At 36.8% G+C, this 72089-nt stretch overlaps 2 protein-coding genes across 2 annotated transcripts; one reads left to right on the plus strand and one right to left on the minus strand.

Annotated features, from left to right (window-relative positions):
- Nucleotides 1–20893: 20893 nt before the first annotated feature.
- On the minus strand, nt 20894–42676 carry btv (dynein cytoplasmic heavy chain beethoven). Its single transcript, XM_014247804.3, has 35 exons — nt 42558–42676; nt 41894–42237; nt 41370–41454; nt 41112–41241; nt 39684–39817; nt 39291–39617; nt 38859–39220; nt 38630–38796; nt 38139–38562; nt 37837–38069; nt 37357–37710; nt 37051–37297; nt 35918–36993; nt 35532–35748; nt 35208–35459; nt 34431–35081; nt 34089–34271; nt 31945–32912; nt 29000–29125; nt 28811–28939; nt 28242–28743; nt 27748–28182; nt 27564–27680; nt 27382–27495; nt 27200–27302; nt 26903–27135; nt 26621–26843; nt 26219–26562; nt 25177–26150; nt 23795–25116; nt 22537–23717; nt 22265–22483; nt 21904–22212; nt 21171–21460; nt 20894–21015 (listed from the first exon to the last, which is right to left on the minus strand). Exons 1-34 carry the CDS (start codon nt 42610–42612, stop codon nt 21179–21181), a joined length of 12822 nt encoding a protein of 4273 aa, XP_014103279.2. The 5' UTR covers nt 42613–42676; the 3' UTR covers nt 20894–21015; nt 21171–21178.
- On the plus strand, nt 21633–30815 carry LOC118683132 (uncharacterized). The gene is made up of 2 exons (XM_036374518.2): nt 21633–21789; nt 29225–30815. Exons 1-2 carry the CDS (start codon nt 21772–21774, stop codon nt 30242–30244), a joined length of 1038 nt encoding a protein of 345 aa, XP_036230411.1. The 5' UTR covers nt 21633–21771; the 3' UTR covers nt 30245–30815.
- Nucleotides 42677–72089: the final 29413 nt, after the last annotated feature.

Consider the following 72089-nt stretch of genomic DNA (forward strand, 5'->3'; position numbering starts at 1 on the left):
GATGCGGTATAAAAAAATCGGAAACTCAAAAATATTTATATTAGGTATATGGGGGTTAAGGGAAGTATTGAACCGATTTGACCCATTTTTATCACACGCTCTCTCTGAATTTCAAGACTACACCAAACAGATTGAACGATATTTTCGGAAAAAAGAGAGAGAGAGGAAACTGACACTTACTGACGATTTACTGATTTACCCAAAATTAATTTTAACTATGCAGGATAGCATCATCTCAACAAGAATGGAGAAAACAATGAAACTCCTAATAAGTTCAATAATTAGACTCACGTATGCTTTTTAAATTTAAAGTCTCTTTTAACATTCATTTTATATGCCAACCACATACAAGTATGGAACAAAATGATTAAGGTAGACCTCCACACGACATTCTACAGTACAGCAAGTTATTGTAACAAAATAATATAATACGTTTTATATAATGTCCAAACATACTCTTATTTGAATTATTAGGGAAATTTCTGCAAATTAACACCCATTTGTTACGAATTTATATGAATTGCAGAAATTAGTAAATTATGTCCAATAATTACTTAGTTTGAAGTAAATAGAGGTAAAAGTAACTATGCAACTCTGGAATGATAAAAGGTATGAGGAAAGCTTATGTTTAATGAGAAAACAAGATAGCAACATAAATCATAACATAAAACGGAATGTTTTTAGTATTAAAAATATAAAAAGAAATCAAAATAATTGGGAAACCAGCATTGGCTATATTTAAAGGCGTTTTCAATTATAACTTTTTATTTCAAAAATAGTATTTAAAATAGATCGAGGAATATCACAGGGTCCTGAATACTGGCACATATAATATGTATATAGATTTTAAACACTGCTTAAAATAGGTTTTGCACTTTCAAACCTCTACAAAAGATTTTCGACCATTTATAAAAAAAAACGTTTAACAACAACTATAAATATTGATGTGTTTCTGCATTATATTTCTTAAAAATCGTTTAATATCATTTTATTTCGAATAATTTGTATGTAGTGATTAATTTTTCTTTATTAATTGATCTGTTTGTCCCATAAGTTTTAAGCAAGCTTCGAGAGTCTGGTGACTTTCATTGCGAAATTTCTATATGTCGTCAATCAAAGTTCACTGCTGCCATTTGTTTAATTGATTATTCGGCATTAAAAACATCTCCACAATTCCCATTCCATTACCTGACACCCAGTCCCGCTCTACATAAATGACAGTTTGATTTTATTATCCTGTATCGATCTTTTATTTCGTTACTAGAGATACCGATACATATATAATTCATATAGTTTTGTTTTTTGTAATTTTAGTCAGCTTTGCAAGGGTTTGTTTGTTCTGTTCAGAAGTAAAGCGAATGATACGGGGGAAAGCTATTGTTGCTGTCCATTGTTTTTGCCATTTATTTGGACGCTAATTTATTCCGGGCTTCGGTAATAAATTGTGTTGTATTTCCCCTTGTATAACGGGAAACAGGCTGCGCTATCAGCTAGACTTACATACCTACACATACTCGTATACATATGTATATACTTATTACATATAAAATATATTGTAGAAAGTCAGTGTGTAGGGAATGAGAAGTAGCTAGTTAACACAAAATATGGACTTCGTCACATATGTGGCCTTGCCACGTTTGGAAATTTATGTGTTTGCGCTAATGTGCACATGTTCAATACACTGTTTATTGTATATTCGTTGGCGTTGGTACATATATAATATGTGTTTCTACTCATGCTTTGTTCGCCTGTTTATTTTCGCGAAATTGTGAATCCCAGTGAAAATAAAATATGCCTCGCGACAAGCAAGGGTGGAACCATAGGTCAGTGAATTTTTAAAAACTTGCAGCTTAATTTTCCTAATACTTTGGAGCACGTTTACGCCGACAAGTGAGTGATTAGAATGCTTTATTCCTTCAAAGAAGTGTGCATCCAATGCGGTAGTAAGGAGACATACTGGTCGTGAAAACATTAACCGTGCACTTGAGATAAGTTAATCAATGCTTAGCTTTGCTATCATAATACGACTAGTAGGTTTGTCTGAACACAGCAGAGTGGCATGGAATTGTATATCTGATAAACTTGCAAGCAAAAAGTCTTCTATCATTTCAATTTCAGCAGATCGGGTTGAAGTCGGAATTCTGAAAAAGACAAACTAGAACCATCTCAATGTTTATTGACACATTGACTCTACAGCATTTGCGAGATCAACGCTGAAACATGTTGAATCTTATAGTTACATTTAGCTATCCATAAGAACTAACTAGAATCGAAATAAAACGTCTGAGATTGTGAGAAATCCAATGCGCTTTATCGATAAATGCAATCAAACTTTAGTAGATTTCAGGATTCTTTAAGGAGCTTATTAATGAAATCCTCTTACCTACTAATGTGAATGGATCAAATGTCAAATATCGGTCAAAATTGACAATACCAAATTTATTATGAAACAAATATATTATTAATAATATTAATAATTAAAATAAAGATATAAATTACTTAAGTATATGTAGAACTCGTATTGCACGGAAATTTTCTTTATCAGAAGACAGCTATATTTTAAGAAATGACCATTTCCTATCACTAAATTAATTTTAAATACTGGTTAAAGCTCCAAGCGTTAGCGTACTAGTTTGCATCCACCCTTCTATTTTGTATTAAAGCTGGTTAATTTTTATAACATACGTGATTTTCCTTTCGGTCGATGGAAAATTCAATAAACATCGAAATATCAATACCATAAACCGATAAAACACAAGCAATTGAAAATTATGTGAGTTTGCACAATCTGTGTACCTAATTTAAAATGGTTTTTATTTGTACACAAACATACATATGTATGTACATACATAGATACATGTGTATATGCATACATACATTCTTCAATCCTCGCCTTCGCATTTGTTAACGCCAATTGCAATTATAAACAATTTTACGCCTCTAAACTATGTAAATAATGTGCAGCAATAAATTTCATTTATATTGATGGCAAAATGCATATATAGTAGGCATTAAGCTGGGGCACTACACGTCAACGCAGACATACCGGTTTTGTATGAATGTGTATGACTATTCGAAATAGATTTAAAACTGTAATTTATAGTTTTTGCTTAGGAAATAAGGTCACTGTGTCCTTTATATGCTACATTAGAAGTCTTTGAATACATATTTGCAAACATACATAAGCAAAATCCACGATAACTTGTAACTCGATGACAATGTTCCATTTACTATCATTAATACTTGGAATGAAGTGCTTTATTTAAAACCACTAAAAGTCTAAAAACGTTGTACCTAATGAAGTTAAAGTCAATATACATATATGTAGGTACAGAAAGTCTAAGTAATCCAAATAGAAAGAAATATACATTTTAAGTAAAATTATAATGTGCTGGGTATATACATATGTACATACATAGACATATGAAAATTATGATATTTTAATAAATGGAGTATCCAGCAATTTGTCTGCAATTAACTTTCTTTAAGTAAAGCTTTCTTACTTACTGCACTATATAAGATATTAATGGAATATCTTTGAAACTATTGTACATAAAATATCGAAATCACATTTTGATATATACTCGCGATGAAACAATAATTACTTATGCATGCTTTTTGTTAAAATCGTTTCAGAATTTTTGAGTTACTGACAAAAAACTTATATCTACATCACATTACCCTCACTAATATAGGGTAACTTTATGAAAATTAAGAAAGGAAAAGAACGGTATCACAAATTTTGCGGAATCCACAAGAAAGTCAATAGTGATCGTAAGCAAGTTTTATCGTAAAGAACTAAAAATGCCCAAAATGGTGATGAGAAACACAGGTAGTTATCATCTGGGCAAGTTGTTTATATGATAAACTATTTCACATATAAAAGAGCGGCCTACAGTTCAATTGTTGATCATGGCCGCACGAGACAATAATCCATATTGAGCTATTTAATATTTCTGACAATTTTTATTATCGATTTCGAACAATACCGTTATATCGCGTATGAAAGTGGTTGATAGCCGCTTTCACTTATGTTTACACCATAGCATAAGACGGAGAATTTTATCATATAATAATATTCCAATAAGTTTTGTTGAAATAGTTTCTATGATATATGTATTAGCTGTCTTCGATTCGCCAACCCTTACTATCCAGCGAATCAAACATAATATACCAGATCCTCAAACAAACGGGCAGCACTTGTGGTGTAACCCTGCGCTAACATGTCTTCTGACGCATGCGCAATACCGTTATGTTTCTTTTATAGTAAAGAAATTATTTTTTTCGAGTTAAAAAAACGTTGCTGTATTTGGTTTTCTCTAAATTCTAAAATTGATTTTAAGTGATTCAAAAATAAACACAAGAAAAAAGTAATTTGCAATTTCATTTGTCATTTGAAACATTCACAATAGTAAAACTGATTTAAAATATGCAAAACAAAACTTAAAGCACTGCCTTGCTCAAATTCAACTGGATAGCTTTGTTATTGCTTTTACGCGTCATTTTTTTTGACAAGAAAGTAAAAGCAAGCGGAGAAATGGAATCGAAGACAGCTATTATGGGGGAAATTATGACAACTTTTAAACATTTTTTTAACATAAATTTTTATGATTTTTACCTCTGACTATATGGCGTTATAACTTTATAAATCACTTACAGTGCTACAGCCGTAGAGTTGGCGATAAGGCACTGTTTTGGAATAATTCCGGTTTAGACGTTGCGGTCCGGTTATGCCAGACTCAGTGTGTTGGGGAACACATATCAAATTATCACTCAATTCGTCAATAGTCTAACCGATCCGAATGTTTGAGATGATCAGCTAACTGGATTTGAATATTTTTGAATGCCGCATTAACGCAGCAAATCTATTTCATCATCGAACCTGATAAAAGTGTGAGAAAGGATGAGAAATTATGGTAGAGGAATAAAATAAAGAATTGTATTAAATAAACTCCTATGTGGTACAAAATGTTGTAAGAGTGAAATAATCACCCAGTAGAGGCTTGAACAAATACGCCAATATATAAAAAGAAAATGGTTCAACATCGCAATATTACATTAAATTAAATATCGGTATTTTGTGTAAACTCTATGCACTCACACGTGAGTCGACGACATGAAATTATGCATTATGCAGGTGCATTTTAGGTGCACATGTGTGTGGGTGTGGCATAGTTATTCCAGTTAACTGCATAAAAGTTTATGCGAAAATTCTGATTGCGGAAAGTAATGAGAAAAAACAGCTGATTGCAATTCCGTTGATTGCAACGTGACATTTCGTATGACAAAATGCACAAAGCAATAAAATGATGCGCATTCCCATCCAGCAACACAAACAGGCACTCGAATTCAACTTGACTAGACACCGTATTTGTGTATGTAAAAAGTGATATGCAAAATACAAAAATTGAAAAGCTACCTAACTGAAAAACAAATAAGAAAACTATAGAGGGAAAACAGAGAACAAAGTGCGCAATTCATTGCCGCAAAACAAATGCAATTTATTTTGAAAGTCTTTGCAACGCGTCGTCAGCACGTACGGCCGCAACAAAAAGTGGCACGGCAGCCAAGCACTCGTAGCCAGCATAGCAAAGGTGAGAGTGGTTGTGTCACCGGAAGCAGCAAAAGGGTGCTTCATGCGTTGCCGCCAGCCCCCTTAACATTGCAAATGCAAATGGCCAATGTACAAAATTATATTTGGCAGATCAAAGCACATAAAATGAGAAAAATAAATAATAATATGCAATACGCAGGCTTCGTTCATTCACTCTTCCTTTAGATTAAAGTGTCGTTTAGTGATGAGTTTTCACTCATACCTGCAGCGTGAGACACCAGATCCGATTTTAAAATAGATAATTGTTCTTGTTGTAAAAAGTGTTTTTGAAAATTAAACAAGCTTATATGTGACTAGAGTTCCAAAACACTTACATATATGCGTCTTATATCATGTAGTAGTAATCGATCAATCAAATTTATTATGATTTTTAATGCTATATTTATACTATTTATTTCAAATGCTATATTTATATTATACGTTCTCGAAATTTTTTTGAACATAGAAGTTTTATTCGAACTTTATTTAAGGTAGAAATGGTAGAGATATAATTTATTTAAAAAAAAAACAATATGTATAAATTACAAAGCCATAATAATGTGTTCCTCATTTTCGAGAATCAAATGCAAGTTTTAATAGAGTGAAAGGTTCCATATATTCAATCGTTTTTCTTTAGAGATTATATTATATATCCAGCAATCTATTAAATAAAATATAAGCTTTTAGGATTTCGGAAATGCCCGCTGCGACTTACTTATATACGTGTTTCACTCCTAGCCTTCGCATTTTAAATGGGTCCTAAAAACATATTAAAAAACTAGTAAAAACGATAACTTCGTCTGCATCTCAGCCCTCACCCTACCCGTATAGGTGCATTTAGCATATTAAGGTTTAAAAATTTCTTTAACTTTCTTTTCATCGATCAGTTTGAATGACCTTTATATGCTATAGTGGTGCGATCTGAACAACTTGTACGGAGATTGTGAAGGTATCTTGTCAAATAAAAAAGCTTTCCATACAAGAACTTGAATTTGATCGATCAAACAGCTATATGATATTCCGTTCCGACAAATGAGCAAATTCTTGAAAAGAAAATGGCATATGAACTAGTTCGCGTATAAACAGACGGACATGGCTAAATCGACTCAGCTCATCTCGCTGATTATTAACATATACAAATACTTTGCAGGGTCTCGGACGTTTTCTTCTGGATGTTACAAACTTCGTGGCAAACTTAATACGTTCAGGGCAGAAATATTCGGCTACTAACAACAACAAAAAATTACATAAAATATGTCAAAAGAACGAATGATTCCCTTTGCGTTTTATATGAAACATATGTTCTTATAAAGCCATTTTTGAAAATGCTGTTCTAAAACAAATTCGTTTACATTATTGAGGACTTAGTAATAGAATAATATGGCGTATTTAGATCTCCTCAATTGCCGAGTATTTTTGTATGATAAAGATGGGTTTCGATGAGACTGCGCAACACTATGAAAACTTCAAAAGTGTGTGATATGAATCAAATACTTCCCCAATCAATCATATCTAGGAGAATGTGTATGAAAATATATAGCTAAAATTTCTGAATATTTTATTTAAATACCAACACATCTAATACTTTGAATTCAAAACCTTCACTGTACTTGTAAGTTGTATCGCACTCTCTACAAGAGGACTGCTTCTTCAGCGACCACGTCAACCCCAAGCACCTGCCCGGCAGCTCGTTTTTTACTCTGTCATATCACCTTGCCACAACCAAAAGTCAACTTCAATTTAACAACACACATGGTGTTTGGTCTACAAGTACCATGACCGGCGTCAACAGCTGTCAGTGGTATCGCCAGAGTAGTCGCCTGATGATGTGCATTCCTTTTTTGTACAAATACAGGACACATACCATATAATATAAATAAGAGCTCTCTCGTATTTTTATGTGAGCTACATATTTATTTTGCTTGGGGTTTCATAACACGCATGGCCTGACAATATTGTACATACATAAATAGCTTGTCATACCAAATGTGAATGTGTAAAATTTTAAAATAATAATAACACTAAAAATCGGAATTGCGGAAAAACACACACCGACTCGAAATAAAAAGTTGTGGTGAGATTTTTCACACTCCATAAAGTCCTTTTGGTGACCGTTACAAAATTGATATGCAAATGAAAGTAAAATACATGTGTGTGTATTTTATCCTTCCAGATAAACATGAAATTTAAAATATTTTATATGCTTCACAGCTTGGGCGATTGAAAAAAAGCATATACCTTCTCCGAAAAACTATTTAGTAAGCGTGTTAGGGAAAAGTTATCACTCTCGTAAATAGATTTATAGTAGAAAAGTTTCTTGTTTCAAACCAACACTAGAAGTAGTAACATAAAAGTGGCTTGGTCTATGTGCGCAAATGTTGCATAAGCACATACGGACCCTATAGGGAAATGCAATAGTTTGGTCCAAATCAGATATGCTGTTACTAAGGGCTATTTATACTGTTTCGCCACTGTTTTTATCGATTTCTGATCGTAAGCTCACACGGGTCCTACTTCACACAGGTGCTTTCGCATACCCGTATATTCATGAAGGATGTATCCAATACACTCTCTTTAGAGAGTCAATAATCTTGATCAGCATCATTCTACAGTTATAGTACAGTATTATTGACGGTTTCGTTCGTGATAGACTCTTATGGACTTCCAGTCGAACGATCATCGTCTTCGGTGCTCCTATGACTTGTATAGAATTATTTTTCCTAGCGCAAACCTCTGAAAACATTAAGCAGGTCACATACTTTGGCATGAGTAGCATTTTTTTCCTGCTTAATAAAATGATAGAAATTTACATACGTCACTTAAAAAATTCTTTGAAAGTCAGGTTCAAATTTGTAAGAATTTGTCCACATAATTTCCAAACTATATATAATATATGTCTCTACAAACATTTTCTAACAGGGTACTCTTTCATGTTATTGCTGGTCGTTGTTACTGTATTTACATATGGTTTGGAAGATAAGCCCGAAATACAATGGCATGTAAATTTTTAATGGAATTCGGATAACGTTATTATGTAAGTCATATTTACGCACATACGGATATGTTACTAAACAAGATACAAAAACCGAACATAACCTGTGACCACATTATATCCCTTTCTGAATACTAATAAACCGGGCGCATACTTTCAATTAGGTAACTAAGCCGCATAAAAAGGTGGCAATGTAGGAAAGTTTGACTTTTGCCTGGTCATATAATGGACAATATTAATGCATATCAGATACCACGAATAACATAAAACATGCAGAAAAAAATATTATATTGCGACAACCTTAACATACATTCACTGGCTAAAGACAGCAATTTATTTAATTTAGTTTGTGTCTTGTCCTAAAATAGTAAAATAAATTAGTTATATGTGTGTTTAAGTAAAAGCTTTTTCAGAAAGAATTAAGGCAGTTTTTTTAGTTTCAAAAAAGTATGGCAATTAGTGCTTTTATAGAAATTCGGGCGATAGTGCCATCCATTGTTATTATAAATGTTAATTCGGCCAATAACTACTTAATTTGTGAACAATGCAAACAACGTAGTTATGTCAAGTTTATTCAAAATAAATACCGCAAATTGTATATATATGTGAGTTTAAAATATAACAAACACTATTTAACACCATGAAATAAATGAAGAGTAATTCGAAAAGCACATAGAGAATTTAATTATTTATACATTGCGCAAAGATTAATGAAGTTGACACACTTTTTTATGGACTTATATGTATATTTTAGTATCAGATATTTTAATTAAAACAAAAATCAATCAATAACATCAACGCAGACTACAGAGGCTATTCAAGCTTTAGACATACATTGTAGAAGACTGGAAGACCCTCCAGCAAGCATACAAAAGAGAGACTTGTGAAAAGTTGAGCACAATCCTAAAAAGCATATTATAACAGAAAAAACTATAATAACAAAACTACACAGAGCACAATAAAAATATGTGTTGTAAAACAATGTTCAGTTATGAATTTACGTCTATTAAATCCAAACCTCATTAATAAAACGCGTCCAAAGAGACGTATACGTAATGTATTCAAAATATGTGAAAAACTAAAACAAAATATACGATAATATATACGTCAACATTTTTCTAAGCCGGGAGTTATAATAATCCTTAGGAATTACCCCTTTTTTGTAATGTTGCAATTTATTACAAAGAGAGTTTCCTACAGATAACTTGAGTTGAATTGACGCCTTAAATTTAAAAGTAAATAACTTGTCGTTATCAGAAATCATATTACAATTATTTAGAGAAAAATTACTTAAAGAGGTTCCTTCCTCTCCTAACTGTGCAACCGATGTGAAACATTGGAGTCGCCACAACAAATGCACACAATGCGACTGATATAATGAGTGTCTATCCTTTTAACTTTGGCCGTTTTCTAAGATTCAAATCATTGTGAATATCTGCTCATTGGATCACTTCGCTGGTCTAAAATAAGTATAAGTACAACTGTTTGCAATGATCTCACAATAAATCTTTAAACTAGTCTAGTTTTTGATTAATTCAACAGTTCACCCCTGCCCTTAAATTGTCTGTGCCCATTCGTTTCCCCAAAAGGATTTCATTACTTATTATTTCAGTGGTCACATTACGTAAGATTGTAATTCCTCACTATATAAGCACGCCTGTGAATCTTGCCTACGACAAAATTTCTTCAGATAGTACACTCATCCAAATCACTAAAACCAAGTACATATTTCATATGTTACACTCGCTTTTTTGAGTCGGTAACAACCACGTAAATTTGTCTTGTGTTCCATGGTGGCTACATCTACTAGAGACAACCCTGTTTCGAGGTCCGATGAAGTCCAACGAAATATATGAAAGTTTGCATCTATCTCTTTCGTTAAGTCATTTCGCCGTACCAAGGGTTTTTACTGACAGAAAACTTGATTTCATGATCACCTTGGGTAAAATTTTCACATCAAGTACTTAATTTTTACATACAGGCAGATAGGTAGGCAGAGTGGATCCCTGTGACACACCTAGGCCTTTAGAAGATCCATTTTTAAACCACTTGGACTAAAATCCCGTCACTCTATTATGTCCTCCATGAACCACCCTATGCTCCTGCTGAACTTCATCAATACAAAAAGTTTTATTAGTGCAACTTACCAGATATCTTCAAGAAACCCTCGAACGATAGTTGCGATTCTTTTCCTATGCAAAGTCTTACATTCGCATAGAAGAGGTTCTATAGTCTCTTCTTCTTGTACCTCTTGACAGCTTCTACAAAAGCCCTTATATGGTATTTCCAGTCTGCTAGCATGTCTGCCAATTAGACAGTGACCTGTTAGGAATACTATGTACTAGAATTCGTAAGTCATACCTTTTAAATTTTAATAGTCTACATGTGCGCCCCATATTCCATTTATGGCACGATTGCTTTGTTTGTTGCGCTTGTTGTTAGGGATTGCCTCTACCGAGACTCTATCTATAACATGTTTGTCGGTTAAAGATCTACAAGTAGCCAGAGATATATAAATTCCCTCTTTTTTTCAGATTCTTCGTGCTAGTTCATCTGATTCACAGTTACCAGGAATATCACTATATTCTATAACCCACTGCAGGTTTATCATGAAATAAGATGTTAGATCAACTAACAGATAAAGACATTCTGTAACTATCTTTGATGAAACCCTAAGAGACTTTAGTGACTTCAAAGCCGCTTGTCTATCTGTATGGTATATATAAATATATTTCTTGTTGTAAGCAGAGATTTTCTTTAATTGCTGTAATCTCCGGTTGGAAGATACTGCAGTGGTCTGGGAGTCAGAAGGGGATCCATACATCTAGTTTTGCTGAAAAGACACCTCTGTATAAATACTTATCCCTGTGTCCTCGTCCATCTCAGCCATTTCCCACTCCTCACTGGAAGCGCAGGCAATATTGGGGACCGAATTTAGGTTTAATTCTATAGGATTTCAAAAATCCGTGGTATAGCGTAAAAACGAGAGCTTACTTCGTATCTTAGAATGCCCTTTATTACAGACGACTGGGGAAGACTCCCTCAGTCTAAGAGCTAACTTCGCTTCCTCTACTTACAGAACAGATCTGTAGGCAATAACACATACAACGCACAAGCTTTTATATTAGTCTACTTCAAGATAGCCGCACTCCTTTAATGCGAATTTCGCAAAATGACTGAAGTTATCTCAGTTGCAACCATTAGCTAAACTACACTTGGTTTAGTTACCGTATTTCCCACTTGGGTTGTTGCACTTGTTTCGGGAGCGGGTTAAAGGGTATGGGCTTCCTGCGTCATACTTGTAGTAACCTACGAAGATGACATGCAAGAATAATTTATTTAAGTTGTGATTTTGGACAAAATTGCCGACAATTGTATTATATCAATCAAGAGAGCACGAGTTATTTTCGAACGAATTAGCAACTTAAATACATATTTACCCAAGCCATTGTAATATTGTAACTTTATTTATTTTGCTGTTGTTGTATCCAAAACTTACTCATGTGTTACTTAAATTCCTAAATTTAGTTCGCCTTTATGGAATTCGGTTAGTTCTACTGCACATTTTTGTTTGACTGAACTCAAGTGTAAGTAATTGAAGGAAAATACCATAGAAACGAGTGGATTTCGAAACAAAGGCAATTAAACATAATTAAGATAAGGTCGGAAAATGCAATCAGAATGAGGTAAACAATAATCTCGGTAAATTGGCGGATGTACTTAAGGGGCAAATAAACTGCATACTAACATGGAAACATTTTAGTAAACTTAGTCCTTTTGTACGCAAATTAATCGAATTAGCCAACTTATGGCCAACATGCAAAGGCGTGGCCCAACGGGAGCACAAAGGGTTAAGAACAACAAAACACTATAAATTAATAAGTACTTAACTGCTAAATACTAACATATGTATTCATGCTTGTAAAGAGTCTGTGCATGAAACAAGAGTCCAAAGAACGCTGAATGGATGGACTTAATGTAAGAGTTCAAAATTAGAAATTTATTCAAATTCTCTACACACATACATACATACAAACATATCCGTAGTAATACATATGTATAAGTATAATAATATAAGTAATAAGTACTCACATTGTGCAAATGCCTAGAAAAGGTTTTATCATATGGCCATAGTGGTGTTGGGCCGTCAGAAAAGTGATTGGGGTGTGTGTAGTGCAAAACAAGGATTTTGAACGAACAAATAATGTGCGCCAAGTTTGATTTCATTTGAATGCTTTCAGCTAAGTGCTAAACTTTTCGACGGAAATTTTCCGTAATTTAAGTGGAAAGCCATATTGACACAAATACACTTGTACTTACATACCAAACATACATACGCATAAAATTAGTTTAATGATGTTAACAAATTCTACGCTTGCGTGCATTTAACAGAATACTTTTGTGTTAATGTGTGCGTTGGTGCGAACATTTGGGTGTGTGGGTATTTGCATGTGGCAGCGCGTTTTGAAACTTCTCCATTTGCTTTTTCCTTTATTTTTTTAAATATACGTTTGTTTTACGCTTGGAATATTAGCATTAGTTTTGTGTTTGTTGTATTCGCAATATGTAACCAGTATATATATATATTAATGTTCTGCTTATTAACAAATTTTTGGTGTGAAAGTTGGCGAAGCACAGTGGCACAAACCTGAAAACGATTCGAGGAAGATGTAGCGAGGTGTTGATTTTTAAAAATTATTCATTGTAAAAATAAGGTCAAGTACAGGTCTATTAATTTTCGTCAGAATCACACCAGCACAAGCAATGGCCTTCACTCAGCCAATTGAGAAATCGAGTGAATTAGTCAACATTAGCTGTCTTCGATTCGCCGATGTGTTGGAGAGTAGCGAATCGAACAAACTAGACGAGATGTTCGCACAAATGGGCAGCGATTGTGGTGCAGCTCTGCGTTAACATATCTAAGATGCTTTTTTGGTGACGAAATTATTTTTTTCCGCGTCAAGAACATTTTAGTGACCCCGCAATTTTTTCTTTTATAAACTATTATAATGGATTTTAAGTGTCAAGTTTTTTAAATCAGAGAAAAATAGAAATGTGTATGATCATTTGTTATTTGAGCCATTCACAAAAGAAAACTGATCTAAATCTGTGAAACAAAAATTGGTGGCATTGATGATGGCGGGGATGGGTTTTCTCACACTCTCTAGTACCAATTCAACTCGATAACATGTTGCAGGACCGATACAACGTATATACCTATTACTATGCATATACCCGACTCTGCCGATATCGGAGAACTATAGCATATAGCTGCCATACAAACTGAACAATAAAAAAGTCTTAATATGGAAAACTTTCTTATTCGAGAAGGTATATTTTCGAAATTTGCATAGTTTATTGTCCAAGGCAACGCTACAATCTTCGAACAAACTGTTAAGATCGGACCACTATATCATAAAGCAAATTTCGTTATAGTTTGACAGCTAACAAGATCTTCAAGCAAGCAGCTACTAGATGCGTATGCGAACTTGTTACACTCTTTATTAGACATCAGATCAAATATCGTATTATAAACAAATTCCATTCTCCATACTACGAGTATGTAACTCACAACCTTCACTTTTTATTATTCGCGACCATAAATACTCCACTGTAGCAAAACGGCATCAAGCCGTGAATAACAACCATCTCATACAAGTAATTAAATGTCGCCAGTGGTTTACCAAAACTTTTGTTTATTTATGTCTCTATTTATTCACTTTTTAATGACTACATTTGAATGAGCCTTAAAGAAAACCATGAAGACACGAGTTTGCTGATTTGTCGCTAACAGTTGGGCATAATTAAATATAAATATCAGACAAGTGCTACACATTTAAAAATATTAGTCGTGACTTGTACCCTACAAGAACAATGACAGTCATCTGACCGGTAATATGACAGTCATAGCTGAAAAAATTTTTTCAGCGCGCAGAAAGTGTGTGAGTTCGCATCTCTCTTTAATAAATAGGTATTCGGAATTGATTAACTTTATATCTATACTGTCTACTGTCATGACTTTTTCTGTTATTGCTAACAATAAATCCATCATAGCTGAAAATTGTCAGTTATGACTGTAAGTCTATCACATGTGAAAAATTCTTTTGCGCAATATATAATACAGTTTTTATTTATTTAATAAATTCAAAACATTTTATTTAAATTAATAATAATATTATAGTACATAAATATGAAAAAGGAGTGCATCAAAAATAGAATTAAAAAATAAATTATGAAAAGAAATTTTCACTTAATTCCTTTTTGCTCCCCTTAAAAGCTCTGCTCTACCTGTTTCTCCAGTTTATGAATATTTCGGAATTTAAAAATGCCTAAATAAAAATTTTTGAAACTTAATAATAACTTACGTATATTATACCTATTTACAAACTCCTTCGTTATTTATTTATTTTTTAACAGAAAAATAGTTATTGCACAGGAGCACGCAACACTTTTGGTTTATCGCACGGAATAACAACAACATACTCGACGTATACAGAGTTTGCTTTTGGATAAATCGTTAACACTGACAGTCATTTTACTGTTCATTTGACCGTCTGTGGCATAACAAATGTGAGTGTATTAGTGAGCAGTTTCTTATATGTTTGAATGTACGTATGCATGTGTGATATGGGTTATAATACCCTAAAGAGACTATATTAACTTGCCACGAAATTAGTTAAAATAGAAGTAAATGTCGGCGACCCTAAAAGATTATATATAAATGACCAGCATAACAAGCTAGCTCGATTTAGCCATGTCCGTCCGTCCGTCCATCCGTCTGTATATACGCGAACTACTTTACACACGTTTCTTTCTCTCCAAAAAGCTGCAATTAAGTGCTTGTTTGGAAAACGTTTTAGTTTGACGAGTTATATTTATCCAATTTAGCAAAGGTCAAGGCAACGGTGCAATCTCCGAAGAAATTGTTTGGATGAAATGACTATAGCAAAAGCTGTCATACAAGCTGACCGATCAAAATCAAGTTCTTGTAAGGAATATTCTTTATTTAGGAAGGGTATTACTCTTATATTATAACTATTATATATATATTTCAAGCTACAATTCTAAATTTGATGTGGCTATTTATATTAGACAAGCAAGCTTAGAGCGCTATTATCAGAAAAATAATTATCTGTAGTATCCATTGAAAAGTTTGCCTCTCTAACCATTCATGAATAATATTATATATAGAATACAAGATTACGCTGTCATCAGATTTATTACTCGGAGCTATGTTTTTGTGACAAACCTTTATTTATGTGGACTCCACACTTATTCTTAAAATAGTATAGAAACCGTGTAATGTATTTTTGTTGACAGTACTTCACAGTTCACCAATACAGTTTTGATATTACAATTCACTTTTCACAGAGGAAAAACTCAGGGTGAATATGATTAATTCTAGTCTATAGCTACTACATGCCGTCGACCATCGTTCCATACACCGCAGAAAATATTTTATGATTTAAGTTAACTCACAGATTAACTTATCTACAAGAGCTATCATTTATTAATATTTTAATTACTAAGCTTCGTGAAACAGTGATGCTCCTTATACTTTCCGCCTAATTTCAAAAACATTTACTTTGTGTACCCTGCTGGGTTATTATATGGCATAACTATATCTATTTGGTTGACGTTTAGTGTTTGTTGTCAATACACTGGCATAAATTAACAGTAACACAAGCGTAACACATTTGTAAAAGTTTCATGATTCAATTGAATGTGTAATTTGTATTTAATGCGTTTGTCACTTGGCTGATTATATGGCGGTCTAACCGATGACCTGATACATTCCCGTATACATACTTGTAGTAGCCAGTGTATGTTGCACATATTTTCACCTCTAACGGGCGTGATTGCTACTGACAGCTCAGCAATATTGTTCTGATGTTTGTGTTGACGTTAAATTAATGCGTAATGTGCTCAGAGTTTTGCACTCATCGATTTAAGGGGCGGGACAGGCTCGCAAAGATTAAGCTGCACTGAAGAGCCATATTATTATCAGACCCTCTAGAGAATGTTTGACCACAATAAACTCAGTTACTTCTTTTTTACAACATACGTCCAGAGAACTGAATGGTTTGAGTCAAAGTGCGACATGACGATTCGACTGGTTCATACCAGTAAAAGCCAATTTTGCAGGATCAACCTTTCGATATCAAATTGGATCGATGGTTTTGTTTTAAGAAATGTGCGCAAATGATAGCTTTGGCGCAAACGTTGGACGAAACAGACACTTTTTATTTGTTATTCTATGACATTTCATTAAAAACATCGATTTATAAATGTCAACGTTAATCAATATTTACTAACTGACATAGAAAGTAACGCGTTCTGTAGAGACAGCTGATTTTTAATAATAATATTTAGTAGTTAGTTAAGTGCTAAATAATTAACTCAAACTAACATAAACCGGTTCTAAGAATATTATTGTGATGCGTTAAATAGTGACGTTCATAACCGGTTCTAAAACATAATATAAATCCAGGATTCGGTTTTCAACAGGACCAGTTATCGACCTTTAAATATGTTGATACTGAAGACAAAGGTGCTCAAAAATATTCGATACTTCATAACAGTAGAAGAAACATAATAATATTAACATTCAGTAAACAATTTAATACGATTTTCTTAAAGTAAAGTGAAAATAGAAGGAGGCATTAAAGACTTAAAACAATTTATGTCATGTGCATAGCTATGTGTTTCAATGTTCCTATAGGCTTACTTAAATTTGGATAGAGATTACTAATTTCCAAAGGCATTTTCAATGTATACAGTAGGCTGTTAGGGTGCGTTAACTTAATGCTGTCTTAATTGCGGACCCGCTAATAATTAGTGATTTCGTTTAAAATTCAATGATGGCATAGGCATACGATTAATCCACAAGTCAGCGGTGATACGTATGTGCTTGGTACAAAACAATCATTATACCACTCTATGCAAGCATAAGTTTGTATTTCTGAGAGGTTGAGTAAGACCACCTGTCATTTCTATTCAACATCATAGGCGGCTTTAAGTAAGCACACAGAAAATAAGTTATATTTACATATGTATATATGTAATTTACAGTTATGAGTAGCTAAGCTTGTGTGTAGGAACGTTTTCACGCGACTGTCTAAATTTAATCGTACTCATTTAAATTCATCAACGCAGAAAACTGTTGACCGTGTCAAAGTGGCCTTAATTATATTTGGCATTAAAGTTTAAGCGATTAATCTCTTCGAAATCTAAAATAATTGTGGTGAATTTATTCGTTTAAATATCGATTACGAATTAAATGGGATTTACATTGATTTCAGGTTTAAATAATTTAAAGCTTTAAACATAAGTACATGTACATACATAACAATTATTTTACTACTAGTAGCTCCTCCAAAAGTTTAATGCAAATTTATTTTCATTTCGTATTGAACTTTACAATAAATCCTCTGTAAACTCAAAAAATACGACTTCAGTCTTAATTACACTACATCTGGTGTTACATCACCAAAATTTTTCGTAATTTCTTTGTTTTCTAAAATTTAATCCAACATATCTCGATAAAGCTAAGTTAGTCATCACCTCGTAATTCTTGGTGGCCTTGAGTCGAAACCTTGATCGGAGGAACTACTCTATGTCCATGCAATAAAAGTATCTGTCCAAAATCCAGTTTTCTTACGTCACTCCTACTTTCATCGAAATCAGACTTGCAGACACTTGCTTGATGTCTCTTCCTGGTTATCTCTCAGTCCTCCATATTACGTATACAAGCGCCGACATCAGCGGAATGCAATACAACGCGAAGTATGAAGAGAATAGAATAGCGTCTGCCCGCATGTAGAACAGAACAAAGTAAGACTAAGATTTCCGGCTGGAAAAAGATTTTATCGCTCGCTGGACACATAGATATACTATATAGTAGGTCGGATGATTTGACAAAACATTAATTATAATTCTAATATTATCCAAATATCACTTTGAAATTTCCGCCAACAGTCTGAGGTTGAACGACGTCGAACAATTTCCACCATGAAAGAAAACATAAAGCTGCATAGATGGCTCCATTTCGAAAGGGTGGTGTTTGATAGATGCCAAGAAGTTGGAGATGGAAGGCGTGGTTTAATTGCTTTAGACCAGAATACTAACGAAAAATTAAACATAAGTCCATTATCTTGCCTTCGCAGATAAGACACGCAGCCAGTTCTTCAAAGTGCTCTCTCTAAGAGCGTTGTGTACAGATGTCTCAATTTCTGTATACTGTGACCGAAGACATAACTAACATAAGCTTCTTCAAACTCGGAAAAATTTTTGATTTGACAAAAAATATAGCGCAACTGCAAACAAAAAAGTAAAGAACGGCTGAGATCGATTGTAACGGAACATTTTATACTCTCGTAATTTTCTGGGATAAAACATTGGCATATTTTCAGGTGTTGGGAACACTTTATATAAACAAGTAAAGGAGCTCTAAGTTCGAATATAGCAAAACAGTTTATACTCTCGAAATTTGGCAAGCGGAAGAAATCGGAAATCTTTATTATTAGGGTTATGTGGTTTACACCAAAATCTGTACCAATCCCATTTAAATTCGGCGTTAAACCTCATTATTTTTAAGAACAATTGTCCACTTAATTTCATTAAAATATCACACATACAAGTATTGATCGACATTAGTCAAAATGATCTGGACTGATTGAATTAATATTTGGCATTACTCGAGAACATGTCTCCACCCAATTTCGTGAACATAAACCACACACAGACCGACATATAGGGCATAAAGTTTGCCGGGCTGGGGTTATTCGTTAGCTGATTTCCCACAGTTTCGCAATTTTAGCACCGGCTCCTATAACGTCTTTCCGTAGCGCATTGACTGTGAAATTTACTAACAGAAGCAAGTGAGTTATTGCACTTTGAGTAGTTTCCAACATAACCGTTATATGAATGGGCAAAGTTTTCAATCTAACCCATTTTCACGGGTCGGGGGAGGTTCGAAAATATTTGTCCTGAGCAAATTTGCTTAATATAGCTCTACAACAGATACTAATGCACCAAGATATCTAAATTTTGACTCAAGTTACAGCTTGCACATCCGTACGGACGGAAGGACAGCAAGTCCCCCGGATTTAAATCCTGATAATTTACATATACATAATATATATAACTCTGAATCGATCTAGATTATTTTCAGGTGATACAAACCTATTATACTTCACAGAAACATGTTGTCTGAGTTTGGGACGTAGAAGGGCAAAAGAGCGGGACCAGATTTTTTATATCGGAGAGTGTAAAGTACTTGCACATAAAAGGTTCTACTAGGAATCTTGTGAGAACTATTAAACCATTGTATTTTGTAAAACCTTAATTGCCGAAAATTGCCACTTTTAGCCCAAGAACTACGATAAGCTCTGCGTCAGAAATTACGAAGAGAAGTTGGCTGAAAAGATAAACAGAACAGCAAGAGTCGCATACTGTACATTTTTTCTATGATTATTAAAGGTACTGCAGGCTTTCGTCATTAACTCTTGACTTCCGAGGCCTGTAGCGTTAAATTAGAGGCTTTTCTTTTCTAAGTCTACTTCTGATGGAACTTCTCCCTAAACAACTATCCAACAACATTTTGCAAAGTTAATTGAAATTTATTTTTAATTCTAAAGTTTTTCTTTTGGTTTTACCATTTCCTTGACATCCTACTTATATTTTAAATGGACCGAACTCGTTATGAATTCGTATAAAAACGCCTCTACTATTGTGAATTGACACAGAACAACCTCTTATATTCCCGACACAACCCACTATATGTGTGTAAATTGAAGAATTCACCACAAATATTGATATCGATATCGTACATATACCGATAACGTACGTTCTTTGCCTTAACTGCTACGAGAATGTATCGTATGGTTTGTATTTCCCTGTATTGAATCTCTGTTCTCAATTAACGTTATTTTATGTAATACCGTATTTAAAGGCAAGAACGTATTTTAAAATAGATCGTATTTAAGTTGACGTAGATTGTTATAATTTCTCGTAATTTGGAAAAGATGGCCACATTCTCTGATTCTAATATGGTTGCAAGCTTTGGTAAAGACTTAGATGGTTTCAAAAACAGCTAAAAATACTAAAAATTGTTAAAAAGTTTGATAGGTCCGATTCCATCTAATCTTTTACACCGCATTTTGACACATTTTCTATAGAAACATCGTACAAATGGCATTTGTGTTTAGGAGAATCTGATTTCATGACAAAAATACTTCCTTTACTAAGAGGTTAGTTGAGGACAAAGGCTTGAAAAATAGTCAATTTTAAATAATGCTTTTGTTATCAGTAAATTATTTTATTTCAGAAAGGTAAAAACATTTTTTTTAAGCAATTGCAGTTTGTGTTGATTCAGTTCCAACTGAAGCTCCCTACGGTGACCATCACTAATCCTTGCAGAATTAAAAATCTATCGGCCAAAAAAGTACATATTAATAAATACACATTAATAAATTTTTTTTTTTTCGCAATTATGATTATCCTAACTTCTAATTCAGCGAAATGTGAATTTAATCTTAAATATTTGCAATTAAATTGATAACTAAACATTTTTTCAGTTGATACCTGGTTACTTAGAAATCAGGAACAATGAGTGCTGCTCCAGATAATAATACCAAATCCGCAGCTTCGGTGGTTGGAATATCTACCAAGCCAAGCAACACAACGCGACTAACATTTGAGTACAGAGGTAATTTCAGAAAACCAGCAGGTGGCTTTAGTATAGTAGTTTGGTCCTCAGCATTTGTGTAAGGTTTAAATGTAAAAGATATTTCCGGAGTTTTATAATCCAGTGACCGATTATCTGCATTTGCTTTAATTGTAAGTTTTCCGTCTGTGAAAACCGCGCCATCCACCTAAAATATTATGAGAAGAATATTTAAATTACTTACTAAAAAGGGTGTGCAATGCATAGAAATATTTATGCAACAAAAATAATAATTCTCAAATGTTTAATTTTACAAATATGGTAACATAAGTTAGAATCTGCAATCTAGTACAATAAATGTCAGCCAATTTGCCGAACTGTCAATCAAAAGCAAAACCAGACGGCCAGCCAGTAGAAATATCCGCAAATTCTTTAAATTTCAAGGCAAAAAGCCTAAAAACAATATATTTTCTTTAATAATAGGAATATATAATTTGTTTTAAAGTGGAGTATCATTTTATGGCCAAAATGGGAAAGGTGAGTGTTAATAGAGAATAAACGAAAACAGCTACAGCGGAAAAAGTCATCGTCTAATTGTTTACTCCAAAACAAAATAAACAAGTGTGCAGAGAGGTAATTTTTTTCAATTACCTTCAGCGGTGCTACGGTAATAATAGAACCGATTGCTTGTCCACTGTGTTCCATACTGCTATTTACTACGTTGGTGACTAGCTGAAGATCCTTACAAGACGTTTTCATCTGCACGGAATTTGTTAGCTTCAAGCTAGAGAATAAAGTGCCGCTATTGAAAACAGTGGACAGGTCTATTTTCTGGCCAAATTCCAAGTGAATGTCTGAACGGTAACGCAGTTCTGCGGCTTTTGCACGTAAAATTAGGCCGCGTATATAGTCAATTGCTATTGGTGGTCCACACCAGCAGCGTAGCCAAGAACCTGGTATCTGAAATATACAATTGTATAACAAGTGGAAAAATAAAAATATTTATACGTACTTGATTTTCCGCCAGGGTTTGTAATAAATTAAAGTCTACCGCGGTTTTGGTATTTTTAGAACCAGCCTTGAGCCAATTATGTACGAGTGACAGCGTATGGTGCACCTCTTGGAAACATTTGGCTGCTGTTCTTAATTCAGTAGCAATAAATAATTGCCATGGTGATGCAAGTTTCGAAAAAGCATTCATATCTTCGAGACTTTTTTGAATTGTACATTTCTGTGAGATAAAAATAATAGTGTATAAAACTTATTATTTCTTTCAAAACTTACAACAGCTAGTTTCTTCCAAAGTGCCAAAATCGGTTTAATTTGCTTTTCCAATTTATTTAAATCATTGCTTTCCTGTTCACGTTCAACTGAATCTTCTGCGCTATCGGGTTTCTTGTAGTAAGACACTCGTAACGCATTGATAATATTCTTTGAATGTTCAATTTCACGATTGATATTTGTATAGTTTGACAAGTGGAATACTTCTGGTTCATCCGAATCGGGAAACTTCGAAATTGCGCTGATATAATCGAGCACTTGTGAACTTGTAGGTACAACAACTTTCGTATTTAACGGGCTCCAACGATTGCTTAAGACTTCAGCTGAACCAAACTCTTCTAAATAGCGTTGCAGCACTTTTATATCGCGTGCGTTGCTTATGCGACCACCAAAAGCTACATTTTCCAACAAACGTTGCAAAATCGTCCAATCGCAACGCCCGCTGCTCATTGTTTTATCCAACCAAGTCAGCACATCCATAGCAGCTTTCAAATCAGCCTCACCAAACTCGTAGTATTTGGACCATCCTTGTGGTATGAAGTTGCGTCGCTCCTGCAGCACGGCAGCGACGATGAAAATCACGATTCGGATTTTAACTAGCTTAGCGTCCTTCGAAATGCTGCGATATTCACTTAACATAAAGTTTTGTAACATGCGACGAACCTTTTGCTTAATACCGTGTGGAAACTCATACAAAATTTTCACAAACTTGTACATAATCGTCTCATTAAAGCCACGAGTTGATTCACAAGTAAGCCATAAGCGAAATCCATCACGTTTCTTCAATAACTCAAGTTCACGATCTAGCTCGGACAACCAATCTGGTACTAGATGCACATTTTTTATGCAAATCCACTTGCCAACCTCAGCAGCTTGTCGCACAGCTTCTAGTGCTCGACGTTCCATACCACGCCCAACGGAAAGTTCTGTATATTTCTCCAAACCAATTTTTTTGATTGCAGCACTCCTAATTTCAGTGCCTGGATCATTTTCTGTTTGTGTAATTACAAGAATGGGTTTGTTTTCAGTGTTTTCATCAGCAAGTTGATCCACCGTTGGCTGTGGCACTGCATCTGGGGAAATTCCTAATATTTCAACAACTGTTCGACGTAATTGCAGAAACAAAAGGTCAGGTCGAAATATCTGCACGATAAGCACACGATGAAAGGCGGATTTGATTTCCCCTAGAAAATTTAAAATCGGAAATTTTTTGTGCATTAAAATAAAATCCAAATTTGATTAGCGAAATTCAAATAACTACCTGGTATGTCCTGCAGCTGATCTACTATAAAACTCCGCCATGCATAATCTTTCTGTAGTTGCAACTGCTCTTCTAGTTGAGGCAGTTGCGCCAGCAAAATCCTTAATTTAAGTGCTGCTTCTTGGGTTATATAATCGGGCATACGTACTGAGCCCAAATCTGCGCTGCCTGTGCTGACGTCAGCTGTGACCATAAAGTTCGTAACGAACATTTCCCATTCAGGGGCAGGTATGCGCTCTGGATAGGCGCACTTACACACATACAATGCCAACGTTAAATGGCTGGAGCGCGATATTGCGCGCGCCAAATATTGAAAAGTCGCTGCGACTAATTGCTCAAAGATTCGTATTTCGCTTGAAGAAACGGCATTATGAGTTTCAAATGTTTGCAGTGAATTGAGGAATAGTTGAATATACGCCAAGGCTGGCAATTCGTAGGATACGGTGAGTTCCATGTAAAATTTCGCTGATTGAGTGCAAAGCCCTCGTAGATTCGTAAAATCTGAAAGAAGTGACTCTTTCACGCGGGCACTTTCCTTAAGTGACTTATCAATGATATTGCTACTCTCTTTGACCTCATTGAGCGTGCTCAATAGCATGTCATTCTTCAAAATGTCACCTTGCGCCGTTGAGAGCTCTTCCAGCAGTTTGTCCTCTAGTTCGATGCGTTGCTTCAAGAGCACACCTTCATTTTTTAACAATTCTATACGCTTACGTTCCAGTTCTGGGTTCTTTAAAACTATTGCTTTTGACATGAGTTGATCCGCTAGACCAATAGCGGTAACAGTAAAAGGTATACAAGTCAAATAGCTCAAAGTTTCAGGTTGAATGTTTAACTTATTAGTTTTCGTAAAGAGTATAAGCTGGAATTGTTCGTGTAAATCTACCATTTTTGAGCCCACTTCTACCAGTTTCTTGCCGAACTTGACGAAAAAGCGTCCATGCAATAATTGTAGCAGTGGCGGACGCATCTGCTGACAATCCTGCACCACGAGCACTTTACCAAAACGCACGGCCAGTTCAAGGATATAGCTCAAACGTTCATTGTTTTGCGTAGTGATATCGTAAGGTCTTGCTTTGGAGCGCAAATATTCCTCTAACCATTTGATGGCTGTCTGTGTGGGGTCTAACACCAAAGGTATGGGGCAGCTGCTATAAGGCAGGTCAACCATTTGACGTAGTAACGCAGCGTTTTCGATTATCTGCGCATCAGATGCGAGACCCATACTCTCCCAAATAATTTGTTCCTGCTCGGTGAGTAAGCTCTTACGTAGATCGAATGGGCGTAACTGTAGTTCGCCAAGTAGGCGATCCATACTGAAGCTGAAATTTGATGAAATAGTTTAAAAATGGTTGCCAACTGAAATACATATAAAATGTTACCTTCTACGCTCCAAAGTGAGATGTGAAAAGTAGTTGATGGCTAGCGCAATCAAGAGCGATTTGGTGTCCAGAGTTTTATGTGATGTTTTATATTCCTCCAGTTGGATGCTCCATGTATGGAACTCAGAGTTAAGTTTCTCAATTAGCACCTCAGCGGCATGCAGGGTTTTACGCGCATCGTCCAGTTTAATCTCCAGCACAGCTGCTTCCTGTGTGTAAGAGTTCAGCTTAGTTGACAACTGCTTTACGCGATTGTCCACATCGTCTAAGCCGCTCATTAAGCTTTGCATTTCACCTTCGGCGACATCTAAATTGCGCTGTAGTTCATTTTGTTCGCGCTCAAGTGGACGTATGCTTTGTATGACCTTCGAGTAGCGTACACTGGCCTTCACCCAGGCGGCAAGTGGTGCCGCAGCGGCAGAAGCGCGTTTCGCATTCTTCATTTCAAATGATTCTGCTTTTGCTTCCAATAGCTTTTCAACAGCGGCACAATGATCCGGATTTATATGTGCTGGATCCAAAGATCGTATATCTTCTTTCACACCGCGTTTGGCCAGGAAGGTCTTCATGCTATTCCACGAGGTATCACGGATACCCATCAGCCGCAAGACGCCCTCAAGTATGTCACGTATAGTCTCAGGCGGTGCACGTAGTGAGCGTATCTCGGAGAGCGCTTCCGATTTTATTTGACCCACTGCCATACTGGCCTCTGCGAGTATGGGTTCCACTTCGGCGAGTTCTTTTTGTATCTCCTTCTGACGCACTTTCAATTGTTCGCTACTTTCTTGTGTCTTCTTTTTCAGTTCTAGCATGTTAGTTTTCTGGTCGTTGGCGCTCCGCATAGTTGCTGAAATCATTTCGAGAGCATCGTTGGCTAACTTGCGTTTATCAGCGAGCGCCTCCTCCTGTTGACCGGCGTTTGATTTGAGCGTGTCTACAACGTTGTGCGCAGCGGCCAGTTTGTCAACGCCATGCTGTGTTGGAATGAAGTTCGAACACAGTTTGAGATTTTTTTAAGGGTATAAATTAGAGATGGATTTACCTGTAATTTGACCAACCTCTTATTTATGTCCTTTGCAAAATTGGTGTAAATATAATAGTAGGAGCAAATCAGTTGATAATAACGCTTTGGTGCCTGCTGCATTACCAAGCTTTCCACAGCGTCGGTAAAGTAGGAGAATACAGGCACTGCGCCTCTGCTCCCCATAGCTTCGCCAAGCATTTCAATACATTTCTTCGGCAATTGATTTTGTGTTTCGGTGCAAGGGGTACGTATGAAATACAACTCCATGTTACGGTAAAGCGCTGGAAACTTGCTAAACATCCCGTTAAGCGCGGTATTAGCTGGATCCAGTGTAATGATAAGGTGCAAATTCTTCTTAGCTTCTGCAATTAAAAATTATTTTTAAGCAAAAACAGTAAATACTTGGGGCAATAACTGTACTTTTCAAAAAGTAGGCGCTTATTGGCTCCTGAAAACCATCTAACTGTGCAGCATGCTTAAGTGAACTTGCTATAGATTCCAGATCATCGCCAAATAAGTTCAGTATTTCGCTGCCCTCAAGCATCGCTTCAATTGGTTTTAAAATATCCGGTGCGAATGTGATCCAGCAGTGCTCTATGAAAAGTATAGTGCATTGGTTCTCAGTCGCTGCAGTTTGCATAGCCTGCATGAGATTTTTTTTACATAAATGAAAAATTACCAAGTATTAGTTGTTAATTATACCAATTTTAAGTCGTTGTGAAAGTCTGGTATCCCATATCCAGATCCTCCTTGTGTGATATAAATTTTGGCTTGTTGCAAATTCGCTGCCGCATAAAGCGCATCGACATGTCTGCCACCAGGGCGCGAAAGCATCAGCAGATGTGTCTCATCACGCGCTAGTACACGTGCCACTTTTGCTGTTAAATCAAGTAGCTCTCTGGTAATCGGTTGGTCAATGACGAAGGATTCAGCGTCTAAATAGCGAAAATTTTGTTAGGAGGCGGGCGTATAAATGAGTGAATATTTATTCAAATTTACTGCAAATTGTTATCTGTTTCTGCAACTCTTCTAACCACTCATCGTGTGCGAGTGCACGAAGTTCAGCGTTGTGCTTTGTCGACTTGGGCACGAAGAATACCTTCTGTGTGTTTAAAATAAAGTTAGCGCGATTATAAATTGAAAATGTACCGTTGTAGAAATCTATTTATGTTTGGCGTTACCTCTCTGCCATAAAATTTACGCATTGTCTGTCTGAAGATGCTCTGAAATTCATGCACATCTGACTCACTGACCAAGGGATCTTCGAATATAGATATCACTTCCGCACATAAGGCCTAAATTAGTTGAAATTGTACAGTTAGAAAAAAAAAAGATTTTTTGAATTCCACGTTAACTTAGTTACCTCGTTGAAAGCTTCAGCGGGATAATATTTCAGATTGTGCAATAACTTCATTATAAACTTTGGATTGAAATTGTAATGCTCCCACACGTGGGAGGATGTTGAGAAAGTTGCACGCACCTGTGTGAAGAGAAATGATAAATTATATATCTACTGTTATAAACTGTATGCTAATACGCAAGCTTACTTTCTTGAATAATTCCAAAAGCCCCTCAACCACGTACTGTACGTTCACTGCTGCCGTTTTAAAGTGTCCGCTTGCCATTATGGGTTCTAACTGGCTCTGCACGATTGTCAACATATCTGCATCGTTTGGGTAACTAACGCGCAGAAATTTGTTTATCGCCAGAAAACGTGGCGGTAGCTTGTGTAGCCCTCCAGTCATTAAAGACGTCGCGGCCTGTGAAACCGAGCCACATATTTGCACACCACTAATATGTACCCATTCCAAATTGTCTGCGTAAAAACCGGCACGTTGGACCAATTGCAGCAGTAGTTCCATAATATCACTTGTGCCCCATGAATCAAAATAACAGAGATCCAGATTTTTCAAAAACAAAACCAGACGCGTTTGTCTTGCTTTGAATTCTCGGCCACGCAGACCACTCACAATGACACAGTTCTGGTAAAAAATATTAACCGTTAAAAGGGAATAAATTGTCGAAAGTATCATAAGGCTACCTGCTTCAAGCAATGCAAAACGTAGGCGGGGATTAATTGCATCGAACAGTTAATGACAATTAAATCATAGCCGGCATATTCCTGTACAGCCTGCTGCAACAACAGCGTCTTGGCCGCTCCTGTAGGTCCTACAATGAGAAACGGTGTGTTGACCGGTGCGCTTAAATAGGTGCGTAAGGTACTCAAATAAGATTTGACGGCGGCTGTTTGTATGAGCTGTACCGCGCCGCTAACGCCAACTAACGGTTGGTTCTCTGACGCATAGAACTCAATCGCACCGCGTTTGTTTTCAAAGTAGGCAAGTTCAGCGTGATTCGGATTGCTGATGTAAATATTTGCGCATTCAAATACATAATTGGCGAGTTCATTGTGTCGTTCGGGTGGAAGAAATCCATATAAAGCACAGCATAATTTTATAGAGAACTCATCACGCCTCTGTACATTGTGCAGCATCAGCAGCAATGTGCTTAGTAAATTCCAGGTATTTAGAGCGGGTAGAGAGCTGTTGGGTTTATGTGTAAGATTACATTAATATTGACTGGAAAATATTTTTGTTCAGAAACATTTACTAGAGATACTCCTTTTCGACCCATAGTGCGGCTGGCTTGAACTGCTCATCAATATAGCTGCGCAAGTCGCCAAACTCTATCTTGACTAGCATGGAGTCCAGTATTTGTGTTCGTGGAAAGTCGGCCGCGCTGTTGTAAGAGCAAACATATATACATTTATATAAAAATAGAGATTTCTCAAAATATTACTTCATGTTCACAATGCCCATACGCGATATGGTCGCTGGGGAAGCGTGTCGTACGTCATCGGTCTCGAAAATAAAGTTCACGTTGTTGCCGAACTGTATGCGCCAACCTGAAGGCAGCGTAAGCAATCTGCAAGTAAATTGATATAAATTAAATTTCGAAGATGGATTTCAGTCACTAGTCAAAATTGACTAATTAAATCTCTCCTCAACTCATTTTTATTTCCAGCTCACCCCTGAGGAGGAGGCACGCAATAAGATGCTGATGCGTGAACGCGATCGGGAACGAAAGCGCATGAAGCGCCTCAACCCCGAGTATCGTCGCATGGAACAGGAACGCGATCGTGATAGAAAAAAAGCACGGCGCGCCAACGAAGCCTTTCGGCAGTTGGAGAAATTACGTGACAAAATACGTAAAGAGCGTAAAAAGGGGATAATCAGCGAAGAGTCGCTTCAAGTTGAATTTGCGAACGTACCGCCAGTGCCTGTTGAACCAGAGGTTATCATTTCGGATCCGCTGCCCATCGATGCCGACGCTCCTACACAAAATAGCAGTCGCCAACGTGTCAGTGTTGGGGTGAGCGCACCTAGCCATAATGTCAGCCATACGTTATCAACTAACGGTCTTGCTAACACAACAACCGCAGCGCTTAGTGCAGCGGTGGTATCAAGTGCCTCCGCAGTGAGTGGTAATATACACCAACATACACCTGTTACGCGCATGACACAACTAAATAAAGGTCTACTCTATCCACCACCAAATTTCGCACACCATCCACTTCCAATTGCTGGTGTATCGCTAATGCCACAATTATGCCATCCTATTTTACATCAAAATCTAAGCGCTTCATTGTATCCCACCAATGGCATTAAACAAGAATATCATCCGATCAAACAGGAATATAATCCGGAAACGTCGGTCTCGCCTGTTAATGTTAATGCTCAATTGTCTCGGGCTTCGAGACCGGCCAACGTGGCTGAAGATCGTGATTTAGCAATAATTGAACCAGAAATAATTTTACACACTTCCACCGATATTATTGCTGCGCCACACCACTTCCAAAATGCGCATGCGCACGCCCATCATTTGCATCAACAACAGTGCAGCATGTTCCAACATATGGCGCCGCAGGCGCACATGTCACAGATGCGCACACATGCTCCGTTACCACCGCCACTGCCAGCCACTCATGCGCATCACCAGCAGCAACACCAAATGCAGCACTATGCGGCTAATAAAGGCTCTTAGTACCGTAAGGGACAACAGCAGAAGCTTGGCAATGTGAATTTAAGCTAAAAGCAAGCAAAACCCTTCGAATGCAATCGTTTTATAAACAACTTTTTTACTTGCAATTAGCCTTAGGATTAAGTATTCTTTATAGTTGTTTAGCAGGCGCTGCCGATAAATTGATATTTTCATAGTCACATAACCTCCACATTACATTCACTCAAATTTCATTAATACGAATTGAATTCGCTAGTTCGCATAAACATTAACCGTTTTCACGAGGGAGAGAATATGTTGAAGAATGATATTGTTGATTTCGAAAATCGTTTTTAAGTGTAAAATTTTAATATTTTATCTATAAAACAGAAAACGCTTTAGTGCTTAAAACATTTAAATGCAATATGTGACGCATTATTTTTCATATTATTTTGTTTAAGTTAAAGCTTAATTTATAAGTGTTTCATAATAATTATACTGTATCCTAAAAATACGAAAAATTTATCTAGCGGATAAATATTCTAAAATTATCCGAAGAGTTATTTTGACGAAAATAAATCTAAGCTCGTAAAAGGTCGAGTCATCATTAATAAAATACATATTTTCTAATTTAGAAAAATTATTTTATTCAGAAGGTAAACGCTTTCTAAATGTAATTGTCTTATGTTTCAAGGAGGCAAAGTTTGGTGGTGGCATGAAATATTTTGAGGCGGCAGCCCATTCACAATATTGGCATCAAACATTTATTTTACGTACGATTATTTTAAAAATATTTTATGTAAGATTTTTCTAGATGCGCGACTGGAGTTAGAAATTGAAGTTGATGATATATATTTAAATATTAAAAGCTAATTTTACATCCTATATAATTTACCGTAGGGCGCAGAAATTAAACCACATGTATATCTGTCAGAACACCGCACTTCGTTCAGCGCCAACAATCCTTTACTATAGTAACCCTTGTACAACTGTTAAAATTTCTTTATACTTATTTGGACCTTACACATTTATCAAACCTATGACAGTAACCACTTCTAAGCATTTTGACAAAACTAAACATTTAACACCTCCCTGGCTTTTCCCTAACCCTGTTGAAACATTTTCGTTTTCGGCGTACGTATGTCTAAACTTTTCTGAGTAGTTTTCAGATGTCATGTGTAAACACTGAATGTATATTGCTCTCGTAAAGCCACCGCTTGTAAAAAAAACTCGGGTTCTAAATGTGAATTGAACTTAGGTTGGGCAAAGTAGTCGACGTATTTTTAATTCGTTATATAAACCTTTTCCATATAACACCGATTCTGGCGATAACTTATTTTTCGTATTTGGTGCTTCCTTTTACATCGGCCACCGAACTTATTTTTAAAACTAATTTGTGCATTCATTCATTGTGTCTACAACATATTATATATTATATAAGTTAAATAAATTGCTTACGCCTCATACGCGGGCATTTTTATTTAAAGATATTTGCGACCTTTTCTTTGAAATAAATCAAGTGTTACTTTTAGAAAAATAGTGTGTGCTCCCCAATATCTTGGGTACAATTCTATTCACCGTCGCCTTAACTGACTTTATGACATAGTATATATATGTCAAACTGCAAGCAGCCACATAGCCGCTAAGAGCTTTCTAGCCTACTTTGCTTGACTATAAGCCACTTTCGTTGACATTTCATTGACTCACTTAACCACTTCTTATGACCTTAATACACATTCACTCACCTATTATCATCTAGCACCGAATTCAAAGCTTCAATCCATTCTGGATCAATGCTGCCATCGCACACTATCCACGAGTGAATATTTGACGGTTCCGCGTTCACAATTACAGCCGTATTGGTCAACACGCCGTCCATCCATTGCCGCGTGTCTGGGTCAAGGCGCCCTAGTAGTTGAACGCGGCTCATCGATTTTGGATTGATTGTATGTAGGCGGATTTGTGTCGCGTTCATTGGCGTCATATCGGTTGATGTCAATTGCATGGCAGTCGACATCAAAGCTTGTCTTAGCAATGTGATTACTGTCGACTTTCCACACCCTGGAGGTCCGACTACTACTACACCCATACGCTTGTTGAGCTGTTCATGCAACTGCAGCGCCTTTTCGATTTGCATGTCGTTGACGCAGAGGCCAAGTTTCCCAAACGCCTCAGCTAACGCTTGTTGCAGCTCAGATTTACAAAAAGCGACTTTTTCAATTTCCGGAAAAACGTTTGTCACTAACATATCGAATCGACCCACATCGTGTAGATGGAGTTTCGATAGAATGGACATGCGTAACATGTATACTACAGTTGACATTTCCATATTCAAACTGCTAACCGTAGTGTCTGCTGTTGTAATGTCAATGCTCTTGATCGTTTTGTTGTTGCTTAACTGAGCACGTAGTTCAGTGCCGCAAGCTAGTAAAATGGTTTTTAACTCGCGTAAGCCCCAATCATAGTGGCGTTGAGCGGATAACATTTTTGTGCACAAATCGAAAAGTTCGACAATGCGTTCGGCGATTTCGTTGGCGTGTTGAAATCCCTCCACAAATAGCATGACACGTGATATTTCCAACGGCTCTGGCTGTTGCATCACAATTGGTCGAAACAGCGCTTGTATGTTGCCGGGTAATTTTTGGCGGCCTCCATAGTCTGCGCCAGCTGGATTTAATGTGACAAAAATACCGCAATGCTGATTAAGCTTGACCTATTGAAGGCAGAAAGGATGTTAAGAAATCTTATGGAAGCATTACAAAGGAAGTTTTAAAAATTAGCTATACGTTTGTGATTTGTTAAACTGTAATGCCTCAAAGAGCAATAGGCTTTCTGATTACCAAAAATTCCAATGGCATTTGACTACATGGATTGTCGGAATGAAAGGAGCTGCGACCGTGTGAGTCAGCTCAAATTTGAACACACTCAATAAAGTAACCGTACCTTTTGAGACATTTTTGCCATGAAGTATCAAAATTCCCATTCAATTTGATTACGTTGTTAAATACTTGTATACCGATCGAGCAAAACATAAAATTTAACAGATAAATGATTGAGATCAAACAATTTGATTACATTGCGATGCGGGTATTATATGTTTAAATACATTTTTAGATGAATTATTATAAATTTAATCAATAGTTAAATAGTTATTCCACTATTCTGGGCGGATATGAATTTAATAAATCAGATATTATAAAACTCGATTCAGTCGATTTTGAGTTATGCATAATGTAACTAACCTAATCTGATTTTTTTTTTTGAGGGCTGAGTAAATGGCATAATTATGTAATTTTAATACAACATCAAAGAGAAGGAAGAAAGACGGGTTTCAATCAGGTTTTATATGTTGGTGATTTATTAATTGGATCCAACTTCGCGATATATGGAAATTGAATTATAAAATCCGTTTTGGGAGTGGTTGAAGTTACCAATGCAGGAGAAAAGCATTTACCCAACTTCAGTGAGGTTCCTTATTTTTCGTATCAGATAATTGGAGTAGATTTAAAAGCAGAATTGGATATTTCTTATGTCTATTCATTACAGAGCTATGAAGGTAAGAAAAAACATTGTTTTGATATGAATATTGAGAGCCTCATTTGCCTCACTGAATTATGATTTTATTATTGGATGCTTGCTTTATATATATATTTTTAGTTCAAAAATGCTCACTAACTGCGGATAAAGAGGCGATTGCATTATAAATGCAGCATATAGCCTTAATACTACACTTAGACTAAGTAATTCGCATAATAGTTTAGATAAACAGAAATTTTTCAGTCTTTTAGCTTATAAGTTCGTATGAGTATTCAAAGTCATTCAAAACGACCAGTAAAACGCATTTGATGAAGCTTAAGTGTATGAAACGTTTCCGACCACAGATACTTACGTTTCTCTCGCCAATTTGCACCACATCGGCCTTATCCTTTAAAGCCATCTGTATGGGTTGTATTAGCATAGAAACTGCCGAGAGCGTTGCTTCATGCAGACGATTGAATTCATCAAAGCAACCCCAAGCGCCGCATCGTGCCAGTCCAGTTAAAATTAGGTTCATCGATTCAGTGTCCACATTCTGATTTAAAAGCCCACAGCCAACCATACATTGTGCGGTATGAATTTGCATTTGTATGCCGTTTTGTCGTTTTGTTGTTGGAAGAGATAGTAAAAGGAAGCTTGTATTAGCATCTCGTTTATCCGAGACCATGTGAATAACGCAACATCCTTAACTCACCTCATCGCAGTTGAAAACCAACACTAAGCGACCCAACATGGCGCCCAACGCCTTCACACACTCTGTTTTGCCAGTGCCAGCCGGTCCGAACGGATTGCCACCCAGACCCATATGCATCGCTTGTGTGAGGATGAGATAACATTTGTGCGTCAGCTTGGTGTTCACCAGCTTATTGGGATTGCCGAGAAATTCGTACGAGTACTCGAATTCAGCGTAAACCATACGCATCACGACTAAGCGTCCGTCAATGCCGGCCAAATAGAACTTCAACTGGCTCAGCCAATGCCAATCGGTGCTGTGCATAACATTATGTTGCTGTAGGTCCTCCACCACCGATGCGTAGTGCACCAAATCGAAGAGTAGTGCGCGCAGTTTAATCTGCAGCAGTGTGTCGTTTGTTTGGTTTTTCATATTGGCGAAGTGTGTTATTTCAGTGTTCAACGCCTGATGCAGTTTTCGCAATGACATGGACTGTATGGCTTTCTCGGCTTCATGGGTAAATTGGATGGCGCGACTTGTGCTTAATACTTGGATGGGGTGTTTTCGTAGCATCGACTCGGAAAATTTGTCGGCACCAGTGACTGTGTAGCATTCAAATATTGCATCCTTGAGTGTACGCTGTATGGAGTTAACTAAGTGATTGAGCCAATCCTGACGAAAAGTAGCATGCAAGAAGAAGAAGAATAAAGTCAAAAAAGGGTTGAGTAAGTGGAAAGTCGCTTAGAAGCAGCTAGTTTGTGTTTGTCTGCTTTGCCAAAGTCTTGTTTGTACACCAACCTCAATGGGTCCCTTTATAGGCACGACTTGTTGCAACTGCAGCATATCGCCTTCGGCACTTTGCACAGATTGTATAGTGTAAACAGTTGGTTCTTCGCTCAGTGACTTTGCTATGCCTAGACTATGGCAGCCGGGGAAGAGCTTTTTAATATGTTTTTGTATAATTTCAGCATCTTTTGTGGCTTGTCCCAATATCTCGAGTAAGTCATCATCACCAAGAAAATAAAAGCGTGGAAATGAGTTTCGCTTGTCCTGCATATAAGCCGAAGAGAAGACGTCGCGCATTAGTAAAAGTATAGTAAGCGGCTTACCATACAAGCTTACCAAAATATAGGTCATGAGGTTGTTTTGACAACGTGCTAGCTGCGTTTCTAGTGAATTCACAATTGTTGATATGTTATTAATCTTGGTAAGTGATATTACTCGAGGATCCGCTTGAATTTCACGCATCACATAGCGGAAATCCTTGTCAATACGACGAAAAAGTGCCTCTTCATTACGTAAGGTACCCGCGCCGAAAACCGGCTCCAGATACACCCAACTATTTGGGAAAATATCAAAAAAATATTATTGATTAAATAATGTTGATGAATTGATACTAGATCAGATTGTGTCATATATTAAGAAATAAATAAAAACTTCCATAACCGTTCCGTAAGAAATGAGTTCGTTTTTAAGTTTGTTTTTCCTTTGTGAACTTGGATTCTTACCGCCTTTGCGATTGACTTAAACTCGTTAGAAGCATATCCAATGTATTTAATCGACTCTCCCATAAATCTGCCTGATCAGAGAATGTCTCAAAGGCTGCTGAATTCTTTGCTGACTGCAATAGAGACTGATTATCGCCAATTTTGTTTAACACATCCTGGTAGTCCTTAATAAGTGGTATTGCTTTGCCGTCAGAATCGTTGTGATTTATCAGCTTCAGATTAGCTGTTACAGACCACTGATCCAATTCAGTTAAGGCTTGATGAACCATCTGCTCTGAAGCTGCTTGTTTTACGAGATTTGTTATTTCTGCAGAGGCCTGTTGGAGTGCTCCACAATTTTTTAATACATCGCGCAAAAGCAGGGTGTGCATAGGTTTTGGATCTGGCTCATTCAACAGCATAAAAATGCGCGCCCAGTGGCGCTCTGTTAAATTATCGGATTGTAATTGTTGTAATATAGGCATAACGTCCTGCAGCCGCTCGACACTTAGACGTATACGCTTTGATGACAGATCGATAGACGCATGCACTGAACTCTCCCATTTATTGATGAACTCATTTAACTCATAAGGTCGTCGACGATAGATGGCCCACTCTTCATCGGTAATGATGTTCAATTCAGTAAGATAGTTATCATAAACTTCCCACTGCTTCGACTGTGTCAGCACCTTTTCTTCAATTTCCTCGAATGGAGCAAGCAACTCCGTTGGAAATTGCATATTGAATTTGCTGCATTCTTCCAGCAATTGCACTTTCTTCGTTTTTATTTGCTGCCAATGCTCACGGCGTTCTTTGAATAGTTCTAAGGTGGCGTTTTCATTGCTCTCTAGTTCATTGATGGTCGATTCCCAGCGAAGCAGAAACTTTTCAGCTTCATTTTGAAAATTCTGTAATTGCGAGTGCGCTTGATCCTTAATCATATCGACTTGACGTTGAAGCACAACCGCATGATTTTCAATAAGAGGCTGTAGCCGTTCCCACTGCAATAGGATATTAGATAAGGCGGTGACACGCTCTTTGCACCAACCGGCGAGGCAGGCGTCTTTATTTTTTACCGAATCAAGTGTTTTAGATATCTGTAAATGGTAATATACATTGCTTATAGTGGTAATGGTAAAATTTTACTCTCTGACCTTCGGTAGTTCCGACATCATTTTTTCATATTTCATGCCGGACTCAGTTATTGAAGTCTCTTCCATGGGTACATTATTCAGGAACTGTAGTGAGTTCTGCAAAAATTCCTGTACTACAGTTACGTCGTTGACTATAGCCGCCCTCAAGCTATTGGTTAATGATTCCCAGTATCGTCGACTAATCAACTCAATTTCCGAACGCAAAGGCGAAGTGTTGATAATGATGCAATCAATAGACTCTTCGGAGCTTAAGAATAAGGACACTTTATAATATAATTGTGAATTATTTTAAAAATCCGTGCTTACTTCTGAATTTTTGCAATCTTTTGGCCAAAATTTTTGCATGCTCTAAACTCACGATCCCAATCCTCTGATGCTGTTAGATGTATATCACATAACTCCTCTATATCAACACAACCTAATGCAACCCAAGGCAACCAGATCTTTTTGAATTCTTCAAGCTTCCGAAATAGTGCCTCAGCGCGTTCGAAGAGTGGACCGAAATAGCGACGATTAATTTCAATCATGGTTTTGAATAGTTCAGTGCTGTTGTCTGACAGTCCACGGAAACTACTGGGTCGTTCGATAAAGCGTCGTAGTTGTGTGAAGTATTTTTCTCGTATCTCTTCTTCAGGTGGACGGTAACAAAGCTGCCGTTGTCTGAGACAAAAAATTATAAACGAATTGATATAAAGTGTTTGGAAATGGTATCCAATTTAATAATTAGTATTGCCCCTTACATATCAGAGTAGACAATTTTAAACAGTTGAATCGTGACAGGTATACCTGAATAAAATATCAATGTGTATCTCGGGCAGTTTATTATTCATATCTACGAGGCCGATGATGTACTGATACTCCAAAACCTTATAGAGTTGATGGTCCCAATGTAATTTGAAAGCATCCAAGTTGGTATATCCTTGACGCTCCATTGTTGCCACCAGATCGCGTAGATGGCGCATTTCATCCTTCCACACTTGGTTTTGTGTGAATAAATCGGTATTCATTAGTTTAATTACCTGATTATTTAACGAGGAAAATAAATTTTAATTATAAAGAGTTTCGTAGGAATAACAGTAATAACACACCGATCTTTTGGCTTGCTCATGGTAGCCCACTAGAAGCGTGTTATCGGCAGATAGCTTCGAAACAGCACTTTGTAACATATCCACATAACGTTGCACTGACTCCTCATCATTCCAAGCCACCGTCTCACTTTGCACTACTTTCGACAACTCTACCGCATTCTTCAACATGATTGGTCTTTCACATGGTATCATGCGATCGCCTATTGTATTGTGGAACGTTGCGATCTGTTGCAGACGTCGTGCATAGCTCATAAATTTGGCGGCATGTGCAGCTGATGAACGTAGTTCTGAAGGAACGTTGTAACCAAGGTTTTCGAATTCTCGTACATCTTGACAGAAAGTCACCAATTTCGGATTAAATGTAACGCGCATTAACTGTCGACCTTCCTTCTCGAACTTGACGACTGGTTGATCTTCTCGCAATCTGTATTACGAATGCTCTAAGTGTTATTACAAAACCCTTAAGGGAAATACTAGAATAAGAATAGTACCTTAACTCTCCACTTTTCACGTTTGTGGAACACTGTCCACACCAAATCTCAAAGTTGGTGCGTAGTAAAGATTCTGTCTCCTCTTTGATCTCTTGCACTGCTTTATTGACCTTGTCAAAACCCTCTCGGCCACTGATCAAATAACTAACTGTCTCAATTTCCTGAATCTGTGGACCAATAATATTTATTTTAAAATTTTAGATATATTTGCTGAAGTCGGCGTCATCACCTGATATTGCACGACCTTTAACCAACGACATTCGTTGCAAATCACCGATAGATGACCAGTATCAGGTTCCATATTCGTATCGGACATGGCTTTGCGCAAATCTTGCAACAGAAATTGCAAGGACTGTAGAAACTGTTCTCGTTCGATAGTCAATAGCTCAAGCACAGCTGGTCTCTGTATGAGTGTTTCATATTTGGAGAAAATGAAAATAACTTGCCGTGGATTACTGAGGTGATTATGAAGTTGAGCTTTCAGTGCTGAGGCAATGCGTTCGTCAATCGGTTGCAGCACTTGTTCAAAGTTTTGTAAAGCTTTATTCCATCTCGATTGACCCAAAGGGGTGGTATCGAAAAGATTGACTTCTATAGAGAAAATAAACTCATGGCATTATTAATTTCTAAATATTTACAGATTTGTAAATAAATATTTCACCTTTAAAAGGTGAGGTTTCATATAGCATGCTCTGCATCTCCTCATCATCTAATAAGGTGGCAATTTGCTTGTAAAGATTTCTGATATTCTTTATCTCTAAAATGCGCTCTTTAAACTGTTGTGTCCGCTTGGACACGTGGGGCTCTCCAACCCAGGGATGCTGAACATAATTAGGCCAGAAGAGGCGTGTAAGTGAGTCACAAAGCTGCATCCAGGATTCGGCTGTATCAATACATTGACTCATTTGCGGGTTGACGTTATGTGAGTTCAAACTCCAAATATCCTCCATTACAAGTTGTTCTGCACATATTGCTATCAGTCGATTACCTTTTGTAAAAACGCAACGACTATTACATTAATAATATTTTCTAAAACTGGGTTAACATTTATTACCTATAATATCCAATAAGTCAGCCATGCGTGCCTGTGGATACTGGTATGCTAAACGCCACAGCTCATCTAAAAGATTGTGTGAACTGTCTAAGAACTCTTCGATGCTCGAGCCGGTATTTGTATAATCCATCGAACTAAAATCATTGAAATATTTAGAAATGGATTTTGGGGCGCACATTTCTACACTCTATGCAGTAAAATTAAAAAAACTACCTAGAAAAGTTTGGTTTAAGTGTTCGTCGCAACTTACGGTACTTCATATTCATAGACATACTAATAAGTCGGAAATAATTGAGTCCTACGTAGCACCTTGTATCCCATATGCTGACATCTTTGCTAACGTGCTTTGTAGTATCTTTCTCCAGGTGAACATGGTCGAAATAAGACTTTTAATCTATGATATAATTTTAATGGAGTAAAACACAGGAGGCCCTCTGATCTACTTGCTCTTAACAAGGTTCATCTCGCAGCTATGGTAAATGTTCTGACTTAACACATTCTAATAGGCTCACATACAGGATAAAAATCTTAGTGGAGAGGACAAGGTGAAAATATCTAGACACTTTCTTCTTCATTATTTAGTTTAGTTTTATAAGGGTTTGGTGATCCGTGTCTAGGAGTTTTGTGAACTACAAAGGAGCAACAAACACCTGTCCAAGTGGTATCCTACATTACCTTTGGTGCAAGCCTTACGTCCTGACCTTCCCTAATTCTTCTTTTTACGCTTTTTTTATTCTGAACAGGGTGTATTAAATTTGCCATGAAGTTTGTAACATCCAGAAGGAAACGTTGAATACCCTAAAATTATATAAATTAATGATCAGCATTACGAGCTGAGTCGATATAGCCATGTCCGTCTGTCCGCCCGACTGTATGTCTCTCTGTTTATATCTGAAATTTTGCACACGTCCTTTTCTTACCGATATGGATATCAAATCATTATAGCATACAGCTGTCATACAAACTGAACGATTGGAATCCAGTGCTTGTAAAGAAATCTTTTTAATTTAACAAAATAACTTCAAGGAATTTGGCGTGGATTATTGCGGAATGCAATGGTGATATATCTTCAAAAAATTTAAAAACATGGAGTATGATTTCTTGTTTCTACTAATTTTTGTGTAAAGAATCGATTTTCCAGCAGAATTTTGCTAATGATAGTTAGCAGTTAAGAAACAGACTTATTATTGTAAGTTCGGAGGCTGACGTAGATTCAAACTGCCAAAGCTTTCGAAACCATCCTTTAAACAGTAAATTGCAAGTAAACTGATTTTGGTTATTTCCTGAGGAACAACAACGATTCTGTCGTGTAATTATTAAAAGGTTTTAAACGTTTTCTGAAGTGTTAAATTAACGCTATATTAACCCATTTTCGATTCCATCAGACGTATACCGTAGGCATATTATTTCGCAGTAGTCGCATCTTACCTCATCTGTTTGTCAATATTCTCAAGTAAGCCAATAAAAGCTTGAGACATTTCACGGTCAATGCGAGAATTGGACTTTTTATTTAATTTTTGCCGCCAATATTTAATTTCATCCTTGAGTGATGTAATGCCTGTGTAGAAAAAGTTATTCACATAATTTAAACATTACATTATAATGTAATATATACTAAATTTATATAACTCAAATTAGTAATGCACATATAGGGTTTCTGTATTATGGGCATTAATTTATACTCACCACTTTGTGGTAAACCCAACGTTGAACCCAAAGAAACATGTAAATTTTCAAGCAAACCGCTCAACTCTGAACTGTATTCAGTTTTCTTGCAAAAGAAAAAGAGAAACAGGTAGAACATGTTAAAGCTTTGTGAGAAGTTCAAGTTGTGAACTAAAGTTTTAATGTCCAATGTGCATGTGTGTGGTGAGCATACTACCGTGAAACATTATAAACGGTACCATACATCAGCCCGACTGTGCTCTATGCTCATATCATCTCTCCGGGCGAAATCGCACAGAACCGTAAACTAGTTACGTGTCAATTAAAATAAAAGTGCACATCTTTAATACTTGGAAACCGGTAAGCCAAGCAGTAAAGTGAAATACGTAAGAGAAAAACTCGGCTAGCTATCCATGTACAAAGTTAAGTGTGCATATATGTATGTGTGAATCAACTACTAAGCCCAGCTTAGCCCTCCAACAACTAAATTCTACATATGCTCTGTAAAAGCACATAAAAGTGAGCATATTGCGGCGTTAACTTACCCTGGCTTCAGCTTGCGGTGAGAATACACGCGAAACGGAATTGTAAATTGACTTGACCAATCCGCCCTCGAGCGTCAAAATACCAAGCGGTTGGTCGTATGCCTCTCCACTGCTCGCTGCTGAAATGTTTGCGGCGCCACTCTTGCCGCTGACCTGCGGTATCTTGTAAAATAGCAAGCAAACCTCGTCACCAGGTATGCGATGATGAAATTTTATGCTGCCATCCGATTTGTTATGCACTGCTGCAATGACGGTCAGTTCATCGTTCTCGAGGAACTCTTGTACGGCAGACAGATGCTCGTCAGAAGCCAGGCCACCGCTTACGCTAGCCGCAAAATACTCAACTGTGAATAGTTGAATAGTGGATGAGAAATTTAGTAGGGTTATTGAAGGCAAGAAATGCAGTGAGGAGTCGAGATAATAGAGTTAATTATAAATAAGGAGCTACGAAAAAATACGGTGAACCGCTACTTCACGTGGCTGTTGCGGACGGTTTGCTACAGTTGATACTCTGCAGTTTACTTTGGCGTAGCCACAAATTTAGTTCCATAGCCTTTAAGAGCGATACATACCACCATTGTTTTCCACGTAATACCGCACGGTGCGGTGCATCTTTTTATCATGAAATTTTAATTTTTATTAATTTTGTTGGCGAAGCACTCACCAGAAGTGTTTATTATGAACTTCGACTTATTGCTGTTGAGGATGTTGTTGCTCATTGCGAAATTTATTTAGTTTTCTCCGAGAAAATTCAAGATATTTTACAGATTTTTGCGAAAAATACTACACTTTAGTAATAACTGAATATATTTGCTTGAAACTACCAAATATCAAATTTTTGTTATGGTTAACGGTTGCTCTGGTTGCATGGGCTAGCAACGTTGTTGTCATGGTTTTTAAAAACAAACAATATTTCCAACCGCTTTCCGGTGAAATTTAGTGTTAGTAAACAATAACTGTTGGCTTCCACCTAAAAAACGTGGAATTGTAAACAATAGCTATAGTAGTTATAGGTTTTTTTGCTTATCTTATTTGTTTTGGTCGACACTTTCAGGGGTGGCTTTTTGATGACCGGATTGAAGAGGTAACAGTATGACCAATTAGTTTGTGTCATACTTCATCTTGTTCTATTAACGTAATTTGCATCGCGATTAGTTAAGGTGTTGTCTAAACAATTACCTAACTTTGACAATTTATTCTGGGAGTAAGATTAAAGTAATCGGTTTATTTTAAGTATTTGAGCGTATAAAAAACGTATTATGATATTCTGATACAAAATGATTGCTACGGAGCCTCCACGGGCGACGGAAGTTCTTGGAACTCGTACTATCTGGAACAAAATAAAAAAGGGATCTTAATCTGCATAAGACTTGCTAGTAAAGTGCGTATGTTTTAAGATTTACAACATTTTTCGTAAAAGGTGGATTTAAAAAAAAATATTAAATTGTTGATTATCATTTATCGAGTTCATAAATTGTGTCTTATGAAACGCTATTGCCGATATAAGAACCCAAGGGATTGTACTTGAGGTTTAAATTTTAAAATTATTCATTGAATTTTTATTTCGCGTTCATTTTATTCAAAATTGAACACATGGTTCTATTTAGAAACATATTTTTTTATTTCTGAATTGTTGCATTTACAATATTAAGATGTAAACTATCCTGTCTTTTAACTCATATCAAACTAGACACAGCGTGTTAAATTCTACTAAGATCGGATTAATAGTTTAGGAGTTTACCCCCGACAAAACATGGCAAGTAATTTGTAAACATACATATAGCTAAGTATTATTAGGTTACATAAGGAAATGCATAGCTAGCATCGGAGAATTTCGGCAAGCTTGGATCACATTCGATTAAGTGTAATTTTTTAAAAAACTTAAAACTACAATTTTCCAAAATTCGAGGGAGGCGCGATAGAGAGATGTATAACAAAGATTTTTTTATCAAATTTCAAAGGAATCGGCTAAATAGAACTTGAAATATCATGTCAACCACTTCAAAAAAAGTAGTTTCGAGAAAAACGCGTTTAAAGTTTCGTTGTCCGCTAAACCGGTCCAGTTGTCCCGACACTAAAACGACTATAACTTCGGAAATAATTCGATTTTTCAAAAATCTTTTTAGGGAGATATTTTTGATGGTCTAAACTTTTAAAATATGCAAAAAAAATCGATAGTTACATATTTGTAGACCAGAATACCCCCTTCATCTGTTAATTTGGACTACTACCTTAGACTTGGGAGTTTACACATAAATTAATTTTCAATTAATATTATTTGCTTTCCTTTCATATTTTACCTTTGGTATTTATTCCAAAGAAAATTGTACTGATCACTCCCCTGCCTCAGTGGTATTTAGACGAATTCCTTACCGAAAAAAAATATTAACTAATTAGATTTTAACCTTAAGAAAAATTGTACTAAATTTTTTACATTAAAATACTTGTATATTTAGTTTCGTAATTACCTCAATAATATAATTATTTCTCTTGAGCAAAATATATTGTATTTATAAGCAAGTTTTTCAATTATATGCAGACATTAAATAATTAAACGTATTTATTTGGCAATCTAAAATCTTTCGATTTTTAAAACTTATTACATAATTATTATATACACACAGAATTGCATAGCACGACAACTCTTGGCAAGCAACATGGTTTTCTACTTTCATCTGCTTGTGAGCACATACATACATACGCGCGGATGGAACGAAAAAAAATGCAATTAGGTTACCAGCATGCTCCGTTAATTGCTGGTTATTTACGATATGTCCTGCCTTTAATCAAATATTACTTTTGCTCTATATTGTTTTTAAGCTTTAATTTTCTAATTTTTGTATATTTTTCAAAATAAAATTTGCATTTATTTGTTAGATATTAACATATAACTTAGACTTGTATATGCATATAAATTTTAGATGATTGTAACACGACTATTTTTCTTAGACACATGTTTTGACCCTTGACCGCCAAAATAGGTAACCGAAAAATTTTAGATTTATAATTCATTCTCGTGCAAAATCATTTGTTCTGCTTCTGGTTTTGGTTTAATTCTTCCTTAAATGAACAATCGAAACAAATTGGCCAATTGGAAATTGTGTTCGTATGTGGCCACGTATGCACCTGCGAAAGAATGCCAAAATAATTAGTATAAAATACTGATGAATTGTTTGAATGAAATACCAACGAAGTCTCGAACTGATGCTGCATTTTGAAATCTTTTCAACAAAGGAATTATCTTGCCTTCTGTTCATTGCCTTCTAGTCAATTAAATTTAAATTTGTAGTAATAATTGCATTTCGTGTTCTACTCAATTGCTTATTTTCTCTATTTCTTTATATCTGTACTCTCCCTGTATGCGATGAACGGTAAGGAATGATTAAATAGATGTATGTGTGCGCATCGACGACACGATACTACCAAAAAAAAAAATTTATTAATTGAATGAATGACTGATTAGCAATAAATATCGCCTACCGAACATACAAATTATGTTCACAATTATGTTTACAAAATAAGAGTAAAGAAACAAAATAAACTGATCAATAATAAAGTAAGTAAAGGGGTATCGTCAAAACACACGAAGAAATTATCTCTCGAATTGAAGTGCTGTTGATGTCGACTAATTAACCTTGGAAAAACATGGCAAAAAGTTTAACAAACAATGCACTTGAAATATACCTAGAAATTTCTAACTTACCATAGTAAAACAAGCGTTGTCAATTGAATTTTCGTTAAAAGTTGCAACAAACCAATCGCATGCAATGAAAACGGGAAAAAATTCAATCACTTCCTATTTCATTGTTGTTGATATTGTCGATTCAACCAACTACATAAAATTAAAATTTTCAAAAAATTATTAATTAATAAAAATGTTTAACTCACCAAAATAAAACGATTGATCAAAGGTTATTTCCACTTCAATGTGTTTTTTTTTTTGTTTTCACAAACAAAATTCTAACAGAATTCAGTGTTGCAACATGCAAAGTCCACACATATTTAAAAGTGTAATAAATCACAATCACAAATCTTCCGATTAGATACACAATTATCTAATATGTATATTTGCAATTTATACAGAACAGCGTTGAAATGTACTTCTGTATACGACTGTGTTATGTTAAGTGTGACGCGCAAAGGAGCAATTACAAGCACAGAACCATTATTTTCGAAATAAAATTGCACTATTTGAAAACGTTGTTCAGGCGTGAGTCTATTCATGATGATGAATTGCAAACCAAACTGAGAAGAAATAACTTGACAGCTGTTAAATCGGTCTTAAACAGTAATGCCAACTTAAAACTCTATACCTCGAAAAAAACACCCGATATTTGTCGTAGTCGTTGTGCATACGTCTTCTCCTGTCCAATGGTATACATTTTGTCTATATATGTCAAAGGCATTTTTGATTTTCGGTTCCATATAATACCGCTCTTCGACTTCAGAGTTTAATTTTGCATTATTAATCTATTCAAAGGTAAAAATTCAAAGAAACATTTTATTCTGATCTGTCATCGACATACGCTCCAAAACCACATACAGAAAAACTAATGTACCAGTGTTGGGAAATCAACTACTCTCTCAGAACGGAGTTCATCCGTATCCATGCATTCTTAATTCGTTCTGGTATCTGAACCAAAAATACCACGTTTCATCAACTCCGAACGTATTATCCCATCACAGAAAAGGACATACAAATTTTTCTTCTTTATTCAGTAAGGAAGATGGACTCTGTTTTTGTCATGCCTGATAAGTTTCTTTATTCCTTGTTATACAACTGAATGACCCCTTTTTATTAATACAATAGCTCAACACAAAAGGTCTAGAAGCTGTTTTAATACATAATGTGTTCCATTGGCACATTCCATATATCTCAAAGAAAATTAAAACAGTATTAAAATGCCATTAACGTCAATTAAATATATGTACATATGTAATACAAGTGGGAAGCTGCTTTAAGCTGCTGTGTTTTTTAACAGAAATGAAAGGTGGGAACAATAAATACTCCTGTTATCTTTGCCTGTGAGATAGTAGAAATGATGCTGCTTACTACCTCCAAAAACATTGGCCGGTACGTACTGATTATGAAGTGAGAAAATGCAATATAAATTGTCGATCCTAAAACTATATTAATGTCGTCAATGCATATTAAAATTCGATTTAATAAACAACTTGTAAATCTTAATTATGAGTCCGAAGCTTTCAAATATTTGAAGAATTTTTTTTCCAAAACTTTCTGATTCGAAAATAAAAGCTGAAACCTTTGTAGACCCTCAAATAAAAAAAAGTTATAAAATTTGATATTCTTCCAAATTTACTTAGCAACAAGGAGAAAAAAGGATGTATACTGCATGGTTTCCTTGAAAACTATAGGGCTGTTAATTATGACGAGCTGACTACTGAAATGATTACGAATTTCTCCATCATCTAATGAAGAATGTCTCTTGACCACTAAAGCTTTTTAATTAAGCATGAATTACTGCTTAACGCAATGGTACAATCTCCAAAGAAATGATTCAGATTGATCACTGTAGCATACAAGTATATCTGCCATACAAACTGGCCGATCGGAATCAAGTGCTTGTATGGAAAACTATTTCCATTTACGAGACATTTTCATCAAATTTGGCATGAGTTCATGTCCAAGACAACGGGGAAATCTCCGTAGAAATTGTTATACTATATAACTGCCATTCAACCTGACCGATCAAAGTTTTTGTAAAGAATCTTTTGTATTTGTGAAGGGTATAACAGCTGCGATGCAGATTAGATTAGATTAGATTAGTTTCGAGGTATGCACCGCGACCTATGGTCTATTGTGCCCTCCCCTAAGTCATATCGTATCATCTAGGCCCAGCATGTTGATAAATTCCAAAATTCTGCTGGGTGCTAGTGAGGCGATACGATCCCTGTGTGGAAACATGGATCCCAGGGCCTTGATTCTGCGTCTGCAGACTGCTGTGCAGTTCATCAGCAGATGTTCAGGGGTTTCCGGCTCTATGTCGCAGAACCGGCAGTTTGCAGAAGAGGCTATGCCCATGTTAAAGAGGTGCTTCTTGAGCCTGCAATGGCCGGTGTAGAACGCTGCCAGTAGCCGGAATTTGTTTCTGGGGAGATTAATTATGGCTTTAAACCGCTTGAGGTCGTAACCCCCCAATAGCAGTCTGGCATGGTGCATGCCCTGAAGTTGTTGCCAATGTATCTCCCTGCTTGCTCTTTCCTCCCTTCGGAGGAGCTCTTTGATGGTATGAGGACCAACCGCTATGTATGGTTCCGGCCCTACCATTTTTGTAGAGGCTGCAGAGCGGGCTAATTCGTCAGCTAGTTCGTTCCCAGCTATACCCCTATGGCCAGGCACCCAAATAAGGTGTACTCGGTTTTGCTTAGATAGGCTGTTCAGCCGTTCTATACACTCCATCACTAGGAGAGATCTGACCTCATAGGCTGAGATCGCTCTTAGTGCCGCCTGACTATCGCTGAGTATAGCGATACTCTTATTGCGATAGTTGCGTTGGAGGTTTATCCCTACACACCGACTTATAGCATAGACCTCAGCTTGGAAAATGCTTGGGAAACTTCCCATGGGAATGGAGAGTTTGGTGCTTGGCCCAGCGACCCCTGCACCAATCCCCTCCTCCGTTTTCGACCCGTCGGTGTACCACTTGATGGTGCTACCCCTTAGCAGCCGGTCCAGTGAAGAGTCATTCCACTCAGATTTGCTGCCAAGGGTTACTTGAAACTTTCTGCTGAAGTTTACTACTTTGGTAATGCTATCCCTTGGGAGAAGGGCTAGTGGTATTTCCTCACTTAGCTCTTTCATCTGTTGGGATGAGATTACCTTCCCTTTGCCAGCTCCCTCTGCTGTCATTTGGAGCAGAGTTCGTTTGGCAGTCTGTTTGATTACCAGGTGTAGCGGTGAAAGTTCTAGCATGACTTCCAGTGCTGCGGTCGGACACGTTCGCATTGCTCCCGACGCGCAGATGCAGGCAAGTCTTTGCAGCTTCGACAGTTTAAGTCCTACCGAAGTCTGCGATGCTCTCGAACCCCACGATACCGCTCCATACGTGATAATCGGTCTCACGATCATGGTGTACATCCACCTGATAGTCCTTGGGGAGCACCCCCAGGATTTCCCAGCAAGTCGGTTGCACACCATGAGTGCCTTAGTAGCTTTGGTTAAGGTCTGGTTCACATGCTGATTCCATCGTAGTGTGGAATCCAGTGTGAGGCCCAGGTACTTGACCGTGCTGGCCATCTCGACCACTCTGCCGTCCAGGGATATACTCCTGAGGCCCGGCAGTGATCTCCGTCTGGTGAAGGGAATGATTGTAGTTTTAGCGGTGTTGATGCTTAAGCCAACCCCACTACACCATCCCTTTGCCAGTCCCAATCCCCTCTGAACGATATCGCAGAGTGTGTCTTCAAATTTTCCTCTAGCTAAGATAACAATGTCATCCGCATATCCCTGACAGCGGATTCCATTGCTAGTCAGCCGCTCAAGGAGATCGTCCACAACTAGGCTCCAAAGTAGGGGGGATAGCACTCCACCCTGTGGGCAGCCTCTTGTTGTTCCCAGACGAATTTTAGTTTCTCCTACTGCGGTTTCCGCCACCCTAGTGCGCAGTACGGCTGTAATCCATCTGCGCACTGGTGCTGCCACGCTCCTTTTCTCTAGTGCTCTTGACACGCTCTCGTGAGACGTGTTGTCAAAGGCACCTTCTATGTCGAGGAAGGCGCATAACACCACCTCGCCCCTATCTAACGAATTCTGGATCTCTGAGGTTAGCTGGTACAGAGCAGTGTTTGTTGACCTGCCTGCTCTGTAAGCATGTTGCTTCTCATGAAGCGGTGATGCCTTCAGCACCTTCGATCGTACTTCGTGGTCTATGATCTTTTCCATACTTTTGAGTAGGAAGGAAGTAAGACTGATTGGCCTGAACGATTTCGCCAATGAGTAGTCTTTCCTCCCTACTTTGGGTATGAAGATCACCTTTGCGGTGCGCCATGGTTCTGGGATATACGCCAGCGCTAGGCTATCCCTCATCAGCCGAACAAGGTGGGGCAGTAGCACCTGCTCCCCCTGTTGCAGGAAAGCTGGAAGGATACCGTCCGCACCCGGTGACTTATATTTTTCAAAGGAGGCCAGCGCCCACTTGATGGAGTCTGCAGTGAAGAGCTGTTTTGCGACTGTCCAGTCCAAGCGTGACGGCCTACGTTCGACCATAGGTCGAATCTGGTCTTCTTGAATCGTCTCCGGGAAATGCGCTAGTAGAAGAGCCGTAGCTCTTTCTTCTGCGCTGGACGTATAGGTCCCATCAGATCGTTTAATCGCTAGTGCTGTGTCCGTCTTTCCTCTAGCCAGAGCCTTATGCAGTCTAGCTGCCTCTGGGGTTGAGGAGACGCTCTCACAGAACTTCCTAAAGCTCTTCCGTTTCGCGGTCCTAATCTCCTTATTATAAGCAGTTAGGCTGCATCTGTAATCCTCCCAGTTTCCGGTGCGCTTAGCCTTATTGAATAGCTTGCGCACCGTTTTTCTTAGTACTGAGAGTTTACTAGACCACCAGGAGCATTTACCGCCCTTGGCGGTTGTCTTTAGCGGGCAGCTGCTATGATAAGCTTCTATAATGGATTGGTTTAGGGGAGACAGTCTGCTCTCCAATCCAGAAGCCGTTGCGCTTCTATCCAGCTGCTCCCTACTGCTAATTCTAGTTGCGAGTAATTCCCTGAAAACGGCCCAGTCCGTGTTCCCAGGGATACGTTTGGGAGGGAGTTGCTTGACCCCCATCCCCAGCACGAATCTTATGATACGGTGATCCGACATGGAGGGTTCCGATGATACCCTCCATTGTGAGATCAGCCCTACCTCAGACTCGTTACTGAGCGTGATATCAAGCACCTCCCTTCTGACACTAGTTACAAAAGTGGGTTCGCACCCCACATTTGCTATACTTAAATTCTTACTGACTATAAACTCGATAAGAGACTCACCCCGTGTGTTGCAGTCCGTGCTGCCCCATTCGGTGTGGTGGGCATTCGCGTCGCAGCCCATAATGAGGGGCAGCTTATTCCTCCTGCAATACTCCACCAGGTTGCCGACTGCCTCTGGGGGTGCTGTCGGAGTCTCCCCCGGAAAATAGGCCGCTGCCACGACGAAGTCCGCTCCTTCGTCGTTCTTCGCTTGCACAGCGACCAGGTCCTGAGTTAGGAACTCTGAAATACAGAAGAAGTCAATACCGTTCCTAAGTACTATGCAGGTTCTGGGTCTCTCACTTGAGAGATCCTAGATTACCTTATTTGACTCCGTTTTGAGGCCCCTGACCTCTCCTTTATTGACCCACGGCTCCTGGATCAGCAGTATGCCCAGTCCATCCATCGTGAACCTGCTCGCGATAACCGCCGAGGCTGACGCCGCGTGATGCAGGTTCACCTGGGCAGGGCAACTTCTAGACGCGGCCCCACTACAGGATCGGTTCCATGAGGAGTTGGTCCTCATGCTCACCGTCCTCCGCGATGTCTCCCGCCAGGTTTGTGAGCCCCTCCAGAAGCTCCTGAGTGGAGGGTAGCGCCCCTCCTTGCTCGCCCGTCTTCTCGGAGGGGACCTTCGCCATTGTCTCAGCAGTTGCCGCCTGCTTCGACGTACTTGCGCAGGGTTGAGTCGCAACCTCATCCACCTGCATTTCTTTTCCCGCATCGCCCTCGGTGATCGTTTTTGGCTTGAACGGCCTCAGGACCACCGAGCTGAACCTGTAGTTCAGGCGGAAGCTCACCCTCCTGACGAATTTGTATGATTCGTCATCAATGCAGAGGTTGAGCTTCCATCCTGAATCCTCCGCTATGCTCTTGGTCACCCGCCAGGCCGATGTATCGAGGCCATCGTTCTGATTGCGAATGAGACCTAAAGCAAACTCGTAAGGCTTTCCTGCGCATCTGGGGAGGAAGACCGTCATGCTGTGCATGGGCGGAATTTCGTCCCCCTTTTTCGCGCAGAGGATGGGGCCGTTCCAGCCTGTTAGCTTGGGAGCGATCTCCCTCAGCCAACAAGCCGACCTCTCATCCTTGCAGTCAACCTGCAGCATGCCTCCCTTGAAATATACCCCATGGAAGGAGGCCTTGTATCCAGATCCTCTGAATACCTCCTCCATGAGTAAGTCTTGGAGCGATGTGAGCTCCTCCGCACCCAGCGCCTCCGCCGGGTAGTTCAGCGGCAGCACAGCCATGCGAATGCCTTTGAGGGCGTCCGCATACCTGCGCTGTCCCTCCACTGGCCGGGGGAGGTTTGGGGCGGAGCGGTGGCCACTAGTCGCCTGTGCGTTGTTGCCCCTCTGCCGCTTGGTGTTGTTCGGCTCCTGTGGCGTCAGCTGTCCGCTTTTACGCTTAGCCGCTTGGGTGGTAGAGGAAGCTGCCCTTTCGCAACCTCGGCCTGCGGGCTGAGTTGCGTTTACTGGGCAGTGGCCTCGATTGTTGCCATTGCGCTTCCTAATGGCCGCGGTATTTCCACCCTTATGTTTTTCGGAAGCCGGGGAAGTGCTGTCACCTCTCACCCTGTTCCGCGCTAGGCTTTCTGCTACCTCCGGAGTTCTTCCCTCCTGGAGGTGCCTCAGGTACCACTTCAGGCTGGCACCGCTCATACCTTTCCTTCTGGGATCGTCTTGTCCTCCCGGACATCCCGTTGGTGGCAGGGGGGGAAGTCTGCCTCCCCTCTTCCTTTTCCGTTTTTGAGCCCCACCGGAGGTCGCCCGTTGCGACTCCTCTGCATCCGAGCAGTTGCTCCTGCTCGAGAGAGTCTCTGTGGGTTTCTCTTTTTCTTTTGGCGCAGCGGCCGCAGTCGAATTCGCCTGCTGAACGCCGCTGCACGAGGGCATGTCATCGTCGTCGTCTCTGGCATGCTCCTCGAACAGCGCTCGCTCCTCTGGCGAAAGGGCGTCCAGGAAGCTGAACTTGCGTTTAGCCCCTGATTCGCCCTTACCTGCACCGCTGCCCTTGTCGTTATCAATGTCCATCGTCGTTTGCTGTTGTTGTTGCCGGGATCCTTTTGTTGTTGTTGTTGTGGTTTTGTTGTTGTCTTTGTTGTTCATCTTGTTCGTACGACCCTTGGCACGACGAGGCGCGCCGTCGGGTCAGCTATTGGAAAGGGGAACAAATAGTCCGCCGCGCCAGAGCCCCTTGACGCGGTAAGGCCACCGTTACTTCCCAATGCGGCCCGGTGTTGGGAAGGCTCCGTTAGAATACAGCCGAATTTTCCTCCTGGCTGCAAATCATCCAATGGGCTATTTAACCTCTTCGGTTGAGTTAATGTCATATAGGTATTCCTCATTTAAGGATAATTTTAATATTTTAATTTTATTTTTGTTGATGCGATTAATATATATTTTAAAACTAAGTGAGTACATGACCTTCAATATAAGTTAATAAGATACCAAATTTGTTTATTATCCATTCACGATTTAATCGAATAAGGAATATTGATGATGTTGTGTAGGAAACATTTTTAATATAAAGTTTTGCCAACACCTATAAGTTTTTCGACGGCTTTACCCTTGCAAGTTGCAAGTTAAAATGTTTGGTTACAACCGAACTTTGTCATTCTTTATTTATTTTACTCCGTTTAATGTACTGATTTTCGCATAAACAATAATTTAAAATATGTATAAAAACCACAATCGGTGAACAAAGCCGTCTAATTCGGGTTTATAATACTGCACTGAGTTTGCTCTAGTTAAAGGGATTAAATTGGCGTATAAATAAAATTCGAAGATAATTGTAAATTGCTGCATAAACGAATGCCGCACCTGTGGCGTGGACTTCCAACTCAGCTTGTGAAAGTAAATACAGTGTCAGTGCTACGAAATATGTCGATATTATACACGAAGCCCTGCATGGCATAGGCACCAAACGATATTCGGCCTTAAAAGTAGTGCAAAATTCGGTTGCATTGGTTTCGGTTGTGGTAGTGCTCCAATTTCAGCTCGAAACAACAACATAAATTCTCTCATATAAGCTGTAATGCAATCTAAATTTTCTAACCGTATATTGGCGAATGAACGGAATTTTAGCGACATACCTACAAATGCAGTAAAAGCTTTTGAGGTTAAAATGGCAATGATGGCATTGATAATGAAAGGCACCTTAAATTTTTCGATACCATAAGCGCACTATTTTAAGCGTGAAATAAATTATAAGTGATAATTTTGCTTTTACTTCGTGCATATGTGTTTATGAATGCACTACATTCCCTGCAAAAAATGCGACTAGTCCGAGATAAGTTCGCGATTAGAGGCATAGGAACTTTTTTTAATGGCATGCTTAAACTTTTTATATGGAATGAACTGTTTACTTTTATTTGAACAAGCAACAAGGGACCAATCGTAAAAAACCCTGCAAAAAGGTAATTTCGCGTATATGGCAGCATTAAAAATAAATTTGAACATTCAGGGAAGAACTAAGTTCGGGTGTAATCGAAAACTTCATACTTTCGCAATTTTTAAGATACAAAGCCTGGGAAACACCCTCAGGATAAAATCAGTCCAATAATAACACGAGCCCCCATATAGTTACAAGTAATATACGAATTTAAAACGTTCGGCTAATTTCATACTGTATGTATGGGTTAATAACTAAGATTTTTTTTTGCAAAATTAAGCCAGCGTATAATATTTTATATACCACAATATTACTTACTTAGTTGAGTTTTTCCTCATATATACAATATATTGAATTTAGCCCTTTTGGTTGAGTTTATATCATATACATATACAAGTATATCGTTTAAGTTCATTACGTTGATTAAAAAAAAATAGACATATTTCGAAATAACAAAGCAAAATGTAATATTGAAACTGTTAGTATCCATTTTATTAGAGTAATACGCTGTTTTCATTTCTATTAAGTACATAGGGTCCACATATTCGGTATCTGGAGACTTGAAATGTTAAGGTGTAAATTCGACTATGTTGGACGTGAGATTGCATACATTAAAGTCACTTTGTGTGCAAAGTTTGATTTCAATAAAATCATTGGCTGTCGAGTTATATACATACATACATACGTATAGTGAAGCAATCATATGGAATTTAAAATTGTGATATATGCAAAGCAGGCGTGGTTATTGCCCGATATCGCCCACTTTCACAACGTAACACTACATGTTAAAATTATTTAAAATTTGGATGAAATTGCTCACGTAGCTCTTGAAATATATGATTTCACCTAAAGGTAGGCGGTCACCTAGGTCACATGACCTCCGCATCATTTTGAGGCATTTTAAAATCTCTGAGGCATTTACTTGTTGAATTATTACACCGTTAGTAGTTTCAAAAATCTTTAGAGGTTTGTGGGATATGCATATTTAACCTATTAGGAGGCGGGTCCACGCCCACTTTTAAAATAGTTTCAAACCACAGATGTCAATGTACCGATTGTCCGTACTAAATTACATTTTTGAACGTTAGTGACTTTGTTATGGCGTCAAGGAACATATGTACCTTGTCATATGTCATCATATATCAAGATATCTCAATATTTACTCAAGTTATCGCATGCATGGACAGATGGTCGGACAGACAGTAACTCGGTATTCAACTCGTTTTGTCATTCTGTCCTGACTCGACATGGCGTATAGATTGTTAAATTTTGCTTACATGTCGGAGTGTTTCACAGACAATAAGCAAATATTTTCCGCATAGAGGTCTTCAAGATGTTCGTTAAAGTTCCAGTTAAAGTTCTATGCCTGCCATCTATAGGTCTGTGTACGATGTTATCGATAACAAAAACGAAAATAATGTAATATTTAATATATTTACGGTGCATTGTCTCCAAATAAGTTCTGTAAACTGTACTCTATTACTCTAGGGTAATCAATAACACATACTTTCTAAAATGAATGCAGGCCTAAATATATCTTTTGTTCCTTGACCGCAAATTATAAGTCAGCCACCCGCAATAACTAAATATAATACTTTGTATAAATATCATGTAGAATATATTCTACGAGTTTATTCATATACATCATCTTACAAACGCTACACGTTTTTCATTAAACCTACAATACTTTTGTATTCGATTGCGGCAATGGAAAGCGCAATAACTAAGCATGCAGAATAACAAAACCTGTTCCCAAGCACGAATTTAATCAAATTAGCTTCATTACCTTTGGCCAAAGAAAGTTGAGGATGAGCTATCGTTTCGCTTTGTGCATTTGTATGAATACATAATGCACATTCGAATATACCAAATAAAGTAAAGTTATGTTGAATGGCTGGAGGCGTGTTTGTTTATTAAAAGTTTAGCAGAACAAATAGGTAAATTCCGGATACAATTAAGGAGAAATATGTCTGTATCAGTAAGGGTGATTTTATATGAAAATAGGAAGAAAGTCAGGATGGAGAAAAGTTTTACAACAATACCTTAAATTTGAGTGATGAATAGCAGCCGCATGCTGGAATAAATTTCATAAAATGTTGTTCTAACTTATTGAAACCACGTGAATGCTTCATCAGCTTTGACTACTGAGAACACACTCTTTTTCTGAAACGGTTAATTCAAGCATATTAATTTATAACCGTTATAGTATACAGATGTATCGTTTCCAAACCTAAAAATTGGCGCCAAATTTAATTCACCACACTATTTTCTTAGTATTCACTTTTGGCTTCCCTTCTCATGCAGTACCATCAGCTGTTGAGAGTAAGAGACTTGACTATTTCATTATCTTTACCAAGCTATCGAATAATCTTCCAGTTAGAATTAAAAAATGAAATAACTTTTTAAAGATTCTTTTTCGTCCTATTTTTGTTCAATACTAAACACTATAAGAAGAAGGATCCTATTCAAAATATTTCGCGTTTCAAACTGTTGCTGCCCGATGGGATATCATAGTTGGGAGAGGCTACATTTAGACTTTCATATATAATACCTGTATAATAAATCGAAAGCGAAAGGTCACATGCAATATTAAATAGTAAAAATGCAAAAAAGCGTAGGATATGGGCATAAATAGGAATAGCCCGTTGACCAATGATGATATCCGATGAAAAAATGTTAGTTTCACCAAGCTTTTTTCTTGATTTTCTTCAATTGTCGTTTCCCTTTTGCATTTCCCTAAAAAACGATGTCTTTTAAGTCAACTTGCGTACAACTTTCAGGGTGACAGCGACAATCAACAGGAAAGCAGAGCAAGCATCCAAAAAAGTCCGAAAGCGACGGTGACACCAACCGCCGCAAAAAAGTGTCGAGTGCTAAGTGCTACGTGACTCTTTTGCACTCTCCATCGACACAAAGATCTGATGCATGTCGTTGCTTAAGGCGTCGTGCGTGGGCGATTGCGAATGGCCACAGTGCCTAACAGCAGGCAACTTTCTTTTTGCACTCAAGCTTTTTCTCTTTTTTGTATTACTTTCCCAACACATGAACACATTTATTCGACAACTGCCTCTATTCTCTGTGCTTTTTTACATCAGGTCTATTTTCCACACAAAAACTTGTTATAGCGTTGTTATTATTGTTGTTTGACATTTATGAAGATATTTTGCGTTCTAATCTGATTTGTGCTTATTTATGGGATTTGTTGGCTTAACGAGATTTGATATTGTAGATAAGCGTTTGCACATATTTAGCATTTTTATTTAATTTTTGGCCTTAGCAGGAAGTGTGTCATAGAAGAATTGAGTTTTAGTAAACTTTTATTGGGCAGGTAGTTATATAACAAAAGTTTACTTTTAAGGCGACTTAGAAGTACAACAAAAAAGAATCAACTCAACGTTAGAGAGTGAGAAATTGTGTAACAGTAACATTAAAGAGAGGAATATGTTCGATAATAAAACTGAAAAAACCTATTAAAGAATTTCTTTCTCCAAAATATGAATCACTTTATGTCGAGGTATATGACTTCTGGGTTGTCTTCGAGAATACCTTTTACGTGTTAATTTGAAAAAGTTTTGTTCACCTAACAGTTGTTGCCCGGTGAGAGATCAAAACTTCCGATAACACAACATCGTCAGCCAAAGATTAGCCAGTATTCCTTAGAATTCGAAAGTATTATTTTTCATCGATTAACGCGGACATGGTAAAATAATTAATAAACCATATTGTTGGGCGTTTTTGTATTAATTGCCCGTCGAGGTTAAAATTAAGCGTTCTTATTGAACGAAGAATTAATTGCCAAGACAAGACGCTACCTCTCCATCAGTTTGTGATAAGATCGCTGAATTGTTGGAATTATGTTATGAACTACTCTCCCACCTACCGTATTCGAAAGGTTTGGTTCTAAAAACTCACTTAAATAACTTTCACCTTTCAAATAAAGGTCTATATAAATAAATTCGAGTATACATAAAGTGATGACAATCTCATCTCATTTACAATGACAACATTACTTGAATGCAACGGAACACTTGAGTCAAAACTCCTCAGTATAAATCAATTTGCACTGAGCTAAATGAATATATTTGTTTTTTCTAATCCTTTCGATAACCATAAAAGAATGTCTACCTTGAAAAAATTGTGATATTGTCCTTTAAATCAAATGTGAAGGATTACCTTTGACGATTCGTGTATATGTATATAATTTTCTTATATCATAACTTACTATATGAAATATACAATAACTTAGCATTTCATAACATTTCATAAACGAGTTCTAAACCCTATTTTCGGTCGTATCAATTACCAAAATAATGGTCATAACTTCAACGGTGGAAACAAGTTTAATACATACTTGTATGTATGTAAAACCCCTTTATAATTATACTCTGAATAGGGTACAAATATTAAGTTTGTCACGAGGTTTTTAACACTCAGAAGGAAACGTCGGAGACTCTATAAAATATATACATAAATGATCAACATGATGAGCTGAGTTGATTTAGCTATGTCCATCTGTTTATACGCGAACTATACCCTCAGTTTTTGAGATATAGATCTTAAATTTAGCATATAACCTTTTCTCACCAAGAAGCTGCTCATTTATCGGAATGGCCGATATCGGACCACTATAGTATATAGCTGACATACAAATTATTTGTATTTGTGAAGGGTATTAAATTTATTTTATTATAAAAAATTATAATTTTTATTTTATAAAATGTCTTTAATAAAATATGTGATAATCGGATAATATTATACTTACTAGTAGAGTAGGCACATTCACGATAAGCTAAAAAAGTAGAAATGAAAGTAATTGAATTGTTTTTATTGTTGGCGGCCAGTAGAGGACAGTGTTGCGGTTTAGTATGCAACATTTATGAAGAAGCAACGCGAAAAAAAATTTAAACATCATAAAAAAACCAGTTCGTGCCAATTGAATGCGAAAGGTACAAAAACAATACACATCCATGCATTGGGAGAGCAAAGTGGGCTAAGTGTTTGCATGTGAGTGGTAATCTATATTTTAAATAATGCAGATAATATAAATGGAAAGGATTTAGTTTCTTTTTTTTTAAGAAATATAGCAGTGGGAATCTGTGAAAAAACGTGTAAAAATTATACTTGCGTTTTTATTGCTGTTACAAAGGAAGTTCAAAGAGAGAACAAAACATAGCCTGAAGAACTAAGTTTAAATTCATATACGAGTATGCGGTACTAATATAGTGTATAAATTAATGGTATTATATGAATATACATATATTCAACCTGTCTAGTAGTAGATATTATAGTTAAGATAAATAGGTTTTAAAGTCTGGGCGATGTTAAAATAAGAAAAACATACACTTGCGAATTGAAAAATGTTTAAGAAAACTTTAGGATTAGCAAAATTTACCTTGATAGAGATCTTTAAGAATTTAAAATGTATATGTGTATAATTTTTCTATTAAAATATTTATTTCTCCATCTAAGAAAGTAATTTGGAAAAACACTTTTCCGATGATTCAATGTGCAATATAAACTTTTAGAGACTTTTTAAAGAAATCCATCACTTTTTCAATAGATGCCTCGTGTAAGATAAGTTACGCTATACGGTATTAGAAAGATAAGATTTCTGAACGAAGCAATCACCCAAAATTGGCCAGATTTGGCTAATAGGAGAAAAATTGTATTCCATTAGGAAAACGCCAGACTGCAAACACATCGATAGTGACTGAAGGTCTTTATGTATTCATTTTATAATCCGAAACCAAGTGATTACTGCATATTCCTGTCTATGGTGAATGATTTTTTGGTTGAGTTGCCAATAGCGACGAGAGTTTCCAGCTATTGGCAGAAAAATTGCTCATAACAGTACACCACTGGACGTTTTAAATTATATATATTCAAACGAAAAATTAAAAGATAGGCTTTGCAACATTATCAGTTGAAAACGAAAGGCCCAAACTCTTAAAATTAAAACAGTTGTGTATGATTTTTTTAAATTAAAGGCAGGAAATTATTTGATTAATTAAATCTTTTTATTGTACTACTAATTATAATACTTTTAAATAATTATGTTAAACCTTTAGAGTACGAGTAGAGTTTTTTTTACTAAAATGACCTGAATAATTTTTAAAAATTATAATTTATGTTGTTAAGGCAAAGTAGGTGGAGAATTTTGCATTAGTCTAGGGCGTTAAGTTGTCTCGGGCCGGCCATGGTCAGATGGCTGATCCAGAGATCACAGTTGGACTACTACATGAAACCATGAAAACAGAACTCCTGTTTTCGATCTTATAACTCAACAAAGCGTCTTGTGGCCAATACAAATTTGCTCAGACGCTTAATTCTATTCCCACCAGCTCGGCGAGATATATTAGGGAGAGGGGAGCATAATGATAGCAAGGCTAGGGTGCATTTCCTTGCCAGCTCCTCAGCTTTGCAGTTACCTGTGCTTCCGCTATGGCCTGGCACCCATACTAGTCTTATCACAAAGTAACTCTAAGCACGGTTAGTGAGCTCAAGGCTGTAGCGTTACCCAGGATGCACCAAATCTGAGGTGACCACTACATCCGCCACAAGAGCTCCTTATCAATTAATGGGAAATAGTTTTATTTTAAATATTAATATATATATCAACCTAAATTAGGCTGATATTCGTGAAACCACGAGTAATTCCACTTAGACGGCTAGAGAAGCTTGTCCGTTGTGATGCCTAGAACTCCTAAGTATGGATCAAAAAGACCGTTGCATATCTATAAAGCGCCTAAAGCCAATCAGTAATTTATTGAACTGGCTAATATCGACTCCAGTTAGTTCGCCAGGTTCGTAAAAATTATGGCAACTAAGGTGCTTTAACCTTAGTCTGGCTAAAGCTGGACGGTAAATGAGAATGTGTCAAGATGTTTCCATCTCATCTTCCTCACTGCAACTTTCGCAAGTTACGTCCTCCAAGATCTCTCGCATTACCTCATGGTTAGGACACTTATCATTGCGACCATGTGAACCTTGTTAACAGCTAGTAGTCCTTTTGCATTCCACTCCAGGTCAGAAGGCTTATTTTATAATGATTGGTGTTTTGGTAGCACTATTTTTATACTCTCGCAACATGTTGCTACAGAGTATAATAGTTTTGTTCACCTAACGGTTGTTTGTATCACCTAAAACTAATCGAGATAGAAATGGTGTTATATATATATAAACGATCAGGGTGATGAGACGAGTTGAAATCCGAGTGACTGTCTGTCCGTCCGTCTGTGCAAGCTGTAACTTGAGTAAAAATTGCGATATCTTAATGAAACTTGGTACACGTATTTCTTGGTACCCAAGAGAAGTTGGTATTGTAGGTGGACGTCATCGGACCAATGCCACGCCCACAAACGAAAATCTATAAAGTGTCATACCTAAGCATTTAATTAAGATACAAAACAGTAATTTGGTGCAAGGGATCGCAGTGGTAAGAGACGCTTGTGGGCTAAAAAATTTTAAAAGTGGGCGTGTTCGGGCCCTTTAAATCGTTAAATGTACATATCTTCCAACCCACTCAAGCTACCTCAACCAAACTAGCTGAGAAGAAGTTTTTTTTAGTATTTTCTAATACATTGTTAAAATAAAGAAAATATAATAATAATGACGCCTACTCTCCATATAACGTTTATGTTGAAAATTACTAAAAGTGCAATAACTCGCAAAATAAAAGAGTCACAAACATTAATTTTCTCAGCTTAGGTGAAGTCATATATCTCAGGAACTACTAGACCATCTACTTCATCTACGATGGGCGAAATCGGTTGACAACTTCGCCTTCTTCCCATAACAAACTTTAAAATCCTATCTGATTCTTTCTTTTTACAGTATACAAATCAAACATAAATGCAGTTATTAGGGTAAAACTTTCCACAAATAGTGTTCTGAAAGTATTTAATTTAACTTTTCAAGAACCCAGACAAATGTGCGGACACCAGTCATATGGCTGATTTTATAGCGAACATATAGGTTAGTCTATGAGTTCAAGTACTGAAATTCGTGGAAAATATAATATACTTGTGACAACAGCATACCCTTGTGCCAAGAATGTGTAAAGTCGATACTATTGAAATTCCGAAAGAATCTCTTTATAATAATAGTATATCTTCTTGTCTGTGATTGTAAATAATGGATGTAATACTTTCTATTTTTAATTAAAATATATACGAAAATCCCGTATGTCACTTTACCTTGCGAGAGTATAAAATGTTCGGTTACAACCGAACTTAGACATTCTTTACTTGTTGGACTATTTCTTTGAGCTTATCGGAAACTTTATCAATTTTCTCGAATTCTTTCTATTCACTTGCCATGTCTAATGGCTCTTTAAACACTATTATTTTTAATAACCATAGGCTTATTCTAAAACTTCGTAGATCAGGTTAAAACGACAAGTGGTGATACCTTTAATTTAAATTAACTAATTTCTTTAATATAAAACTACTAATTAACTATAATAATAACATTGCATCTGCAATATTTATTATAATAGCCACTTTAATTATGAAGGATTATTTATGAAAACGTCACACAAAATAAACCCTTCGCAACAAGAAATTTCATTATGTGTTTTCAACGTGAGAAGCCTAAAGAGCAATTTTAGGAAGCTTACTTTAAGCAAAATCTTATTAAATAAATTTGTTGTAAAAATCTTGCTTGTGTCCATATATTAGTAAACAAAAAGATAATCGAACAGGTTATTGTGGGTCTTGTCTAAAAATAGCATAACTTTAGTCCTTTTTAATAAAGTGTTCGTTTACGTTTTTATAAATATTTAAGCTATAAATTTTTTCATGAAAAAACAAACAAGTAAACAATATATATTTTTATATCAAAACAAGCAAAGTCTTATAATGATAAATAAAGCTAATTGTGTATTCTTCAACTAAAGCAATTCCTAGATGGATGGATCAGTAACTAGTAAGCAAGTCTTTACCACCAACGCGAAGTCACACACACACATTGCAAGATATACCATAAATGTTTCCGGAAATATGAATGGATATTCATGAATACTTTAATGCATGAAAAATCATTTCCAAACAATAAAGCCTAAACAACGTACAACAACAATGATACTAGCAGTAAATATGTATTTAATGGCGGTCGAAGATGGGCAAGTATAAAAGAAAGGCCAAAGGCAAGCGATAATCCATAACTTTTGTTTTTGTCATTCATTTGCTTGTAATCGTTGACAATAAAATTCCAATCGAAGGACATTGTACTTGCTTGTACATATCTACATAAAATGATATTTAAATATACATATATGCATATAAAAAAATACATAAATAAATATATCTAAAACAAAGTTGCCAACTGAAATAATACAAAATCATTATTTTACAAAGGATGACCTGACTGAAGCAAATTATTTATAAAACGTCATGAGAATTTATTTCCTCCGAGTACAAACATTTGATTAAGGCTTAGTACGTTGATATTAACCTAGTATGCTTATTATAAAATAAGCTGCGCAGGGGATTACTAAAGTGACCATTATCGGTTAAAATTCACAGCAATGAGTAAAGTTTGCCTTTAATTTGACAAAGGATGGATCACTATTCCACAGTTTAAGTGCCTCTGTAACTATTAAGTTAATAATTACATACCCAACGATTACCCTTTTTAATGCGCAATTCTCGATTGATTTATCAAGTTGTTCACTGCCATTTCAAACAGTCGCTATGGCTTAGGGAGGCTTAAAATACAAAAACTAATGTTGATCATTTTTACAACTATAGACCAAGTGTAACTAAATATGATGTTACCTAGAAATATTAGATTCAGGAAAACCTCATCCGCCAAGTTCCGCAAAATTCATGAGTTTTCCTGTTACTTGTTTTTCAAGAAATTATTCATGCTCTCTGTCTTAACTTTAGTTCTACTTATCAGGGAGCGTACAGTCGTTTTAAAGTATTCTTCTGCATAGACTTGTCTAACAATTTCGTACAAACCATATATAGGCCAGCAAATAATTTTTGGTAGAATTTAATTGAGTGCCTGAACCGCCAGATCCTCCCAGTTGAAAGGGTTGGTCACATCCCTCAATTGTGGCAAATGTATACTTTGAATAAGCAAACATAAAAACGCATACGCATAAGCATATACAACAAAAACGCAACCGCAAAAATGAAGTCGAATTCACAAATTTTATTACTATCTGGTTCACAGTTAATTTCAATTGCAATGGTTTTTATTTTTTTCGTAGTGATTTTTGTGCCATGGCAACCCATTCATGTAACGCTTTCACTTTCACCCCATTCTCTCCAAGGTTTGCATATTTACGAGCATTAGTAAGAACGAGGAATGAATGTGGCGAAAATAAATAAATCGCTTAACCTAAAGGGCATAAAAGTATCGCCTTGTTTTGACTTGTGTGTATACTTGTGTGGTATGGCATATATTTAGGCGGTTGACAACTTTCAACACATAATTCACATCACTTTAAGCGCTTCGAATGGCGAGAAAATATTGGTAAAAACACGAGTAAAGGCTAAGCAAAGCAAGCCCATAAACCAATATCATATTCGAGGAGCTGGGAGAGACGCTGCCTTGCATTTGCGTATGTTTGTGTTTTTGGGCGCTGCTCGCATTAGTTATTTCTCGATTACTTAATACTACCGTATTATTTGCTTTTATTAACTCAAAATGCAATAAAATTGACCTGCTTTCCTTAATATCGAATTACGCACACACACATACTAAATTTCCTTGCAATGAGCATGCAACATATTTGAAGTTATTTCGTATTTGTTTTGTCTTTTGAATTCTTGCAGCCGCTGGCTAAATTCTTTTTGTGTATAACCATGGGTGGTCAATTTTACGAGTTTTGGCCTTCAAATGGAAATTTATGTTGCAGGGAGTGGCTGAATTGAATAGATTTCGGGGTCGGTTTATGGTTGGAGTGCTGCTAAACGATATTTTTGTGTGATCTAGTACACTGTGGCACGCTGGGAGACATTTATCTCGCTAATATCTAAGCGTTATTGGAACAACGAAATGTGTGGAACTATTTTTAAACATTTAGTCAATATTTATTGTAATTAATGATATTTTGAATTTTATTATCTGAAATGGGGTTTGAATACCGTTGTGTTCTTTTCGAAAAAGTTGATGTATTTTTTTTTATACTTTTTAGGAAAACCCTTTGTAATGAATCACTACGTATTGTTTAGTAAATTGTATTTTGTCTCTGTTATATTTTACTGAGTTAATAGCAGATATTATATTTATATGAGAAAAAATAATGAATGGTAGCACAAATTATTTTTAAATAAAACTCATTATCAGTATAATGGGTTGCAGTTAGAATATAGATAGGAGAAAGAATCTATAAAATTTCTTTTATCTTGGTAAATAAAGAATATATTTTATGAATATTTGAGATAATATCTTTAAACAATACTATACACTTGTTCTAACTTTTACACTTTTTCAAGGACAAATATTTTCAATTTCATATACTTAGATAAAACATCATTTTATATATTCATGTATATATCATTTAGATAACTGTATCTATTAACACTGCTCTGTACCAACTTACAGTTGAAATCCAAAGTTCGCTGGAAAATGGAGAGGTGGCGATTTGTGTGTACTTTTTACAATGCGTCTCATGTAAGTGTAATTGAAGCACTGGGGAAGAGGAATGTGGCAGCTCTGGTACGCAGATTTATAGTAGCTGTACTGCGCACTAGGATGACTCAGACCACTATGAGGGAAAGCAAGATTCGTCTTCGTACTACGAGAGGATGCCCACAGGGCGGGTACTGTCCCCCTTATTAAAGAGCCTTGTAGTAAATGAGCTCTTTGAGTTGCTCACAAAAAAGCAAGTACAACAAGTAAGGAAGGACTAAGTTCGGATGTAACCGAACATATTATACTCTCGCAAAGTGAAATGGTATACTCGTTTGAGATTTATTTGTGGATTGACTGATATTTTCGGTAGAAGGTCAACTATAGGCACTGGGGTCCACATTTTTAGTACTTATTGGCTTGAACAGTTTTGGTTTGATTTCGACAATTTTTGGTCACAAGGTGGCATACTTTAAACGTATTATTCAAGCAAAGTTTTACCCCGATATAATCATTGTTGCTTGATATGCATAGTGGAAAGTGAAAGAATGAGATGGAATTGAAAATGGTGTTATATGGGAAAGGCGTGGTTGTATTCCGATTTCGCTCATTTTCGCACTATAACATAAAAATATAAAAAGAACGTTACGCACCGAATTTGGTTGAAATCGGTTAAGCAGGTCCCAAGATATGGGTTTTCACCTAAAAGTGGGCGGTGCCACGCCCGCTGACTTATTTTGAACGCGGTTCCTATTGAGTCATCTCATACCATTCCAGAGATAAAATTTAATGTCTCTGGCATGTTTAGTATTGGTTTATCGCGCTTTTAGTATTTTTTAACAGTATCGTTATATGGGGAGTGGGCGGGCTTGTCACCCAATTTCAGCCATTTTCACACCGTAAAAGAGGTGCTAAAACCATTTGCTTTCAGTGAATTTTGTTGTTATAACATTATCGGCTTGGGAGATATGCACATTAAACCTATTAGGGGCGGGACCACACCCACTTTTAAAAAAATGTTAACTGCAGATGCCCCTTCCTAATGTGATCCTGTGTACCAAATAACAGTATTGTATCTTATTGCGGAGCTTAGTTATGGCAATTTATTTGTTTTTGATTAATGCCACGCCCACGCATTGGTCCGATTACGCCATCTGCAATACCAACCGTTTCACGGTACTCAGAAACATGTCTACCAAGTTTCATAAAGATATCTAAATTTTTACTCAAGTTAGAGCTTGCACGGTCGGACGGACAGACAGTCACCCGGATTTCAACTCGTCTCTTCATCCTGATAATTTATATATATAATATATAACCCTATATCTAACTCGATTAGTTTTAGGTGATACAAACAACCGTTAGGTGAACAAAACTTTATACTCTGTAGCAACAGGTTGCGAGAGTATAAAAATAAATATTTATGATATACATTGGGAAGAGCAGTTTCTGTTGCTTAATAAGTAAAGTTCTCCTTCCAAAAAGGTAATCCAGAAGGAATGTGTGAGGATTTGTATTTTATGTTAATAGGTTGATACACACCAATGTACATACATAAACCATATAAATTGTATTTGATCACAAAACATCACTAAGTGCTAGTATTTTTCATATTATATCCCATCATTAGTTTTTGTGACAATGTAAGTAATGAGAAACACATTAATTTCATTTCACATTAAACTTCATAACTTTAGAATATTAAATTAAGAATATTATGACCTTGAATGTTGGCAGAACTATTATAAGATATGAACCTGTCACAATAAGTAATGTTTCTTATGTTTCATTTAATTCTTACTTTGAAAGTGTATGTATATTAGTCTCAAAACTTTAGAAAGAACGAAGAAATAGGTTTCACTTAAAGATTTTGACCAACATTTTGCATTCTGCGAGTGTTCACAAATTGAGTAGACTTAAAGTAGGTATACGCAAAGCCCTTACCATCGGTAGCTTTAGCTTATTTACTTACCATAAATAACAGATAATATACCTCAGGTTTCGCAAGCACTTACTACATTACACATGAGTAAGTTGCTAAATATGGCAAATTGATATTGAAGTTAACATAATGTCTGGAGCCTAGTTGAGTTGAGTTAATTATATGGGCGATTGTTATGTGGAGTGGAAAAAGTTTGCTGTTACATTTTTAGTTTTATTTTATTTTAGCTTAGACGATTTGTAGTTCGCAAATACCAAAGATCTTTTACTGTTTTAATTATTAGCAGAAGTCAATTAGATGCTTAACTGCGCAGTTCTTCAAGTTTGATGTTAAATAACTGATTTAAAAATACAGTAAATATCGAGCAATACTGTGGTAGTAAGTCAGTCGTTTGTTACTGAAAACATAACGATAACAAAACATATGATGACACAGTCTTTGATTAGTCGAGCAACTGTTTGATTAATTCACATTTTAAATAGATAAGTGTGATTTTTGGAGCATTTAAAAAGAGCGAGACTCATGGACCTGTACATTAAGGGTGGAATTCCAAAGAACAGGCTGTTAAGTGCTTAGCATACCTACAGCAAAGTAAAGTCGATCGACACTGTCTTGTATTCGGTCATGTCATGGCTGAAGGGAGCCCTTATAAATATCCAAAACGATGCTGTGGGTACCTTCCTTGATATCGAGGATGCCTTCAACAACGTACGGCCGATGGTGGTTATTAGAAGTCTTAATAATTTTGAGGTCGAAGCTAATCTCAAGCATATCATTTACAGTTTTATTTGTGATAGAACAGTTGGACAAGGTGACGTACTGTGGCTTATCCTGGATAGGAATCGCTCATGGAAGCCAAACATCGAGGAGAGTGTGAGGAAGGCAGCGGTCGCCTTATACTGTTGTAGAGAATTCAGTTCCCACACATGCGAGGGATTTGTGTGCGGTTGCATTGATTTTATTTTTATTTTAGCATTGAATGTTATCATATTTCGTTTTATCGATAATAGGATATTGCTGTAGACCTATGTCCTTACCACGGAAAGATTTTTGGTAGCAGTATTTTCCATATCCCATAGTGAAAAAGCACTCGCTTACTAAAATCGGTTCAGTAGTTTAGGAGTTATCCCCAGAGAAAACATGACACATAGTTTTTTATACATAGATGTTCACGAACGTTTCGAAGCAAGTTCATGCCCTAGAAGGTGTTCTTTGAATCAATACAAATTCCTAAAATCAACGAATATCTTTGAATATTTGCGGTTCTAAATTCAAACGTTTTTCACTCTTGTCTACTTCGTTTATTATCTACACAGGAAAGAGAGTGGAGGTTATCTGAACTCTGTACCTTTATAGAACTTACAATGCTCAAATATCAACAAATTCATTTGATATACATACAAGTATGTATAATTTATTTTCATTTTTAGATTTTTAGATTTTCAGCAAACAGCGGCGAGGAAATGAGAAATTTCGCTGGTATCTGGTATAGAAATAAATCAAAAATTCAAAATATGATTGCGCTTTTATGGGCGCTACAAAATATCCCACCCTTACATGGATTCACAATCTACTCAACGTCAGTTCCATAACAAAATAATACCAAATTGTCTCTTTTTCTCAACAATTCCGACTGTAATGTTTTTCATCAATTTGTAGCCGAAATCATATGTTAAGAATGTGAGCAAGCAAATATACAGACGTTGGTGTGTTTGAAAATGTTACACAAAATCAAAATACTGTATCCCTCTTAGAAAATGCGAGTAAAAACACATCTGCTCAACGCTACGAATGAATGTAATAAAAATATTACACTGCGACTGTACTATTTGGTTTTTTAACAAATATTTATTTATGTATATTTATTTACTACACTTTACTTGCACTTTACAGCCGCCCTTTCGACATAAGTATGTACATATATAGATACTCTTCACTACAAAGTCGACTCGAAGTACTTCCATATAGTAAATATAAACGAGAGTTTGGCAAAACATCACAGTTATCTTTGCTCTTTGCCAGCGGAAAATTCGGTGATGAAAGGCAACAACACTCGTGAATTTTTTGTATTTGCTCCGATTATATGGCACTGTTTGTGTGTATCAATGAGGCAACTCGCATAAATACATTCGATTCCTCGGTGAAACTGAACTAAACTAAATAAATAAACATTGGCAACACTCTTATTGAAAATGGACATTTTTTGCGTTGAACCTGAAAATTCTATTCATTTAATGTAGTCGAAAGCATTGATGGAAGCGAAGCGGAGAGCTGGTCCATAGAATACTCGCATATATTGTGCGAAAATGAAATCTATCAAAATCTCTTTTTAGCAGAGTGAATAATGTTATTGAAATGGATTGCATTCGATTGAATTGGAGTAAGACCAAAGGTGCACCCACCACAGGGTATTTCAAGCATGATGGAGTGGGAAATGAATAAGATAAATAAATGAAGGGCATTGATGTGTAACAAACACGCAAACAACTCGAATACACAACCATTAACTAATGTAAAAGTGGAAGCGAATTAAAAAAATTGCGGAAAACTGAATTAAGAAAAATTACTTGACAAGTAAATGACATATTTACTGTTAGTAAGATAATAATGTAAAAAAAATAGATTAAAAATGTATAGTTTCATAGTGATGTCCCCGATTAGAAACAATGGGCATAACCATTTTCTAAAACTACATGATGCTTTTGATTGGATAAAAGAGTCGATCAAATTAATTTTGGCGAACTAGTTTGAAGACGGGTGTGACCTAATTATAGCATGAAACGTGAAATATCACTCCACTAAATAACAGATATAATTTTGTCCTGAACACCGATGAAGTGAAAGAATTTTCGAGAGTTTTGCTTTTTAGTGGTTATCACCACCTTCGTACCGAGCGGGCTTATTGGAGTGTAGATGACGATCTTCGTGTTCCAATAGTTGTCAATAAGATGAAATAAGAAAAAAAAAACTGAAAAAAAAACTGAACTTTTTTGATAACCGTCTAGCCTGCCAAAATCTTTTAGAGGCAAGACCTCTATGTAATCTAATTCAGATCTAGCCAATGGGGCGTTTTTCACGAAATACTTTCAGTGGAGGAATCCAGACCCTTTATATATTATGACCATGGAGGAGTAAATCAAATGGATCAATCTGTTAGCTTATATAATATAAAGTATCAACCAGAAGAAAAAAGTGGTGTTGGAAAATTTTCAAAAATTTTTTGGATTTAATGATGGATCAATTGTCATTAGACAGCACATAGTGCGAACGAATTCTAAACACACTTACATCATCTAGACATCCTCGTCCTTCATCCGCAACAATTGGTGCTCTGTCGAGAAACAACGGTCACAATCCTAAATGCCTGACAAACCAATTACGATGCGTAATTTGCGACTCTAAGTGCTGCTGGCGATGCGTTACTTTGCTTAATTTGTCTCCAAGTTTAAACAAACAAATTTAGGTTTTTCTTTTTAACTTCCTATTTTTCCATTAATGAATTATTAAATAACAACGAAAACAACTTCTTATCCGCAGATTTGATTTGGCCTTTAATTGGTTAAGGAGGTATAGTCTACATATTATAAAATATCTTCCTAAAAGGATTTGTAAAAATTTAAATTATTTTCAAAAATATAGCCGTTTTAGTGTCGTAGCAACAAGATCGGTTTGAGCGGACGACGGAGCTTAAGCTTTAAGTATTTTTTTCGTTGCGATCTTCAAGATAGCACAAGCTTTAAGGAGCAATTTTCGATTCGATTCAAAATATTTTAAATATTTTAATTAGATATTTTGTACGAAACACTAAAACCTTAAATAAATCGACCGTATTTAGATTAGTCGTTATTTTATGAAGTTTTGTTTTCAGTTTTATTTACTCATACGATAATGACATTTGTATTAATCAAGAACCGGTCATTCATTTTTCGAAAGATCACAAGGGTAGAAATCGGGACGACGATGAAGCTTCTTTTCTCTCTACTTCCAGGGCGCAGAACTTTATGAAAATAATTTTTATACTCTTACAACATGTTGCAACAGAGTATAATAGTTTTGTTCACCTAACGGTTGTTTGTATCACCTAAAATTAATTTAGTTAGATATAGGGTAGTAGGTATATACATAAATAATCAGGATGAAGAGACGAGTTGAAGTCCGAGTGACTGTCTGTCCGTCTTTTTAACTTTTAAAGTATTATAACTAAGCTACACATTAAGATACAAAAAGGTAATTTGGTACAGGAGATCACAGTAGTCAGGGATATCTGTGGGCTAAAATCTTCTTAAAAGTGGGCGTAGGTCCGCCCCT

The sequence above is a fragment of the Bactrocera oleae genome, chromosome 3, assembly GCF_042242935.1.
Source record: "Bactrocera oleae isolate idBacOlea1 chromosome 3, idBacOlea1, whole genome shotgun sequence".
Taxonomy (NCBI): Eukaryota; Metazoa; Arthropoda; class Insecta; order Diptera; family Tephritidae; genus Bactrocera; species Bactrocera oleae.

Coding starts and splice junctions, on each gene's coding strand:
- btv (XM_014247804.3), bottom strand. CDS start 42,612: ATGAGCAACAACATCCTCAACAGCAATAAGTCGAAGTTCATAATAAAC. Junction 41,455..41,893: donor CACCGCAAGCTGAAGCCAGG/GTAAGTTAACGC, acceptor TTCTTTTGCAAG/AAAACTGAATACAGTTCAGA. Junction 26,151..26,218: donor AGAGGTTGGTCAAATTACAG/GTAAATCCATCT, acceptor ATTCCAACACAG/CATGGCGTTGACAAACTGGC.